We start from the raw sequence: 72,089 nt of genomic DNA, 5'->3' as shown, positions 1-72,089 counted from the left end.
ATATCTTCTGATACATACTATAGAGAAGCTTTCTGAGAGACTGCTTTGCAATGTGTGCATTCATCTCAAAGAGTTAAAAGTTTCTTTTCATTGAGCAGTTTGGAAACTCTGTTCTTCTAGAACCTATAAAGGGATATTTGGGGGAGCATTGAGGCCTATGGTGAAAAAGAAAATATTTTCTGATACACACTAGAAAGACAGTTTCTGAGAAACTGCTTTGAGATGTGTGCATTCATCTCACAGAGTTGAATGATAATTTTGATAGAACAGTTTGGAAACACAGTGTTTGTAGAATCTGTGAAAGGGTATTTGGATTCGCTTTGAGGGCTATGGGGAAAAAGGAAATATCTTCTGATACAAACTATAGAGAAGATTTCTGACAGACTGCTTTGTGATGTGTGCATTCATTTAACAGAGTTAAACATTTCTTTTCTTTGAGCAGTTTAGAAACTCTTTTCTTCTAGAATCTGCAAAGGGATATTTGGGAATGCATTGGGGCCTATGGTGGAAAAAGAAATATCTTCCAATATAAACTAGAAAGAGAGTTTCTGAGAAACTGCTTTGTAATCTGTGTGCTTTCATCTCACAGAAATGAACCATTATTTTGATTGAGTAATTTGGAAACACAGTATTTGTAGAATCTGCAAAGGGATATTTGGATTCGCATAGAGGCCTGCAGTTGAAAAGGAAATACCTTCCAACACAAACTAGACAGAAACTTTCTGAGAGAGTACTTTGTGATGTGTGCATTCATCTCACAGATTTGAACCATTCTTTTGAGGGAGCAGTTTTGAACCACTACTTTTGTAGAATCTGCAAAGGGATATTTGGGAGCCCTTTGAGTCTTAGGTTGAAAAAGGAAATATCCTCACATAAAAACAAGCAAGGATCTTTCTGAAAAACTTCTTCATGATATGTGCATTCATCTCACAGAGTTGAAACTTTCCTTTCATGTAGCATTTTGTAAACACCGTTTTTGTAGAATCTGCAAAGCAATATTTTGGAAAGTTTCAGGCCTATGGTCAAAAAGGAAATGTCTTCACCTAAAAACTCGAAGGATGCTTTTTGAGAAACTGCTTCATCATGTGTGCATTCCTCTCACGGAGTTGAACCTTTCCTTTAATTGAGCAGTTTAGAACCACTGTTTTTCTAGAATCTGCAAATGGATATTTGTGAGCGCTTTGAGGTCTATGGTGAAAAAGGAAATATCCTCACATAAAAAGTAGAAAGGAGCTTTCTTAGAAACTGCTTTGTGATCTGTGCATTCATCTCAGAGTTAAACCATTCTTTTGATAGAGCAGTTTGGAAAAGAGTGTTTGAAGTATCTGCGAGGGGATATTTCAGTTTGCCTTGAGGCCTGTGGGGCAAAAGGAAATATCTTCTGCTACAAACTGGACAGAAGCTTTCTGAGAAATGGCTGTGCAATATGTGCATTCACCTCACAGATTTAAACGTTTCTTTTCATTGAGCAGTTCAGAAACTCTCTTCTTCTGGAAACTGCAGAGGGATATTTGGAAGTGCATTGAGGCTTACGTTGAAAAAGGAAATATCTTCTGATGCATACTGGAAAGAGAGTTTCTGAGAAACTGCTTTGGGATGTATGCATTCATCTCACAGAGTTGTACTATTTTTTTTATTGAGCAGTTTGGAGCCACTGTTTTCCTTTTTTTTTTTTTTTTTTTTTTGCTTTGCCCTGATTATATTTATTATTATTATTATTATTATTATTATTATTATTATTATTATACTTTAAATTTTAGGGTACATGTGCACAATGTACAGGTTAGTTACATATGTATACACGTGCCATGCTGGTGCATTGCACCCACTAACTCATCCTCTAGTATTAGGTATATCTCCCAATGCTATCCCTCCCCCCTCCCCCTAACCCACAACAGTCCCCAGAATGTGATGTTCCCTTTCTTCTGTCCATGTGTTCTCATTGTTCAATTCCCACCTATGAGTGAGAATATGCGGTGTTTGGTTTTTTGTTCTTGCGATAGTTTACTGAAAATGATGATTTCCAATTTCATCCATGTCCCTACAAAGGACATGAACTCACCATTTTTTATGGCTGCATAGTATTCCATGGTGTATATGTGCCACATTTTCTTAATCCAGTCTATCATTGTTGGACATTTGGATTGGTTCCAAGTCTTTGCTATTCTGAATAATGCCACAATAAACATACGTGTGCATGTGTCTTTATAGCAGCATGATTTATAGTCTTTTGGGTATATACCCAGTAATGGGATGGCTGGGTCAAATGGTATTTCTAGTTCTAGATCCCTGAGGAATCCCCACACTGACTTCCACAATGGTTGAACTAGTTTACAGTCCCACCAACAGTGTAAAAGTGTTCCTATTTCTCCACATCCTCTCCAGCACCTGTTGTTTCCTGACATTTTAGTGATTACCATTCTAACTGGTGTGAGATGGTATCTCATTGTGGTTTTGATTTGCATTTCTCTGATGGCCAGTGATGATGAGCATTTTTTCATGTGTTTTTTGGCTGCATAAATGTCTTATTTTGAGAAGTGTCTGTTCATGTCTTTTGCCCACTTTTTGATGGGGTTGTTTGTTTTTTTCTTGTAAATTTGTTTGAGTTCATTGTAGATTCTGGATATTAGCCCTTTGACAGATGAGTAGGTTGTGAAAATTTTCTCCCATTTTGTAGGTTGCCTGTTCACTCTGATGGTAGTTTCTGTTGCTGTGCAGAAGCTCTTTAGTTTAATTAGATCCATTTGTCAATTTTGTCTTTTGTTGCCATTGCTTTTGGTGTTTTAGACAAGAAGTCCTTGTCCATGTCTATGTCCTGAATGGTAATGCCTAGGTTTTCTTCTAGGGTTTTTATGGTTTTAGGTTGAAGGTTTAAGTCTTTAATCCATCTTGAATTGATTTTTGTATAAGGTGTAAGGAAGGGATCCAGTTTCAGCTTTCTACATATGGCTAGCCAGTTTTCCCAGCATCATTTATTAAATAGGGAATTCTTTCTCCATTGCTTGTTTTTCTCAAGTTTGTCAAAGATCAGAGAGTTGTAGATATTTGGTGTTATTTCTGAGGGTTCTTCTCTGTTCCATTGGTCTATATCTCTGTTTTGGTACCAGTACCATGCTGTTTTGGTTACTGTAGCCTTGTAGTGTAGTTGGAAGTCAGGTAGTGTGATGCCTCCAGCTTTGTTCTTTTGGCTTAGGATTGACTTGGTGATGCATGCTCTATCATGCTGAATGGGCAAAAACTGGAAGCATTCCCTTTGAAAACTGGCACAAGACAGGGATGCCCTCTCTCACCACTCCTTTTCAACATAGTTTTGGAAGTTCTGGCCAGGGCAATTAGACAGGAGAAGGAAATAAAGTTTATTCATTTAGGAAAAGAGGAAGTCAAATTGTTCCTGTTTGTAGACGACATGATTGTATATCTAGAAAACCCCATTGTCTCAGCCCAAAATCTCCTTAAGCTGATAAGCAACTTCAGCAAATTCTCAGGATACAAAATCAATGTACAAAAATCATAAGCATTCTTATACACCAACAACAGAGAAACAGAGAGCCAAATCGTGACTGAACTCCCATTCACAATTGCTTCAAAGAGAATAAAATACTTAGGAATCCAACTTACAAGGGATGTGAAGGACCTCTTCAAGGAGAACTAGAAACCACTGCTCAAGGAAATAAAAGAGGATACAAACAAATGGAAAAACATTCCATGCTCATGGGTAGGAAGAATCAGTATCATGAAAATGGCCATACTGCCCAAGGTAACTTACAGATTCAATGTCATCCCCATGAAGCTACCAGTGACTTTCTTCACAGAATTGGAAAAAACTACTTTAAAGTTCATATGGAGCCACTGTTTTTCTAGAATCTGCAAAGGGATATTTGGGAGTGCTTTGAGTCCAGTGGTGAAAAAGGAAATGTCTTCCAATACAAACTAGAAAGGGAGTTTCTGAGAAACTGATTTGTGATGTGTGCATTCATCTCACAGAGTTGAACCATTCTTTTGATGGAGCAGTTTGGAAACACAGTGTTTGTAGAATCTGTGAAAGGATATTTGGATTTGCATGTAGGCCAGTGGTGAAAAAGGAAATATCTTCCAATACAAACTAGACAGAAGCTTTCTGAGAGAATGCTTTGTAATGTGTGCATTCATCCTACAGGTTAAACGTTTCTTTTCATTGACCAGTTTGGAATCTCTGTTCTTCTAGAATCTGCAAAGGGATATTTGGGAGCACATTGAGGTCTATGGTGAGAAAGGAAATATCTTCTGATACAAACAAGAAAGAGAGATTCTGAGAAACTGCTTTGAGATGTGTGCATTCATCTCACATAGTTGAACCACACTTTTGATGGAGCAGTTTGGAGCCACTCTTTTTGTAGAATCTGAAAATGGATATTTGGGAGCCCTTTGAGTCTTATGGTGAAAAGGAAATATCCTTACATAAAAACTAGAAAGGAGATCTCTGATAAACTGCTTTGTGATATTTGCATTTATCTCACAGAGTTGAAACCTTCTTTTGATGGAGCATTTTGGAAACACCATTTTTGTAGAATCTGCAAAGGGATATTTTGGAGAACTTTCATGCCTATAGTGATAAAGGAAATATCTTCACCTAAAAACTCGAAGGAAGCTTTCTGAGAAACTGCTTTGTGGTATGGGCATTCCTCTCACAGTGTTGAACCATTCTTTTGATTGAGTAGTTTGGATCCACTGTTTTTCTAGAATCTGCCAAGGGATATGTATGAGTGCTTTGAGGTCTGCAGTAAAAAAGTCCATATCCTCATATAAAAACTAGAAAGGAGTTTTCTTAGAAACAGCTTTGTGACCTTTGCATTCATCTCGCTGAGTTAAACCATTCTTTTGTTTGAATAGTTTGGAAACACAGTGTTTGAAGAATCTGCTAAGGGATATTTGGATTCGCCTTGAGGCCCATGGAGAAAAAGGAAATATCTTCTGATACAAACTAGACAGAAGCTTTCTGAGAGACTGTTTTGAGATGAGTACATTCACCTCACAGAGTTTAACATTTCTTTTCACTTGAGCAGTTTGGAAACTCTGTTCTTCTAGAATCTGCAAAGGGATATTTGGGAGCATGTTGAGGCCTACGGTGAAAAAGGGAAATATCCTCTGATACAAACTAGAAACAGAGTTTCTGAGAAACTGCTTTGTGACGTGTGCATTCACCTCACAGGGTTGAAACATTTCTTTATTGAGCAGTTTGGAAATAAGAGTGTTTGTGGAATCTCTCAAGAGATATTCGGATTTGCATGGAGGCCAGTAGTGTAAAAGGAATTATCTTCCAATAAAAACTAGACAGAAGCTTTCTGAGAGAATGCTTTGTGATGTGTGCATTCATCTCACAGAGTTGAACCATTCTTTTGATGGAGTCGTTTGGAACCACTGTTTTTGTACAATCTGCAAAGGGATATTTGGGAGCAGTTTGAGTCTTTTGGTGAAAAATAAAATATCTCCACATAAAAACTAGAAAGGACATTTATGAGAAACTGCTTTGTGATATGTACATTCATCTCACAGAGTTAAAAGTTTCTTTTAATGGGGCATTTTGGAAACACTGTTTTAGTAGAATCTGCAAAGGGATATTTTGGAGCCCTTTCCTGGCTATGGTGAAAAAGGAAATATCGTCACCTAAAAACTCGAAGGAAGCTTTCTGAGAAACTGCTTTGTGACGTGTGCATTCCCCTCACACAGTCAAACCATTCTTTTGATTGAGCAGTTTGGAACCACTGTTTTTCTAGAGTATGCAAAGGGATATTTGTGAGTGCTTTGAAATCTATGGTGAAAACACAAATATCTTGTGATACAAACTAGAAAGAGAGTTTCTGAGAAACTGCTCTCTGATGTGTACATTCATCTCACAGAGTTGGACCGTTTTTTTGATTGAACAGTTTGAAACCACTGTTTTTCGAGAATCTGCAAAGGGATACTTGTGAGAACTTTGAGGTCCATGGTGAAAAAGGAAATATCCTCACATAAAAACTAGAAAGTTGCTTTCTTAGAAACTGCTTTGGATCTGTGTGTTCATCTCACAGAGTTAAACAATTCTTTTGATTGAACATTTTGGAAAACACAATGTTTGAAGAATCTGTGAAGGGATATTTGGATTTGCCCTGTGGCCTATGGGCAAAAAGGAAGTATCTTGTGATACAAACTAGACAGAAGCTTTCTGAGAGACTACTTTGTGATGTGTGCATTCATCTCACAGAGTTAAACGTCTCTTTCATTGAGCAGTTTGGAAACTCTTTTCTTCTAGAATCTGCAAAGGGGTATTTGGGAGTGCATTGAGGCCTCTGGTGAAAAAGGAAATATCTTCTGATACAAACTAGAAAGAGAGTTTGTGAGAAACTGCTATGAGATGTGTGCATTCATCTCTCAGTGTTGAACCATTCTTTTGATTGAGCAGTTTGGAAACACAGTATTTGTAGAATCTGCAAAGGGATATTTGGATTCACATGGATGCCTGTCATGAAAAAGAAATATTTTCCTATACAAACTAGACAGAAGCTTTCTGAGAGACTGCTTTGAGATGTGGGCATTCATCTCACAGAGTTGAATCATTCTTTTGATGGAGCAGTTTGGAACCACTATTTTTGTGGAGTCTACAAAGTGATATTTGGGAACCCTTTGAGACGTATGGTGAAAAAGAATATATCCTCACAAAAAAACTAGAAAGAAACTTTCTGAGAAACTGCTTTGTGATGTGTGCATTCCTCTCACTAATTTGAACCATTCTTTTGATTGAGCAGTTTGGAACCACTGTTTTTCTACCTTCTGCAAAGGGATATTTGTGAGCGATTTGAGGCCTATGGTGAAAAAGTAATTATCTTCTGATATAAACTGGAAAGGAGCTTTCTTAGAAACAGTTATATGATCTGTGCATTCATCTCACAGAGTTAAACCATTCTTTTCATTGAACTGTTTGGAAACAGAGCGTTTGAAGAATCTGTGAAGGGATATTTGGATTCGCTTTGAAGCCTGTGCTGATAAAGGAAATATCTTCTGATAGAAACTGGACAGAAGCTCTCTGAGAGACTGCTCTGTGATATATGCATTCATGTCACAGAGTTAAACGTTTTTTTTTCATTGAGCAGTTTGGAAACTCTCATCTCATAGAATCTGCAATGGGATATTTGGGAGCGCATTGAGGCCTATGGTGAAAATGGAAATATCTCCCAATACAAACTAGAAAGAGAGTTTCTGAGAAACGGTTTTGTGATGTGTGCATATATCTCTCAGAGTTGAACCATCCTTTTGATTGAGGAGTTTGGAAACACAGTGTTTGTACAATCTGTGAAGGGATATATGGATTCTCATGGAGGCCTCTGGTGAAAAAGGAAATACCTTCTGACACAAACTAGACAAATACTTTCTGAGAAAATGCTTTGTAATGTGTGCATTCCTCCCACAGAGTTAAACTTTTTTTTACATTGAGCAGTATGGAAACTCTGTTCTTCTAGAATCTGCAAAGGGATATTTGGGAGCACATTGAGGCCTATGGTGAAAAAGCAAATATCTTCCAATACCAACTAGAAAGAGAGTTTCTTAGAAACTGCTTTGTAATGTGTGCATTCATCTCACAGAGTTGAACCATTCTTTTGATTGAGCAGTTTGGAAACACAGTGTTTGTAGGATCTGCAAAGGAATATTTGGGAGCCCTTTGAGTCTTTTGGTGAAAAAGAAAATATCCTCACATAAACCTAGAAAGGGGCTTTATGAGAAACTCTTTGTGATCTGTGTATTCATCTCACAGAGTTGAACTATACTTTTGATTGAGCAGTTTGGAAACACATAGTTTGAAAGATCTGTGAAGGGATATTTGGATTCGCCTTGAGGCCTATGTTGACAAAGGAAATATCTTCTGATACAAACCAGACAGAAACTTTCTGAGAGACTGCCCTGTGATGTCTGCATTCATCTCAGAGTTGAACCATTCTTTTGATTAAGCAGTTTGGAAACACAGTTATTTGGAATCCCTGAAGGAAAATTTTGATTTGCATGGAGGCCTGTGGTGAAAAAGGAAATATCTTCTGATACAAACTAGACAGAAGCTTTCTGAGAGACTGCTCTGTGATGTGTGTATTCATCTCACTGAGTTGAACCATTCTTTTGATGGAGCAGTTTGGAACCACTGTTTTTCTTGAATATTCAAAGGGATATTTGGGAGCCCTTTGAGTCTTACGGTGAAAAAGGAAATATCCTCACATAAAAAGAAGAAAGGAGCTTTCTGAGAAAGTGTTTTGTGGTATATGCATTCATCTCACAGAGTTAAAACTTTGTTTTGATGGAGCATTTTGGAAGCACCATTTTTGTAGAATCTGCAAAGGGATATTTCAGAGCAATTTCAGGCCTATGGTGAAAACAGAAATATCTTCACCTAAAAACTTGAAGGAATCCTTCTGAGAAACAGCTTTGTGATGTGTGTATTCCTCTCACAGAGTTTAAACATTCTTTTGATAGAGCTGTTTGGAACCAGTGTTTTTCTGGTGTCTGCAAAGGGATATTTGTGAGTGCTTTGAGGTCTATGGTGAGAAAGGAAATATCCTCACATAAAAACTAGAAAGGACCTTTCTTAGAAACCGCTTTGTGATTTGTGCATTCATCTCACAGAGTTAAACCATTCTTTTGATTGAGCAGTTTGGAAACAGTGTTTGAAGAATCTGCGAAGGAATATTTGGATTTGCTTTGAGGCCTATGAGGAAAAAGGAAATAACTTCTGATACAAACTAGACAGAAACTTTCTGAGAGACTGCTTTGCAGTGTAAGCATTCATCTCACAGTGTTAAACATTTCTTTTCATTAGCAGTTTGGAAACTCTGTTCTTCAAGAATCTGCAAAGGGATATTTTGGAGTGCATTAAGGCATATGGTGAAAAAGGAAATATCTTCTGATACAAACTAGAAAAAGAATTTCTGAGAAACTGCTTTGTAATGTGTGCATTCATGTCACAGAGTTGAACAATTCTTTTGATTGAGCAGTTTGGAAACACAGTGTTTGCAGAATCTGTGAAGGGATATTTGGATCCACATGGATGCCTGTGATGAAAAAGGAAATATCTTCTGATACAAACTAGACAGAAGCTTTCTGAGAAAATGTTTTGTAATGTGTGCATTAATCCCACAGAGTTAAAGTTTTCTTTTCATTGAGCAGTTTGGAAACTCTGTTCTTCTAGAATCTGTAAAGGAATATTTGGGAGCACATTTAGGCCTATGGTGAAAAAGGAAATATCTACCAATACCAACTAAAAAGAGAGTTTCTGAGAAACTGCTTTGTGATGTGTACATTCATCCCACAGAGCTTAACCATAATTTTGATTGAGCAGTTTGGAAACACAGTGTTTGTAGAATCTGCGAAGGGATATTTGAATTCACATGGAGGCCTGTGGTGGAAAAGGAAATATCTCCCAAAAGAAACTACACAGAAACTTTCTGAGAGAGTGCTTTCTGATGTGTGCATTCATCCCACAGATCTGAAAAATTCTTTTGATGGAGCAATTTGGGACCGCTGTTTTTGTAGAGTTGACAAAGGGGTATTTGGGAGACCTTTGAGTCTTATGGTGAAAAAGGAAATATCCTCACATAAAAACTAGAAAGGAGCTTTTGGAGAAACTGCTTTGTGGTATGTGCATTCAACTCACAGTCTTAAAACTTCCTTTTGATGGGGTATTTTGGAAACACTGTTTTTGTAGAATATTCAAAGTCATATTTCACACCTATGGTGAAAAAGGAAATATGTTCAGATACAAATTAGACAGAAGCTTTCTGAGAGACTGCTTTGTGATGTGTGCATTAATCTCACAGAGTTGAACCTTTCCTTTGATGAAGCAGTTTGGAAACACCATTTTTGTAGAATCTGCAAAGGGATATTTCTGAGCACTTTCAGGCCTATGCTGAAAACGGATATATCTTCAACTAAAAACTCAAAGGAAGTTTTCTGAGAAACTGCTTTTTGATGTGTGCATTCCCCTCACAGGGTTGAACCATTCTTTTGATTGAGCAGTTTGGAACCACTGTTTTTCTAGAAGCTGCAAAGTGATATTTGTGAGTACTTTGAGGTCTATGGTGAAAAAGGAAATATCGTCACATAAAAACTAGAAAGGAGCTTTCTTAGAACTGCTTTGTCATCTGTGCATTCATCTCACAGAGTTAAACCATTCTTTTGATTGAGCAGCTTTGAAACACAGTGTTTGAAGATCTGTGAAGGGATATTTGGATTCACCTTGAGTCCTATGGTGGCAAAGGACATATCTTCTGATACAAACTAGACAGAAACTTTCTGAGAGACTCCTCTGCAATGTGTGAATTTATCTCACAGAGTTAAAAGTTTCACTGAATTGAGCAGTTTTGAAACTGTTCTTCTCGAATCTGCAAAGGGATATTTGGGAGTACATTGTGGCCTATGGTGAAAAAGGAAATATCTTCTGATACAAATTAGAAAGAGAGTTTCTGAGAAACTGCTTTGTGATGTGTGCATTTATCTCACACAGTCGAATTACTCTTTTGATTGAGCAGTTTGGAAACACAGTGTTTGTAGGATCTTCGAAGGGATAATTGCATTCCCTTGGAGGCCTGTGGGGGAAAAGGAAATATCTTCCTATACAAACTAGACAGAAGCTTTCTGAGAGAATGCCTTGTGAAGTGTGCATTCATCTCACAGAGTTGAACCATAGCTTTAATGGAGCAGTTTGTTACCACTGTGTTTGAAGAATCTGCAAAGGGATATTTGGGAGACTTTTGAGTCTTATGGTGAAAAAGGAAATATCCTCACATTAAAACTAGAAAGGAGCTTTTGGAGAAACTGCTTTGTGATGTGTGCATTCATCTCCCAGATGTAAAACTTTCTTTTGATTGAGCAGTTTGGAAACACGGTGTTTGAGGAATCTGTGAAGGGATATTTCATAGTGCTTGCAGGCCTACTGTGAAAAAGGAAATATGTTCACCTAAAAACTCGAAGGAAGCTTTCAGACAAGCTGCTTTGTGATGTATGCATTCCTCTCACAGACTTAAAAAATTCTTTTGATTGAGCAGTTTAGAACCACTGTTTTTCTAGAATCTGCAAAGGGATATTTGTGAGTGCTTTTAGGTCAATGGTGAAAAAGGAAATATCCTCAGATAAAAAGTAGAAAGGAGCTTTCTTAAAAACTTCTTTGTCATCTGTGCATTCATCTCACTGAGTTAAAGCATTCTTTTGATTGAGCAATTTGGAAAGACAGTGTTTGAAGAATCTGTGAAGGGATATTTGGATTCTCATGGAGGCACGTGTGGAAAAAGAAAAAATCTTCAGATACAAACTAGACAGAAGTTTTCTGAGAGAAGGCTTTGTCATGTGTGCATTCATCCCACAGAGGTAAACGTTTCTTTTCATTGAGCAGTTTGGAAACTCTGTTCTTCTAGAATCTGTGAAGGGATATTTGGGAGCACATTGAGGTCTATGGTGAAAAGAGAAATATCTTCCAATACAAACTAGAAAGAGTTTCTGAGAAACTGCTTTGTGATATGTTCATTCATCTCAAGGAGTTGAACCATTCTTTTGACTGAGCAGTTTGGAAACATTGTATTTGTAGAATCTGTGAAGGGATATTTGAATTGGCATGGAGACCTGCAGTGAAAAAGGAAATATCTTCTGATACAAAGTAGACAGAAGCTTTCTGAGAGACTGCTTTGTGATGTGTGCATTAAACTCACAGAGTTGAACCATTCTTTTGATGGAGCAGTTTGGAGCCACTGCTTTTGTAGAATCTGCAAAGGGATATTTGAAGCTCTTTGAGTCTTATGGTGAAAAAGGAAATATCCTCACATAAAAACTAGAAAGGAGCTTTTTGAGAAACTGCTTTGTGATATGTGCATTCATCTCTCAGAGTTAAAACTGTCTTTCAATGGAACATTTTGGAAACACCGTTTTTGTAGAATCTGCAATGAGATATTTCAGAACACTTTCAGGCCTATGGTGAAAAAGGAAATATCTTCACCTAAAAACTTGAAGGAAGCTTTCTGAGAAATTCCTTTGTGATGTGTGCATTCCTCTCACAGAGTTGAACCTTTCTTTTGATTGAGCAGTTTTTAACTACTGTTTTTATAGAATCTGAAAAGGGATATTTTTGAGTGCTTTGAGGTCTATGGTGAAAAAGGAAATATCCTCACATAAAAACTAGAAAGGACCTTTCTTAGAAACTGCATTGTGATCTATGGGTTCATCTCACACAGTTAAACAATTATTTGATTTTGCAGTTTGGAAACACAGTGTTTGAAGAATCTGTGAAGGGATATTGGATTTACCTTGAGGCCTATGGGGAAAAATGAAATATCTTCTGATACAAACTACAAAGAGAGTTTCTGAAAAACTACATTGTGATGTGTGCTTTCATCTCACAGAGTTGAACCATTCTTTTGATTGAGCAGTTTGGAAGCACAGTGTTTGTAGAATCTGTGAAGAGATATTAGATTTGCATAGAGGCCTGTGGTGAAAAGGAAATATCTTCTTATACAAACTAAGCAGAAGCTTTCTGAGAGAGTGCTTTGGGATGTGTGCATTCATCTCACAGATTTGTATGATCCTTTCCATGGAGCAGTTTTGAATCACATATTTTGTAGAATCTGCAATGGAATATTTGGGAGCCCTTTGAGTCTTATGGTGAAAAAGGAAATATCCTCACATAAAAACTAGAAAGGAGCTTTGTAATATGTGCATTCATCTCACAGAGTTAAAACTTGATTTTGAGGGTGCATTTTAGAAACATTGTTTTTGGTGAATCTGCAAAGGGATATTTTGTAGCACTTTCAGACCTACAGTGAAAAAGGAAATACCTTCACCTAAAAACTCGAAGGAAGTTTTCTGAGAAATTGCTTTGTGATGAGTGCATTCCTCTCACAGAGTTGGACCATTCTTTTGTTTGGGCGGTTTGGAACCACCGTTTTTCTAGAATCTGCAAAGGGAAATTTGTGAGCGCTTTGAGGTCTATGATGAAAAAGGAAATATCCTCACATAAAAACTAGAACGCAGCTTTCTTAGCAACAGCTTTGAGATCTGTGTGTTCATCTCAAAGAGTTAAACCATTATTTGAATGAGCAGTTTGGAAACACAGTGTTTGAAGAATCTGCAAAGGGATATTTTGATTCGCCATTAGGCCTATTGTGACAATGGAAATATCTTCTGATACTAACTAGACAGAAGCTTTCTGAGAGACTGCTTTGTGATGTATGCATTTACCTCACAGAGATAAACATTTCTTTTCATTGAGCAGTTTGGAAACTCTTTTCTTCTAGAATCTGCAAAGGGATATTTGGGAGCACATTGAGGCCTATGGTGAAAAAGGAAATATCTTCCGATACAAACTATAAAGAGATTTTCTGAGAAACTGTTTTGTGATGTGTGCATTAATCTTACAGAGTTGAACCTTTCTTTTGATTGAGCAGTTTGGAAACAGTCTTTTTCTAGAATCTGCAAAGGGATATTTGGGAGCGCATTGAGGCCCATGGTGAAAAAGTTAATATCTTCCGATACAAACTCGAAACAAAGATTCTGAGAAATTGCTTTGTGATGTGTGCATTCATCTCACAGAGTTTAACCATTTTTTGATTGAGCATTTAGGAAACACAGTATCTGTAAAATCTGTGAAGATATATTTAGATTCCCCTTAAGGCCTATGGTGACAAAGGAAATATCTTCTGATTCAAACTAGATAGAAGCTTTCTGAGGATCCACTTTGTGATGTGGGCATTCCTCTAACAGAGTTGAACCATTATTTTGATTAAGCAGTTTGGAACTACTGTTTTCCTAGAATATTCAAAGGGATATTTTTGAGTTCTTTGAGGCCTATGGTGAAAAAGGAAATATTCTCACATAAAAACTAGAAACAAGCTTTCTTGGGAACTGCTTTGTTTAGTGTGTATTCATCTCACAAAATTAAACCTTTCTTTTCATTGAGCAGCTTGGAAACTGTTCTTCTAGAATCTGCAAAGGGATATTTGGGAGCTCATTGAGGCCTATGATGAAAAAGGAAATACATTCTGATACAAAGTAGAAAGAAAGTTTCTGAGAAATTGCTTTGTGATGTGTGCATTGGTCTCACAGAGTTTAACAAATCTTTTGATTTAGCAGTTTGGAAACACAGTGTTTGTAGACTGCAATGGGATATTTGGATTTGCATGAAGCCTTTTTTAACAAAGGAAACATCTTCTGATACAAACTAGAAAGAAGCTTTCTGGGGAACTGCTTTGTGATGTGTGCATTCCTCTCACAGAGATGAAGCTTGCTTTTTATTGAGCAATTTGGAATCACTGTTCTTGTAGAATCTGCAAAGTGATATTTGGGAGCATTTTGAGGCCTATGTTGAAAAAGGAAATATCTTCACATACAAACTAGAAAGAACCTTTCTGAGAAAATACTTTGCGATGTGTGCATTCCTGTAACAGACTTGAACTGTTCTTTGGAGTGAATAGTTTGGAACCACTGGTTTTCTACAGTCTGAAAAGGAATATTTGTGAGCATTTTGAAGCCTATGCTGAAAAAGGAAATATCCTCACATAAACACTAGAAAGGAGCTTTCTTAGAAACTGCTTTGTGGTGTGTGCATTCATTTCACAGAGTTCAACATTTCTCTTCACTGAGCAACTTGGAAACTCTGTTCTTCTTGAATCTGCAAAGGGATATTTGCAGTGCCTTGAGGACTATGGCAAAAAAGGAAATACCTTCTGATACAAACTAGAAAGAAAGTTTCTGAGAAATTGCTTTCTGATACGTGCATTCTTATCACAGAGTTTAACCCCCTTTTTGATTGAGCAGTTTGGAAACACAGTGCTTGTAGAAACGGTGAACAGGTGTTTAGATTCGCCTTGAGGCCTATGGTGACAAAGGAAATATCTTCTGACACAAACTAGACAGAGGCTTTCTGAGGAACTGCTTTGTGATGTGTGCAATCCTTTCACAGAGTTGAACTGTTTTTTTGATTGAGCAGTTTGGAAACACTGTTGTTCTAGAATCTGCAAAGGGATATTTGTGAGCACTTTGAGGCCTATGCTAAAAAAGGATATGTCCTCACATGAAAACCAAAAAGGAGCTTTCTTAGAAACTGCTTTGTGATGTATGCATTCATTTCACAGAGTTAAACGTTTCTTTTCATTGAGAAGTTTGGAATCTCTGTTCTTGTAGAATTTTCAAAGGGATATTTTTGAGGGCTTTGAGGTCGATGGTCATAAAGGAAATATACTCACATAAAAACTAGAAAGGAGCTTTCTTAAAAACTGCTTTGTGATGTGTGCATTCATCTCACAGAGTTAAATTTTTCTTTATGTTGAGCAGTTTGGAAACTTTGTTCTTCTAGAATCTGCAAAGGGATATTTGGAGTGCATTGAGGCCTATGGTGAAAAAGGAAATATCTTCTGATACAAATTAGAAAGAAAGTTACTGAGAAATTGTTTTGTGATGTGGGCATTCATCTCACAGAATTTAGCCTTTCTTTTGATTGAGCTCCTTGGAAACACATTGTTTGTAGAATCTGTGAAGGGATATTTGGATTCCCCTTGAGGCCAATAGTGACAAAGGAAATATCTTCTGATACAAACTAGACAGAAGCTTTCTGAGGAACTGCTTTGTGATATGTGCATTCCAGTAACAGAGTTGAACCATTCTTTTTGTTGAGCAGTTTGGAACCACTGTTTTTCTAGAATCTGCAAACGGATATTTTTGAGCATTTGAGGCCTATGGTGAAAAAGGAAATATCCTCACATAAAAACTAAAAAGAAGCTTTCTTGGAAACTGCTTTGTTATGTGTGCATTCATCTCACAGCGTTAAACCTTTTTTTTCATTGAGCAGTTTGGAAACTCTGTTCTTCTAGAATCTGCAAATGGATATTTGGGATTGCATTGAGGCCTATGGTGAAAAAGAAATACATTCTGATAGAAATTAGAAAGAAAGTTTCTGAGAAATTGCTTTGTGATGTGTGCATTCATCTCAGAGAGTTTAACCATTCTTTTCATTCAGCAGTTTGGAAACAGTGTTTGTAGAATCTGCGAAGGGATATTTGGATTCACCTTGAGGCCTTTTTGACAAAAGAAATATCTTCTGATACAAACTAGACAGAAGCTTTCTGAGGAACTGCTTTGTGACGTGTGCCTTCCTCTCACAGAGGTGAACATTTATTTTGACAGAGCATTTTAAAATCACTCTTCTTGTAGAATCTGCAAAAGGATATTTGGGGGCGTTTTGAGGCCTATGTTGAAAATAGAAATATCTTCACATAAAAACTAGAAAGAACTTTTCTGAGAAAATGCTGTGTGATGTGTGCATTCCTGTAACAGGGTTGAACCATTCTTTTGATTAAACCGTTTGGAACCACTCTTTTTCTAGAATCCACAAGGGGATATTTGTGAGAGCTTTGAGGCTTATGCTGAAAAAGGAAATATCCTCACATAAAAACTAGAAAGGAAGTTTCTTAGAAACTGCTTTGTGATGTGTGCCTTCATCTCACAGAGGTAAACGTTTCTTTTCATTGAGCAGTTTGGAAACTCTGTTCTTCTAGATTCTACAAAAGGGTATTTGGAGCACCTTGAGGCCTATGGCGAAAAAGGAAATATCTTCCAATATAAACTAGAAAGAAAGTTTCTGAGAAATTGCTTTCTGATGTGTGCACTCATCTCACAGAGTTCAACCACCCTTTTGACTGAGCAGTTTGGAAACACAGTGTTTGTACAACCTGCAAAGGGATATTTCGATTCCCCTTGAGGCCTATGGTGACAAAAGAAATATTTTCTGTTACAAACTAGACAGAAGGTTTCTGAGGATCCTCTTTTTGATGGGTACATTCCTCTCACAGAGTTGAACCATTCTATTGTATGAGCAGTTTGGAACCATTGTTTTTCTAGAATTTTCTGAGGGATATTTGTGAGCGCTTTGAGGCCTATGGGGAAAAGGAAATATTCTCACATAAAAACTAGGAAGAAGCTTTCTTGGAAACTGCTTTGTGATGTGTGCATTCATCTCAAAGCATTAAACCTTTCTTTTCATTGAGCAGTTTATAACCTCTGTTCTTATAGAATCAGCAAAGCGATATTTGGGAGCACATTGAGGCCTATGCTGAAAAAGGAAATACATTCCAATACAAACAACAAAGAAGTTTCTGAGAAATTTCTTTGTGATGTGTGCATTCATCTCACAGAGTTTAACCATTCTTTTGATTTAGCAGTTTGGACATAGTGGTTGTGGAATCAGCAAAGGTATATTTGGATTCTCCTTGAGGTCTTTTTTGACGAAGGAAATATCTTCTGATATAAACTAGACAGAAGCTTTCTGAGGAACTGCTTTGTGATGTGTGCTTTCCTCTCCCAGCGGTGAACCTTTATTTTGATTGAGCAGTTTGGAATCACTGTCTGCAAAGGTATATTTGGGAGTGTTTTGAGGCCTATGTTGAAAAAGGAAATATCTTCACATAAAAACTAGAAAGAACTTTTCTGAGAAATTGCTTTCTGATGTGTACATTCTTCTAACAGAGTTGAAACGTTATTTTGATTGAGCAGTTTTGAACTACTGTTTTTCTAGAATCTGCCAAGGGATATTTGTGAGTGCTTTGAGGCATATGGTGAAAAAGGAAATATCCTCACATAAATACTGAAAAGAGCTTTCTTAGAAACTGCTTTGTGATGTTTCAATTCAACTCACAGAGTTAAACGTTTCTTTTCGTTGAGCAGTTTGGAAACTCTGTTCTACTAGAATCTGCAATGGGATATTTGGGAGCCCATTGAGGTCTGTGGTGAAAAAGGAAATATCTTCCAATACAAACTAGAGAGAAGTTTTCTGAGAAATTGCTTTGCTTTGTGTGCATTCATCTCACAGAATTTAACCATTCTTTTGATTGAGCAGTTTGGAAACACTGTGTTTTTTTGAATATGAGAAGGGATATTTGGATTCACCTCGAGGTCTGTTTTCAAAAAGGAAATATCTTCTGATACAAACTAGACAGAAGCATTGTGAGGAACTGTTTTGTTATGTGTGAATTCTTCTCAAGGAGTTGAAACTTTCTCTTGATTGAGCAGTTTGGAACCACTGTTTTTGTGGAATCTTCAAAGGCATATTTTGGAAAACTTAGAGGCCTATGGTGAAAAACTAAATATCTTCACATAAAAACTAGAAAGAACCTTTCTGAGAAATTGCTTGGGGATCTGTGCATTCCTCTAACAGACTCGAACCATTCTGTTGACTGAGCAGCTTGGAACCACTGTTTTTCTAGAATCTGAAAGGGATATTTGTGAGCACTTTGAGGCCTATGGTGAAAAAGGAAATATCCTCCCATATAAATTAGAAAGGAGCTCTCTTAGAAACTGCTTTGTGATGTGTGCATTCGTCTCACAGAATTAAACGTTTCTTTTTCATTGAGCAATTTGGAAACTCTCTTCTTCTAGAATCTACAATGGGATATTTGTGAGCACATTGAAGCCAATGGTGAAAAAGGAAATGTTTTTCATCACAAACTAGAAAGAAAGTTTCTGAGAAATTGCTTTGTGATGTGTGCATTCATCTCACAGAATTTAACCATTTTTTTGATTGAGAAGTTTGGAAAAACAGTGTTTGTAGAATCTGTGAAGGGATATTTGGATTCACCTTGAGGCCCATAGTGAAAAACGAAATATCTTCTGATACAAATTAGACAGAAGTTTTCTGAGGAACCACTCTTTTTGTAGAATCTGCAAAGGGATATTTGGGAGTGATTTGAGGTCTGTGGTGAAAAAGGAAATAACCTCACATAAAAACTGAAAGGGGCTTCCTTTGAAACTGCTTTGAGATGTGTCCATTCATCTCACAGAGACAAACATTTCTTTTCATTGTGCAGTTTGGAAACTCTGTCCTTCTGGAATTTGCAAAGGGATATTTGGAATGCTTTGAGGCCTATGGTGAAAAAGGAAATATCTTCCTATACCAACTAGAAAGAAAGTATTTCAGAAATTGTTTTGTGGTGTGTGCATTCATCTGAGAGTTGGACCATTCTTTTCATTAAGGAGTTTGGAAACACAGTGTTTGTAGAATCTGTGAAGGGATATTTGGATTCACCTTGATGCCTATGGTGACAAAGTAAATATCTTCTGATACAAACTAGACAGAAGCTTTCTGAGGAACTGCTTTGTGATGTGTGCATTCCTCTCACAGAGTTGAACTGTTATTTCGATTGAGCAGTTTAGAACCACTGTTTTTGTAGAATCTGCAATGGGATATTTGGGAGCACTTTGAGGCCTATGTTGAAAAAGGAAATAATTTCACATAAAAACTAGAAAGAAACTTTCTGAGAAATTGCTTTCTGATGTGTGCATTCCTCCAACAGAGTTGAACATATGTTGAATGGGCAGTTTGGAAGCACTGTTTTTCTAGAATCTGCAGAGCGATATCTGTGAGGGCTTTGAGGCCTATGCTGAAAAAGCAAATATATACACATAAAAACCAGAAAGGAGCTTTCTTAGAAACTGCTTTGCGATGTGGGCATTCGTCTCACAGAGATAAATATTCCTTTTCATTGAGCAGTTTGGAAACTGTGTTTTCCTTGAATCTGCAAAGGGATATTTGAGAGTGGATTGAGGCCTACAGTGAAAAACGAAATATCTCCTGATACAAACTGGAAAGAAAGTTTTTGAGAAATTGCTTTGTGATGTGTGCATCCATCTCACAGAGTTGAACATTTCATTGAGCAGTTTGGGCACACTGTTTTTCTAGAATCTATAAGGGGACTTTGTGAGTGCTCTGAGTCCTATGGTGAAAGTTTCTTTTGATTGAGCAGTTTAGAAAGAGTCTTTTTGTAGAATCTGCAAATGGATATTTGGAACACTTTGAGGACTATGGTGAAAAATGAAATATCTTCACAGAAAAACTAGAATGAACCTTTCATAGAAATTGCTTTTTGATGTGTGCATTCCTGTAACAGAAATGAACCATTCTTTTGATTGAACATTTTGGAACCACTGTTTTTCCAGAGTCTGCTAAGGATATTTGGGAGCACTTTGAGGCCTATGGGGAAAAATGAAATATCCTCACATAAAAACTAGAAAGGGGCTTTCTTAGAAACTGCATTGTGATGTGTGCCTTCATCTCACAGATCTAAACGTTTCTTTTCATTGAGCAGTTGGGAACTCTGTTGTTCTAAAATCTGTAAATGGATATTTGGGAACACATTGAGGCCTATGCTGAAAAAGACAATATCTTCCAACGCAAACTAGAAAGACAGTTTCTGAGGAATTTCTTTGTGATGTGCACATTCATCTCCCAGAGTTTAACCATTCTTCTGATTGAGCAATTTAGAAATGCAGTGTTTGTAGGATCTGCCAAGGGGTATTTTCATTCACCTGGAGGACTATGATGACAAAGGAAATATCTATCTTCTGAAACGAAGTAGACAAAAGCTTTATGAGGAACTGCTTTGTGATGTGTGCTTTCCTCTCACAGAGTTGGACTGTTCTGTTGATTAAGCAGTTTGGAGCCACTGTTTTTGTAGAATCTGCGAAGGAATATTTGGGAGCACTTTGAGGCCTATGGTGAAAAAGGAACTATCCTCACATAAAAACTAGAAAGGAGCTTTCTTAGAAACTGCTCTGTGATGTGTGCATTCATCTCACAGAGTTAAACGTTTCTTTTCATTGAGCAATTTGGAAACTCTCTTCTTCTAGAATCTACAATGGGATATTTGTGAGCACATTGAAGCCAATGGTGAAAAAGGAAATGTTTTTCATCACAAACTAGAAAGAAAGTTTCTGAGAAATTGCTTTGTGATGTGTGCATTCATCTCACAGAATTTAACCATTTTTTTGATTGAGAAGTTTGGAAAAACAGTGTTTGTAGAATCTGTGAAGGGATATTTGGATTCACCTTGAGGCCCATAGTGAAAAACGAAATATCTTCTGATACAAATTAGACAGAAGTTTTCTGAGGAACCACTCTTTTTGTAGAATCTGCAAAGGGATATTTGGGAGTGATTTGAGGTCTGTGGTGAAAAAGGAAATAACCTCACATAAAAACTGAAAGGGGCTTCCTTTGAAACTGCTTTGAGATGTGTCCATTCATCTCACAGAGACAAACATTTCTTTTCATTGTGCAGTTTGGAAACTCTGTCCTTCTGGAATTTGCAAAGGGATATTTGGAATGCTTTGAGGCCTATGGTGAAAAAGGAAATATCTTCCTATACCAACTAGAAAGAAAGTATTTCAGAAATTGTTTTGTGGTGTGTGCATTCATCTGAGAGTTGGACCATTCTTTTCATTAAGGAGTTTGGAAACACAGTGTTTGTAGAATCTGTGAAGGGATATTTGGATTCACCTTGATGCCTATGGTGACAAAGTAAATATCTTCTGATACAAACTAGACAGAAGCTTTCTGAGGAACTGCTTTGTGATGTGTGCATTCCTCTCACAGAGTTGAACTGTTATTTCGATTGAGCAGTTTAGAACCACTGTTTTTGTAGAATCTGCAATGGGATATTTGGGAGCACTTTGAGGCCTATGTTGAAAAAGGAAATAATTTCACATAAAAACTAGAAAGAAACTTTCTGAGAAATTGCTTTCTGATGTGTGCATTCCTCCAACAGAGTTGAACATATGTTGAATGGGCAGTTTGGAAGCACTGTTTTTCTAGAATCTGCAGAGCGATATCTGTGAGGGCTTTGAGGCCTATGCTGAAAAAGCAAATATATACACATAAAAACCAGAAAGGAGCTTTCTTAGAAACTGCTTTGCGATGTGGGCATTCGTCTCACAGAGATAAATATTCCTTTTCATTGAGCAGTTTGGAAACTGTGTTTTCCTTGAATCTGCAAAGGGATATTTGAGAGTGGATTGAGGCCTACAGTGAAAAACGAAATATCTCCTGATACAAACTGGAAAGAAAGTTTTTGAGAAATTGCTTTGTGATGTGTGCATCCATCTCACAGAGTTGAACATTTCATTGAGCAGTTTGGGCACACTGTTTTTCTAGAATCTATAAGGGGACTTTGTGAGTGCTCTGAGTCCTATGGTGAAAGTTTCTTTTGATTGAGCAGTTTAGAAAGAGTCTTTTTGTAGAATCTGCAAATGGATATTTGGAACACTTTGAGGACTATGGTGAAAAATGAAATATCTTCACAGAAAAACTAGAATGAACCTTTCATAGAAATTGCTTTTTGATGTGTGCATTCCTGTAACAGAAATGAACCATTCTTTTGATTGAACATTTTGGAACCACTGTTTTTCCAGAGTCTGCTAAGGATATTTGGGAGCACTTTGAGGCCTATGGGGAAAAATGAAATATCCTCACATAAAAACTAGAAAGGGGCTTTCTTAGAAACTGCATTGTGATGTGTGCCTTCATCTCACAGATCTAAACGTTTCTTTTCATTGAGCAGTTGGGAACTCTGTTGTTCTAAAATCTGTAAATGGATATTTGGGAACACATTGAGGCCTATGCTGAAAAAGACAATATCTTCCAACGCAAACTAGAAAGACAGTTTCTGAGGAATTTCTTTGTGATGTGCACATTCATCTCCCAGAGTTTAACCATTCTTCTGATTGAGCAATTTAGAAATGCAGTGTTTGTAGGATCTGCCAAGGGGTATTTTCATTCACCTGGAGGACTATGATGACAAAGGAAATATCTATCTTCTGAAACGAAGTAGACAAAAGCTTTATGAGGAACTGCTTTGTGATGTGTGCTTTCCTCTCACAGAGTTGGACTGTTCTGTTGATTAAGCAGTTTGGAGCCACTGTTTTTGTAGAATCTGCGAAGGAATATTTGGGAGCACTTTGAGGCCTATGGTGAAAAAGGAACTATCCTCACATAAAAACTAGAAAGGAGCTTTCTTAGAAACTGCTCTGTGATGTGTGCATTCATCTCACAGAGTTAAACGTTTCTTTTCATTGAGCAATTTGGAAACTTTCTTCTAGAATCTACAATGGGATATTTGTAAGCACACTGAAGCCTATGGTGAAAAAGGAAATATTTTTCATCACAAACTAGAAAGAAAGTTTCTGAGAAATTGCTTTGTGATGTGTGCATTTATCTCACAGAGTTTAACCATTCTTTTGATTGAGAAGTTTGGAAAAACAGTGTTTGTAGAATCTGCGAAGGGATATTTGGATTCACCTTGAGGCCTATAGTGAAAAATGAAACATCTTCTGATGATACAAACTAGACAGAAGTTTTCTGAGGAGCTGCTTTGTGATGTTTGCTTTACTCTCACAGAGCTGAACTATTCTTTTGATTGAGCAGTTTGGAAACACTGTTTTCCTAGAATCTACAGAGGGATATGTGGGAGCGCTTCAAGACCTTTGGTGAAAAAGAAAATATCTTCACATAAAAACTAGAAAGGAGCTTTTTTAGAAACGGCTTTGTGATGTGTCCATTCATCTCACAGAGTTAAACATTTCTTTTCATTGAACAGTTTGGAAACTCTGTTCTTCTACAATCTGCAAAGGGATATTTGGGAGCACTTTGAGGCCAATGCTGAAAAAGGCAATATCTTCCAGTACAAACTGGAAAGAAAGATTCTGAGAAATTTCTTTGTGACGTCTACATTCATCCCACAGAGTTTAACTATTCTTTTGATTCAGCAGTGTGGAAACACAGTGTTTGTTGAATCTGAGAAGGGATATATTCATTTGCCTTGAGGCCTATGGTGACAAAGTAAATAACTTCTGATACAAACTAGACAGAAGCTTTCTCAGTAACTGCTTTGTGATGTGTGCATTCCTCTCACAGAGATGAACCATTCTTTTGAGAGAGCAGTTTGGAACCACTGTTTTTGTAGAATCTGCAACGGGATATTTGGGAGCGCTTTGAGGCCTATGATGAAAAAGTGATATCTTTTAATAAAAACTAGAAAGAACCTTTCTGAGAAATTGCTTTGTGCCATGTGCATTCCTCTAACAGAGTTGAACCATTCTGCTTAGCAGTTTGGAACCACTGTTTTTCTAGAATCTGCAAAGGGATATTTTTGAGTGCTTTGAGGTCTACGGTGAAAAACGAAATATCCTCACATAAAAATTAGAAAGCAGCTTTCTTAGAAACTGCTTTATTATGTGTGCATTCATTTCACAGAGTTAAAGGATGCTTTTCGTTGAAGAGTTTGGAAACTCTGTTCTCCTGGAATCTGATAAGGGATATAAGGGAGGGCATTGAGGCCTACGGTGAATAGGCAATAGCTTCCAATACAAACTAGAAAGAAATTTTCTGAGAAATTGCTTTGTGATGTGTGCATTCATCTCACAGAGTTTAAGCATTCTTTTGAATGAGCAGTTTGGAACCACAGTGTTTTTAGAATATTCAAAGGGATATTTGGATTGGCCTTGAGGCCTATCTTGACAAAGGAGATATCTTCTGATACAAACTAGGCAGAAGATTTCTGAGGAGTTCCTTTGAGATGTGTGCATTCCTCTTACAGAGTTGAACTGTTCTTTTGATTGAGCAGTTTGGAAACACTGTTTTTGTAGAATCTGCAATGGGATATTTCGGAGCGCTTTGAGGCCTATGTTGAAAAAGGAAATATCTTCACATAAAAACTAGAAAGAACCTTTCTGAGAAATTGCTTGGTGTTGTGTGCATTTCTCAAACAGACTTCAACCATTCTGTTTACTGAGCATTTTGGAAGCACTGTTTTTCTAGAATCTGAAAATGGATATTTGTAAGCACTTTGAGGCCTATGGTGAAAAAGGAAATATCCTCACATAAAAATTAGAAAGAGCTTTCTTAGAAACTGCTTCATGATGTGTGCATTCATCTCACAGAGTTCAACGTTTCTTTTCATTGAACAGTTTGGAAGCACTGTTCTCCTAGAATCTGCAAAGGGATATTTGGGAGTGCTTTGAGGCCAATGGTGAAAAAGGCAGTATCTTCTGATGCAAACAAGAAAGAAAGTTTCTGAGAAGTTGCTTCATGATGTGTGCATTCATCTCACAGAGTTTAACCATTCTATTGATTGAGCAGTTTGGAAACACAGTGTTTTTCGAATCTGTGAAGGGATGTTTGGATTCACTTGGAGACTTATTATGACAAAGTACATATCTTCTGATACAAACCAGACAGAAGCATTCTGAGGAACTGCTTTGAGACGTATGCATTCTTCACACAGTGTTGAACCTTTCTTTTGATTGAGCAGTTTAGAGCCACCATTTTTTTTAGAATCTGCAAAGTTGAACCATTATTTTGATTGAGCAATTTGGAACCACTCTTCTTTTTCTAGAATCTGCAAAAGGATATTTGGGGGTGCTTTGAGGCCTAAGGTGAAAAAGGAGACATCTTCACATAAAAATTAGAAAGGATCTTTCTTAGAAACTGCTTTGTGATGTCTGCATTCATCTCACAGAGTTAAACGTTTCTTTTCATTGAGCACTTTGAAAAATCTGTTCTCCTAGAATCTGCAAAGGGATATTTGGGGGCACTTTGAGGCCTATGGTGAAAAAGGCAATATCAACAAGATAGAAAGTTTCTGAGAAATTGCTTTGTGAAGTGTGTATTCATCTCACAGTGTTTAAACTTTCTTTTGTTTGAGCAGGTTGGAAACACAGTGTTTGTAGAATCTGTGAGGGGATATTTGGGCTCACCTTGAGGCCTTTTGTGACAAAGGATGCATCTTCTGATACAAACTAGACAGAAGCTTTCTTTGGATGCATTCATTCCTCTCACAGAATTGAACCTTTCGTTTGATTGAGCTGTTTGGAGACACTGTTTTTGTAGAATCTGCAAAGGGCTATTTGGGAGTGCTTTGAGGTGTATGGTGAAAAAGGAAATTTCCCCACATTAAAACTTAAAGGAGCTTTCTTAGAAACTGGTTTGTGATGTGTCCATTCATCTCAAAGAGTTAAACCTTTCTTTTTACTTAACTGTTTGGAAACTCTGTTCTTCTAGAATCTGTAAAGGGATATTTGGGAGCACATTGACGTCTACGGTGAAGAAGGAAATATTTTCACATAAAAACTAGAAAGAACCTTTCTGATAAATTGCTTTGTGATGGGTGCATTCCCCTAACAGAGTTGAACCATTCTGTTGATTGAGAAATTTGGAACCACTGTTTTTCTAGAATCTGAAAAGGGATATTTCTGAGAGCTTTGAGGCCTATGGTGAGAAAGGAAATATACTCACATAAAAACCAGAGAGGAGCTTTCTTAGAAACTGCTTTGTGATTTGTCCATTCATCTTACAGAGTTAAATATTTCTTTTCATTTAGAAGTTTGGAAAATCTGTTCTTCTAGAATCTGTGAAGGGATATTTGGGAGGTCATTGAGGATCATGGTGAAAAAAGAAATATCTTCGGATACAAACTGGAAAGAAAGTTTCTGAGAAATTGCTTTGGGATGTGTGCATTCATCTCTCAGAGTTTAACCTTTCTTTTGATTGAGTAGTTTGGAAACACAATGTTTGTAGAATCTACGAAGGGATATTTGGATACCCTTAGAGGCCTATGGTGACAAAGGAAATATCTTGTGATACACACTGTACAGAAGCTTTTGGGGAAACTGCTTTGAGATGTGTGCATTACTCTCACAGAGTTGAATCATTCTTTTGATTGAGCAGTTTGGAAACATTTGGGAGCGTTTTGAGGCCTACGGTGAAAAACGAAGTATTTTCAGATAAAAACTGGAAAGAACCTCTCTGAGAAATTGCTTTGTGATGTGTGCATTCTTGCAACAGAGTTGAACCATTCTTTTGATTGAGCAGTTTGGAACAACTGTTTTTCTACAATGTGCAGATGGATATTTGTGAGTGCTTTGAAGCCTACAGTGAAAAACAAAATATCCCCACACAAAAACCAGAAAGGAGATTTCTTAGAAACTACTTTCTGATGTGTGCATTCATCTCACAGAGTTAAACATTTCTTTTCATTGAGCAGTTTGGAAACTCTGTTCTCCTAGAATCTGCAAAGGGATATTTAGGAGCGCTTTGAGGCCTATGTTGAAAAAGGAAATATCTTCCGATACAAACTAGAAAAAAAGTTTCTGAAAAAATTTCTTTGTGATGTCTGCATTGATCTCACAGAGTTCAACAATTCTTTTGATGGAGCAGTTTGGAAACACAATGTTTGTAGAATCTGCAAAGTGATATTTGGATTCCCCTTGAGGCCTACAGTGACAAAGGAAATATCTTCACATAAAAACTAGAGAGAACCTTTCTGAGAAATTGCTTGGTGATGTTTGCATTCCTCTAACAGACTTCAACCACCGTGTTGATTGAAAATTTTGAAACCACTGTTTTTCTGGAATCTGCAAAGGGATATTTGTGAGTGCTTTGAGACCTATGGTGAAAAAGGAAATATCCTCACATTAAAATTAGAAACGAGCTTTCTTAGAAACTGCTTTGTGATGTGTGCATTCATCTCACAGAGTTAAATGTTTCTTTTCATTGAGCAGTTTGGAAACTCTTCTCCTAGAATCTGCAAAGGGGTACGTGGGAGTGCATTGAGGCCTATGGCAAAAAAGGCAATATCTTCCAATACAAACTGGAAAGAAAGTATCTGAGAAATTACATTGTGATATGTGCATTTATCTCAGCAAGTTTAACCATTCTTTTCATTGAGCAGTTTGGAAACACTGTCTTTTTAGAACCTGCGATGGGATATTTTGATTTGCCTTGAGGCCTATGGTGACAAAAGGCATATCTTCTGATACAAACTAGACAGAAGCTTTCTGAGGAACTACTTTGAGATGTGTGCATTCCTCTCACAGAGTTGTACCGTTATTTTGGTTGAGCAGTTTGGAGCCACTGTTTTTGTGGAATCTGCAAAGAGATATTTGGGAGCACTTTGAGGTCTATGGTGAAAAAGGAAATATTCTCACATAAAAACTGAAAGGAGCTTTCTTAGAAACTGCTTTGTGATGTGTCCATTCATCTCACAGAGTTAAACGTTTCTTTTCATTCAGGAGTTTGGAAACTCTCTTCTTCTAGGATCTGCAAAGGGATATTTGGGAGCACATTGACGATTATGGTGAAAAAGGAAATATCTTCTAATAAAAACTACAAAGAACCTTTGTGAGAAATTGCCTTGTGATGTGTGCATGCCCCTAACAGTGGTGAACCTTTCTGTTGATTGAGCATTTTGGAACCACTGTTTTTCTCCAATCTGCAAGGGGATATTTGTGAGTGCTTTGAGGCCTATGGTGAAAAATCAAATATCATCACACAAAAATTAGAAAGGAGCTTTCTTAGAAACTGCTTTTTGATGTGTACTTTCATCTCACTGAGTTAAACCTTTCTTTTCATTGAGCAGTTTGGAAACTGTGATTTCCTAGAATATGCAAAGTGATATTTGGGAGCACTTTGATGATTATGGTGAAAAAGGAAATATCTTCTAATAAAAACTAGAAAGAATCTTTGTGAGAAATTGCTTTGTGATGTGTGCATTAGTCTAACAGAGTTGAACCATTATGTTGATTGAGCAGTTTGGAAACACTGTTTTTCTAGAACCTGCAAAGGGATATTTGTGAGCGCTTTGAGGCCTATGGTGAAAAGGGAAATATCCTCACATAAAAACTAGAAAGCTTTCTTAGAAACTGCTTTGTGGTGTATGCATTTATCTCACAGAGTTAAACGTTTCCTTTCATTGAACAGTTTGGAAACTCTGTTTTCCTAGCATCTGCAAAGGGATATTTGGGAGGGCGTTGAGGACTATGGTGAAAAAAGCAATATCTTCCAAAACAAACAATAAAAAAATTCTGAGAAATTGCTTTGTGATGAGTGCATTTACCTCACAGAGTTTAACTTTCTTTTGATTGAGCAGTTTGGAAACAAAGTTGTTTTAGAATATGTGAAGGGATATTTGGAATCACTTTGAGGCCTATGGTGACAAAGGAAAGATCTTCTATACAAACTAGGCAGAAGTTTTCTAAGGAACTGCTTTGAGATGTGTGCATTCCTCTCACAGAGTTGAACCTTTCTCTTGATTGAGCATTTTTTAGCCACTGTTTTTGTAGAATCTGAAAAATGATATTTGGTAGTGCTTTCAGGCCTATGGTGAAAAAGGAAATATCTTCAAATAAAAACTAGAAAGGAGCTTTATAAGAAACTGATTTGTGATGCATGGATTGATCTCACATAGGTAAACATTCCTTTTCATTGAGCAATTTGGAAACTCTGTTCTCCTAGAATCTACAAAGGGATATTTTGGGGTGCCTGAGGCCTATGGTGAAAACGGTACACTCTTCCAATGCAAACTAGAAAGATTCTGAGAAATTGCTTTGTGATGTGTGCATTCATCTCACAGAGTTTAACCATTCTTTTTATTAAGCAGTTTGGAAATACAGTGTTTGTAGAATCTGTGAAGGGATATTTGAATTAACCTTGAGGCCCATGTTGACAAAGGACACAAATGTCCCTTTGCAGTTTCTACAAAAACAGTGTTTCCAAACTGCTGAATCAAAATAAAGGTGTAACTCTGTTAGATGAATGCACACATCACAAAGCAGTTTCTCAGAAAGCCTCTGTCTAGTTCTTCTCTGAAGATATTTCCTATTCCACCATAGGCCTCAATGTGCTCCCAAATATACCTTCACAGATTATACAAAAACAGTGTTCCCAAACAGTTCCATCAAAAGAAGGACTTAACTCTGTGAGATGAATGCACACATCAGAAAGCAGTTTCTCATAAAGCTTCTTTCCAGTTTTTATCTGAAGATATTTCTTTGTTCACCATAGGCCTTTTCTCACTGCTTAGTATCACTTCACATATTTTGAGAAAACAGTGTTTCCAAACTGCCCAGTCAAAAACCAGTTTTAACTCTCTGAGTTGAACGCACACATCACAAAGCAGTTTTTCAAAATCTTCTTTCTAGCTTTTATCTGAAATTACTTTTTCTTTCACCACAGACACTCCCAAATATACCTTTGCAGATTCTTCAAAAGCAGTGTTTTCAAACTGATCAATCAAAAGAAAGTTTTAACTCTGTTAGATGAATGCACACATCTCAAAGCAGTTTATCAAAAAGTTTTTTTCTAGTCTTTATTGGAAGATATTTCCTTTTTCACCGTAGGCTTCAATCATTCCCAAATATTCCTTCTCAGATACTACAAAGCCAGTGTTTCCAAACTGCTCAAAGGAAAGGTTTATCCCTGTGAGATGAATGCACATGGCACAAAGCAGTTTCTCAAAAAGCTTCTTTCTAGTTTTTATCCATAGATATTTCTTTGTTCAACATAGGCTTCAATGAGCTCCCAAATATCCCATCACAGATTCAAACAGCGTTTCCAAACTGCTCCATCAAAAGAAAGGTTGAACTCTGTGAGATGAATGCACACATGCTAAAGTAGTTCTTCAGAAAGCTTCTGTCTAGTACTTCAACGAAGGTATTTCCTCTTCCACCTTAGGCCTTAATGCATTCCCAAATATCCCTTTGAAGATTCTACAAAAAGAGTGTTTCCAAAATGTTCCATCAAAAGAAGGTCTTAACTCGTGAAATGAATGCACATCAGAAATCAGTTTCTCATAAAGCTTCTTTCCAGTTTTTATCTGAAGATATTTTCTTTTTTACCATAGGATTTATTTGCACTAGCTAATATCCCTTTGCAGGTTACACGAAAACAGTGTTCCCAAACAGCTCAGTCAAAAGAATGTTTTATCACTTTAAGATGAATGTACGTATCACAAAGCAGTTTCTCAGAAAGCTTCTTTCTAGTTTTTGTCCAAATATATTTCCTTTTTCCACAATGGGCATAACTGTGCTTTCAAATATCCCATTGCCGATTCTACAAAAACAGTTTTTTGTAACTTCTCAATCAAAAGAAATGTTTCCATCTGTGAGAAGAATGCACACTTGGAATAGCAGTTTCTCACAAACCTTCTTTGTATTTTTTATCCAAAGCTATTTCCTTTTTCACCGTTGCATAAGTGCCATCCCAAATATTCCTGGCAGATTCTAACAAAACAGTGTTTCCAAACAGCTCAATCAAAAGAAAGGTTTAACTCTGTGACATGAATGCACACACCACAAAGCAGCTTCTCAAAAAGCTTATTTCTAGTTTTTTTCTGAAGATATTTCGTTTTACACCATAGGCTTCAATGTGCTCCCAAATATATCTTCGCAGATTCTACAAAAACAATTTTTCCAAAGTGCTCAATCAAAAGAAAGGTTTAACTCTGTGAGGTGTATGCTGACAACACAGAGCAGTTTCTCAGATAGCTTCTGTCTAATTCTTCTCTGAAGATATTTCCTTTTCAACCATAGGCCTCAATATGCTCAAAATATCCCTTCGCAGATTCTATAAAAACAGTGTTTCAGAACAGTTCCATTAAAAGAAGGAATTAGCACTGTGATATGAATGCACACATCAGATATCAGTTTCTCATAACGATACTTTCCAGTTTTTATCTGAAGATATTTCCTTGTACACCATAGGCCTTTTTGTGCTATATAACATCACTTCACAGATTATCCAAAAACAGTGTTTCCAAAATGCTGTCCAAAGAAAAGTTTATTTCTGTGAGGTGAATCCATCCATCAGAAAGCAGTTTCTTGAAGAGCTTCTTTGTAGTTTTTATCCAAAGACATTTCCATTTTCACCCTAGGCATCAGTGGGCTCCTGAATATCCCTTTGCAGATTGTATGAGAACAGTGTTACCCAACTCCCAAATTGAAAGAAACGTTTAACTCTGTGAGAAAAATGCACACATCACAAAGCAGGTTTTCAAATAGTTTCCATTTAATTTTTACCTGAAGTTATTTCCTTTTTCACCACATGCCTCATGTATTCGAAATATTCTTTCTCCGATTCTACAAAAATAGTGTTTCCAATCTGATTAATCTAAAGAAAGGTTTACCTCTGTGAGATGAATGCACACATAACCAAGAAGTTTCTCAGAATGCTTCTGTCTGGTTCTTCTCCGTAGAGGTTTGCTTTTCCAACATACACATCAATGCACCCCCTAATATCCCTTTGTAGATCCTACAAAAACAGTGTATACAAACTGCTCAATCAAAAGAAAGTTCTAACTCTGTAAGATGAATGCACACATCAAAAAGCAGTTTCTCAGAAAGCTTTTATCTAGTTCTTCTCTGAAGACATTTACTTTTCCACCTTAGGCCTCCATGTACTACCAAATATCCCTTCTCAGATTCTACAAAAACAGTGTTTCCAAACTGTTCTTTCAAAAGATGGACTTAACTATGTGAGATGAATGCACATATCAGAAAGTAGTGTATCATAACGCTTTTTTCCAGTTTTTATATCTGAAGATATTTCCTTGTTCACCATAAGCTTTTTTGCACTGCCTAATAACGCTTTGCAGATTTTGCAAAAAGAGTGTTTCAAACTGCTCAGTAAAAAGAAAGGTTGAACTCTGTGAGATGAATATGGACATCACAAAGTAGTTTCTCAAAAAGTTTTTATCCAAAGATATTTCCTTTATCACCACAGGCTTCAATGCAATCCCAAATTTCCCATCGCAGATTCTGCAATAACTGTGGTTCCATACTGCTCAATCACAAAACAGGTCTAACTCTGTGAATTGAATGCATACATCACAAAGAAGTTTCTAAAAAGCTTCTTTCTTTTTTTATCTGAAGATATTTCCATTTTCACCACAGGCATAAGTGTGCTCCCAAATATCCCTTTGCAGATTCTAAAAAAAGTTTCCAAACTTCTCAATCAATATAAACGTTTAACTCTGTGAGAAGAATGCACACATCACAAAGCTGTTTATCAGAAATCTTCATTCTAGTTTTTATCTGAAGTTATTTCCTTTTTCACCATATGCCTTATGTGCTCCCAAATATCCCATCGCAGAAGCTACAAAAAGTGTTTCCAAACTGATCAATCAAAGGAAATATTTAACTCTGTGAGATGAATGCACACATCACAAAGCAGTTTTTCAAAAGTTTCTTTCTAGTTTCTATGTGAGGATATTTCTTTTTTCACCATAGGCTTCAATGAGCTCCCAAATATCCCTTTGCAGATTGTACAAAAACAGTGTTTCTAAATGTTCAATCAAAAAACAGGTTTAATTCTGTGAGTTGAATGCACACATCACAAAGCAGTCTCTCAAAAATTTTCTTTCTACTTTTTATCCAAAGATATTTCTTTTATCACCATAGGCTTCAATGCACTCCCAAATATCTGTTTGCAGATTCTACAAAAACAGTGTTTCCAAACTGATCAATCAAAAGAAAGGTTTAACTCTGTTAGATGAATACAGCAATCACAAAGCAGTTTCTCAGAAAGCTTCTGTCTATTTCTTCTCTGAAGATATTTCCTTTTCCATCATAGGTGTCAATGCACTCCCAAAAATGCATTTTCAGATTCAAGAAAAAACCGTGCTTCCAAACTGTTCAATCCTAAGAAAGGTTTAACTCTGTGAGATGAATGCAAACATCACCAAGTAGTTTCTCATAAGGCTTCTTTCCAGTTTTTAGCTGAAGATATTTCCTTGTTCACCATAGGCCTTTTTGTGCTACCTAACATCACTTTGCAAATTATACATAAACAGTATTTCCAAACTGTTCAGTTAAAATAAAAGTTTAACTCTCTGTGATGAATGCATGCATCACAATACAGTTCAACTCTGTGAGATAAAAGCACACATTGCAAAGCAGTTTCTGAAAAAGCTTCTCTCTAGTTTTCATCCTAAGGTATTTCCTTTATCACCATAAGCTTCAAAGTGCTCCCGAATATCCCTTCACAAATTCTACAAAAACAGTGTTTCCAAACTTCTAAATGAAATGAAAGGTTTAACTCTGTGAGATGATGGTAAACATCACAAAGCACTTTCTCAAAAATCTTCTTTCCTGTTTTTATCTGAAGATATTTCCTTCTTCACCATTGACTTCAATGCACCCCCAAATATCCTTCCACATATTCTGCATTAACAGTGTTTCCAAACTGCTTAAACAAAACACAGGTTTAACTCTGTGAATTGAAGGCAACATCACAAAGCAGTTTCTCAAAAAGCTTCTTTCTAGTTTTTATCTGAAGATACTTCCTTTTTCACCATAGGCTTCAATGCCCACCCAAATATCACTTCACAGATTCTAGAAAAACAGTGTTTCCAAATTGCTCAGTCAAAAGAAAGTTTTAAGTATGTGAGATAAATGCACAAATCACAAATCAGTTTCTCAGAAAGCTTCTGTTTAGTTCTTCTCTGAAGATATTTCCTTTTCCACCATAGGCCTCAATGCACTGCGAAATATCCCTTCACAGATTCTACAAAAACAGTGTTCCAAACTTTTCCATCAAAAGAAGGAATTACCTCTGTGAGATGAATGCACACATAAGAAAGCAGTTTCTCATAACCCTTGTTTCCAGTTTTCATCTGAAGATGTTTCCTTTTTTATCACAGGCTTTTTTGTGCTACCTAATATAGCTTCACAGATTATACCAAAAGACGTTTTCCAAACTGCTCAATCAAACGAAAAGTTTAACTGTGTGAGAAGAATGCACACATCATAGAGCAGTTTCTCAGAAAGCTTCTCTCTAGTTTTCATCTGAAGATATTTCCCATTTCAACATAGGCCTCAATGCTCTCAAAATATTCCTGCACCCAGAAATATCTTTTTGGCGATTCCCCAAACAAAGTGTTTCCAAATTTCTCAATCAAAAGAAAGATTTAACTATGTGAGGTGACTGAACATATCACAAGGCAGTTTCTCTGAAAGCTTCTATCTAGTTTTTACAAAAGATATTTCCTCTTCCACCATAGGTCTCAATCCAATCCCAATTATCCCTATGCAGATTATACAACAACAGTGTTTCCAAACTGCTCAATTAAAAAAATCTTTACCTCTCTGAGATGAATGCACACATCATAAAGCTGTTTCAAAGAACACTTCTTTTTTTATCTGAAGATATTTCCTTTTTCACCTTTGACTTCAATACGCTGCCAAATATTCCTTTGCAAATTCTACAAAAACAGTGTTTCTAAACTGCATAAAAAAGAAACCTTTAACTCTGTGAAATGAATGCAAACATCACAAAAAAGTTTCTCAGAAAGTGTCTTTCTAGTGCTTCTCTGATGACATTTCCTTTTTCAAAATTGGCCTCAATAAGATCAAAAAAATCCCTTCACAGATTCTACAAAAGCAGTGTTCCCAAACTGCTCAATGAAAAGAAATGTTTAACTTTGTGACATGAACGCACACATCACAAAGCAGTTTCTCAAAAACTTCTTTGTACTTTTTATCTGAAGATGTTTCCTTTCTCACCATAGGTCTCAATGCATTCCCAAATATACTTTTGCAGATTCTACAAAAACAGTGTGTCTAAACTGCTAAATCAAAGGCAACGTTTAACTCTGTGAGATGAATGCACACATCACAAATCAGTTTCTTAAATAGCTTCTGTCTAGTTCTTCTCTGAAGATAATTCCTTTTCCAATATAGGCTTCAATTTGCTCCAAAATATCCCTTTGCATATTCTACAAAAACAGTGTTTCCAAACTCTTCCATCAAAAGAAGGATTTACCTCTGTGAGATGAATGCCGTCATCAGAAAACAGTTTCTCATAATGCTTCTTTCCAGTTTTTATCTTAATATATATCCTTCTTCACCATAGGTCTTTTTGTGCTACCAAAATGGTTTTGCAGATTATATGAAAACAGTGTTTCCAAACTGCTCAGTTAAATGAAAAGTTTACCTCTGTGAGATGAATGACTACATCACAAAGAAGTTTCTCAAACAGCTTCTTTCTAGATTTTATCTAAAGATATTTCATTTTTTAACATAGACATCAGTGTGCTCCAAAATATCCCTTTGCAGATTCTACAAAAACATTTTTTCCAAACTGCTCAATCAAAAGAAATGTTTAACTCTGTGAGAAGAATGCACACATCAAGAAGTGGTTTCCAGAAAGCTTCTTTCTAGTCTTGATCTGAAGTTATTTCGTTTTTCATCACAGACCCAGTGAATGCCCAAATATCCCTTTGCAGATTCTACAAAAACAGTGTTTCCAATCTGATCAATCAAAAGAAAGTTTTAACTCTGTGAGATGAATGCACACATCACAAAGCAGTTTCTCAAAATGCTTCTTCTTAGCTTTTATCTGAAGATATTTCCTTTTTCAACATAGACTTCAATGTGTTCTGAAATATTCCTCTGCAGATTCTACAATAACTGTGATTCTGAACTGCTCACTCTAAAGAAACTTTTAACTCCGTGAGAGGGATGCATATATCAAAAAACAGTTTCTCAGAAAGTTTCTGTATGGTTATTCTCAGAAGATATCTCCATTTCCATGCATGGGCCTCAATGTGCTCCCAAATATCCCTTCGTAGATTCTACAGAAACAGTCTTTCCAAACTGTTCCATCAAAAGGACGACTTAAGTCTGTGAAATGAATGCACACATCAGAAAGCAGTTTTCCATAACGCTTCTTTCCTGTTTTTATCTAAAAGATATTTCCTTTTTCACTTTAGGCCTCTTTGCACTACTTAATATCACTTCACACATTATACAAAAAGAGTTTTTCCAAAATGCTCTATGAAAAGGAAGTTTTAACTCTGTGAGGTGAATGCACACATCCCAAAGCAGTGTCACAAAAGCTTATTTCTAATTTTTATCCAAAGGTATTTCCTTCATCACAGTAGGCTTCAATGAGCTCCCAAATATCCCATCACAGATTCTACAAAAACAGTGTTTCCAAACTGCTCACTCAAAAAAACAGGTTTAACTCTGTGAGTTGGAAGCATACATCACAAAGCAGTTTCTCAAAAAGCTTCTTTCTAGTTTTCATCTGAAGATATTTCCTTTTTCACTATAGGCCTCAGTGCACTCCCAAATATACCTTTGCAAATTTTACAAAAACAGTCTTTCCAAACTGCTCAATGAACAGAAACGTTTAACTCTGTGAGATGAATGCACACATCACAAAGCAATTTCTCAGATAACTTCTGTCTAGTTCTTTGCTGAAACTATTTCCTTTTCCACCATAGGCCTCAGTGCACTCTGAAATATACCTTTGCATATTCTACAAAAGCAGTGTTTCCAAACTGCTTAATCAAAAGGAAGTGTTAACTCTGTGAGATGAATACACACATGAAAAAGGAGTTTCTCATAATGCTTATTTCCACTTTTTATCTGACGATATTTCCTGGTTTACCATAGGCTTTTTGGCAGTACCTAATTTCACTTAACAGCTTTTGCAAAAATAGTGTTTCCAAACTGCTCAGTCAAAAGAAATGTTTAACTCTTTGAGATGAATGCACACATCACCAAGCTGTTTTGTAAAAAGCTTCTCTCTAGTTTTATCCAAAGATATTTCCTTTTTCACCATAGGCCTTGTGCACACCGAAATATCCCATTGCAGATTCTACAACAACAGTGTTTCCAAAACGTTCAATGAAAAGAAAGTTTGAACTCCTTGAGATGAATGCACACTTCACGTGGCAGTTTCTCAAAAGGCTTCTGTCTGTTTTTATCCAAAGATATGTCCTTTTTCACCATAGGAATCAATGCGCTCCCAAATATGCCTTCCTATATTATACAAAAAGAGTGATTCCAAACTGCTCAATCAAAAGAAGAGTTTAGCTTTGTGAGATGAATGCACACATCACAAAGCAGGTTCTCAGAAAACTTCTGTCTACTTCTTCTCTGAAGATATTTCCTTTTCCAATACAGGCTTAATACTCTCCCAAATATCCCTTCACAGATTCTACCAAAACAGTGTTTCCAAACAGTTGCAAGAAAACAAGGACTTAACTGTGAGATGAACACACACATAACAAAGCAGCTTCTCAGAAAGCTTCTTTCTAGTTTTTGTCTGAAGTTATTTCCTTTTTCACCATTGTCTTCATGAGCTTGCAAACATTACTTCGCATACTATACAAAAACAGTGTTTCCAAATTGCTCCATCAAAAGAAAAGTTTAACTCTGTGAGATGAATGCATACATCTCAAAGCAGTTTCTCAAAAAGGCTATTTCTGCTTTTCATCTGAAGATATTTCCTTTTTCACCATAGGCATCAATGCGCTCCCACATATCCCTTTGCAGATTCTACAAAACCAATGTTTCCAAACTGTTCAATCAAAAGAAACGTTTAACTCTGTGAGAAGAATGCACACATCACAAAGCAGTTTCTCAGAGAGCTGCTTTCTAGTTTTAATCTGAGGTTATTTCATTTTACATCTTAGGCCTGGTATACTCCCAAATATTTTTTGCAGAATCTACAAAAATAGTGTTTCCAAACAGATCAATCAAAAGAAAGGTTTAATTATGAGAGATGAATGCATGCATCAGAAAGCAGTTTCTCAAAAAACATCTTTCTAGTTTTTATCCGAAGGTATTTACTTTTTCAACATAGGTTTCAATGCTTTCCCAAATATCCCTTTGCAGATTCATCAAAAACAGTGTTTCCTAACTGCTCAATCAAAAGGAAGGTTTAACTTAGTGAGATGAATGCACACATCACATAGCAGTTTCTCAGAAAGCTTCTGCCTACTTCTCTGAAGATATTTCCTTTTCCACCATAGGCCTCAGTGTGCTCCCAAATATCCATTTGCAGATTCTACAAAAACAGTGTTTCCAAACTGTTCCATTGAAGAAGGACTTACCTCTGTGAGATGAATGCAAACATCAGAAATCAGTTTCTCTTAATGCTTCTTTCAAATTTCTATCAGCAGATATTTCCTTTATAAACATATACATTTTTCTTGTGCATAATATGGCTTCACAAATTATACAGAAAGAGTGTTTCCAAAATGCTCAGTCAAAACAGGTTTAACTCTGTCAGATGAATGTGCACAGGACAAAGCTGTTGCTCAAAAAACTACTTTCTAGTTTATAACCAAAGATAATTCCTTTTTCACCAACTTCCTAACTGCACTTTAAATTATCCCATTACAGAGTCTACAAAAAGGGTGTTTCCAAACTGCTCAATCAAAAAACAGGTTTAACTCTGTGAGTTGAATAGAGACATTACAAAGCAGTTTCTCTAAAAGCTTTTTTCTAGTTTTTATCTGAAGACATTTCCTTTTTCACCATAAACGTAGTGGACTCCCAAATATCCTTTCACTGATTCTACAAAAACAGCATTTGAAAACTGCTCAATAAAAAACAAGTTAACGTCTGTGAGATGAAAGCACACATATCAACCAGTTTCTTAAAAAGCTTCTGTCTTATTTTTATCCGAAGATATTTCCTTTTTCACCCTAGGCCTCAATGTGCTCCCAAATATACCTTTGCAGATTCTACAAAAACAGTGTTTCTAAAGTGCTCTATTGAAAGAAAGGTTTAACTATCTGAGATGAATGCAAACATAACAAAGCAGTTTCTCAAAAAGGTTCTTTCAAGTTTCTATCCAATGATATTTCCTTTTTCATCATAGGCTTCAATGCACTCCCAAATATCACTTCACAGATTCTACAAAAGCAGTGTTTCCAAAAGGCTCTTTCAAGGAAAGTGAACTCTTTGAGATGAATGCATACATCACAAAGCAGTTTCTCAGAGTGCTTCTGTCTAGTTCTAGTCTGACGATAATTTGTTTTCCACCATAGACCTCAATGCACTGCCAAATATCCCTTTGCAGATTCTACAAAAACAGTGTTTCCAAAGTGTTCCATGAAAAGAAGGACTTAATTCTCTGAGATGAATGCACACCTCATGAAGCAGTTTGGCAGATAGCTTCTGACTAGTTCTTCTTTGAAGATATTTCCTTTTTGACCATAGGCCTCAATGTGCTCCCAAATATCCCTTCACAGGTTCTACAAAGACAGTGTTTCCAAATGGTTCCAATAAAAGAAGGACTTAACTCTGTGAGATGAACTCACATATCTTAGAACAGTTTCTCATAACGCTTCTTTCCAGGTTTTATCTGAAGATATCTTCTTTTTCACCATAGGGTTTTTTGCGCTACTTAATACTGCCTCATGGATTTTGCAAAAACAGGTTTTCCAAACTGCTCTATCAAAAGAAAGGTTTAACTCTGTGAGATGAATGTACACATCGAAAAGAAGTTTCTCAAAAACCTTCTTTCTAGTTTTTATCCAATGGTATTCCCTTTTTCATCATAGGCATCCTGCAATCCCAAATTTCCCTTAGCAGATTCTACAAAAAAAAGTTTCCAAATGGTTCCATCAAAAGAAGGACTTTGTGAGATGCACCCACACATTAGAAAGCAGTTTCTCATAATGCTTCTTTCCAGTTTTTGTCTGAATATATTTCCATTTTCAGCATAGGATTTTTGTGCTACCATATATTAGTTCATAGATTTTGCAAAAAACAGTGTTTCCAATCTACTCAGTCAAAAGCAAGGTTTGACACCATGAGATGAATGCAATTATCACAAAGCAGTGTCTCCATAAGATTCTTTCAGGTTTTTACCTGAAGATATTTCCTGTATCATCATAGGCTTCAATATGCTATGAAATATAATATCACAGATTCTACAAAAACAGTTTCCAAACTGCTCAATCAAATAACAGGTTTATCTAGAAAGACTGTTTCCAAAGAGTAGAACTTTGAAGAATCTGCAAAGGGAAATTTCTTGCAGATTCTGAGTGGTTAGATGCCTATGGTGGAAAAGGAAATATCTTCACATAAAAACTAGACAAAAGTTTCTCAAAAAATTCTTTGTAAAGTGAGCATTCATCTCACATAGTTGAACCTTTCTATTGATTGAACAGTTTGGAGGCAGACTTTTTGTAGAATCTGCAAAGGGATATTTCTGAGGGGTTTGAGGCCTATGGAAAGAAAGGAAATATCTTCACATATAAACTAGACAGAAGGTTTCTGAGCTATTTCCTTTTTCAACTTAGGCCTCTAACCGCTCAGAAATATCACTTTGCAGATTCTGGAAAAAGACTGTTTCCAAACTGCTCAATGAAAAGAAAGGTTCAACTCTGTGAGATGAATGCACACATCACAAAGAAGATTCTCAGAAAGCTTCTGTCTAGATTTTATGTGAAGATATTTCCTTTTTCTCCATAGGCCTCATACATTCCAAACATCCCTTTTCAGATTCTACAAAAAGACTGTTTCCAAACTGCTTAATCAAAAGAAAGGTTCAACTCTGAGAGACGAATGCACACATCACAAAGAAGTTTCTCAGAAAGATTCTTTCTAGCTTTTCTGTGAAGATATTTCCTTTTTCACCATAGGCCTCAAAGCACCCTCAAATGTCCCCATGCAGATTCTACAAAAAGACTGTTTCCAAACTGCTCAATCAAAAGAAAGGTACAACTCTGTGAGTTCAATGCACACATCACAAAGACGTTTCTCAGAAAGCTTCTGTCTAGTTTTTATGTGAAGATATTTCCTTTTCCACCATAGACGTCAAAGCGCTGTCAAGTATCCCTTGCAGATTCTACAAAAAGATTGTTTCCAAACTGCTCAATAAAAAAAAAAATATTTAACTCTGTGAGTTGAATGCACGTGTCACAAGGAAGTTTTTCAGAAAGCTTCTGACTAGTCTCTATGTGAAGATATTTCCTTTTTCACCATAGGCGTCAAACCACTCGGAAATATCCCTTTGCAGATTCTAGAAAAAGTCTTTTTACAAACTGCTCAATCAAAAGAAAGGTTCAACTCTGTGAGATGAATGCACAATTCACAAAGAAGTTTCTCAGAAATTTTTTGTCTAGTTTTATGTGACGATATTTCCTTTTTCACTTTAGACCTCAAACCACTGAGAAATATAACTTTGCAGATTCTGGAAAAAGACTGTTTCCAAACTACTCAATGAAAAGAAAGGTTTAACCTTGTGTGATGAATGCATACATCATGAAGAAGTTTCTCAGAAAGCTTCTGTCCAGATTTTAAGTGAAGATATTTCCTTTTTCACCATAGGCCTCAAACGGATCAGAAGTATCCCTTTGCAGATTCTACAAAAATACTTTCTCCAAACGGCTCAATCTAAAGAAAGGTTCAACTCCAAGAGACGAATGCATACATCACAAAGAAGTTTCTCAAAAGCTTCTGGCTAGATTTTATTTGAAGATATTTCCTTTTCCACCATAGGCCTGAAAGCACCCTCACATGACCCTGTGCAAATTCTACAAAAAGATTGTTTCCAAAGTGCTGAATCAAAAGAAAAGTTCAACTCTGTGAGTTGAATGCACACATCACAAATAGTTTCTCAGAAAGCTTCCATCTAGTTTTTAAGTGAAGATATTTCTTTTTTCACCCTAGGCCTGAAACCACTCAGAAATATCCCATTACAGATTCTACAAAATACTGTTTCAAAACTGCTCACTCAAAAGAAAAGTTCAAGTCTGTAAGATGAATGCACACATCACAAGGAAGTTTCTCAGAAAGCTTCAGTCTGGTTTTTATGTGAGGATATTTCCTTTATCACCATAGGCTTCAAAGGGATCCCAAATATCCCTTTGCAGATTCTACAAAAAGACTGTTTCCAAACTGCTCAATCAAAAGAAAGATTCAAATCTGCGAGATGAATGTACACATTACTAAGAATTTTGTGAGAAAGCATCTGTCTAGTATTTATGTGAAGATATTTCCTTTTTCACCATAGGCCTCAAAGGGCTGCAAATATCCCTTTGCAGATTCTAGAAAAGACTGCTTCCAAACTGCTCAATCAAAAGAAAGGTTCAACTCTCAGAGATGAGTGCACACATCACAAAGAAGTTTCTCAGAAAGCTTCTGTCTAGATATTATGTGAAGATATTTCCTTTTTCACCATAGGCCTCAAACCGCTTGGATATATCCCTTTGCAGATTCTAGAAAAAGACTGTTTCCAAACTCCTCGAAATCAAAAAAATGGTTCAACTCTGTGAGATGAATGCACTCATCATAAAGAAGTTTCTCAGAAACTTCTCTCTAGATTTTATGTGAAGATATTTCCTTTTTCACCATAGGCCACAAAGGACTCCAAAATGTCTCTTTCACATTCTGCAAAAAGACTGATTCCTAACTGCTCAAACAAAAGAAAGGTTCAACTCTGTGAGATGAATGCACACATCACAAATAATTTTCTCAGAAAGCTTCAGTATAGGTTTTATGTGAAGATATTTCCTTTTTTTCCATAGGCCTAAAACCACTCAGATATACTCCTTTACAGATTCTAGAAAAAGACTGTTTCCAAACTGCTCAATCAAAAGAAAGTTTCAATTCTGTGAGCTGAATGCACACATCACAAAGAAGTTTCTCAGAAAGCTTCTGTCTAGATTTTATGTGAAGATATTTCCTTTTTCAAAATAGGCCTCAAAGGGATCCCAAATATCCCCTTGCAGATTCTACAAAGAGACAGTTTCAAAACTGCTCAATCAAAAGAAGGCTTCAACTCTGTGAGATGAATGCAAGCATCACAATGAAGTTTCTCAGAAATCTTCTGTCTAATTTTTATGTGAGGATATTTCCTTTTTTAAAATAGGAATAAAATTGCTCTCAAATATCACTCTGCAGATTCCAGAAAAAGATGGTTTCCAAACTGCTCAATCAAAAGAAGGCTTCAACTCTGTGAGATGAATGCACTCATCACAAAGAACTTTCTCAGAAAGATTCAGTCTAAATATTACGTGAAGATATTTCCTTTTTCTACACAGGCCTCAAAGGGCTCCCAAGCATCCCTTTGCAGATTCTACAAAAAGAGTGTTTCCAAACTGCTCAATCAAAAGAAACGTTCAACTCTGAGAGACAAATGCACACATGGCAAAGAAGTTCCTCAGAAAGCTTCTGTCTTGTTTTTCTGTGAAGATATTTCCTTTTTCACCATAGACCTCAAAGCGACCTCAAATGTCCCTGTGTAGATCCTAGAAAAAGACAGTTTCCAAACTGCTAAATCCAAAGAAAGTTTCAACTATGGAGGTCAATGCACACATGGCAAAGAAGTTTCTCAGAAAACTTCTGTCTGGTTTTTATGAGAAGATATTTCCTTTTTCACCATAGGCCTGAAACTTCTCAGAAATATCCCTTTGCAGATTCTAGAAAAAGAAGGTTTCCAAACTGCTCAATCAAAAGAAATATTCAACACTGTGAGATGAATGCACACGTCACAACAAATTTTCTCAGAAAATTTCCAACTAGTTTTTATGTGAAGATATTTCCTTTTTCACCTTAAAACTTGAACTGGACACAGATATCTCTCTACAGATAGTACAAAAAGAATGTTTCTAAACTGGTCAATCAAAAGTAAAACACAAGTCTCTGAGTTGAATCCACACATCACAAAGAAGTTTCTCAGAAAGCTTCTGTCTAGGTTTTATGTGAAGATATTCCCTTTTTCACCATAGGCCTCAAAGGGATCCCAAATATCCCTTTGCAGATTCTGTAAAAAGAGAGCTCCTCTTTCCAAACAGTTCAATCAAAAGAAAGGTTCAAATTTTTGAGTTGAGTGCAAACATCACAAGGATGTTTCTCAGAAAGATTCTGTCTAGTTTTTATGTGAAGTTATTTCCTTTTTCACCATGGGCCTCAAAGTGCTCAGAAATGTTCCTTTGAAGATTCTAGAAAAGGACTGTTTCCAAACTGCTCAATCAAAAGAAAGATTCAACTCTGTGAGATGAATGCACTCATCACAAATAAATTTCTCAGAAAGCTTCTGTCTAGTTTTTATGTGAAGACATTTCCTTTTTCACCATGGGCCTCAAAGGGCTCCGAAATACCCCTTTACAGATTCTACAAAAAGGCTGTTTCCTAACAGCTCAATCAAAAGAAAGGTTCATCCTTGTGAGGTGAATGCACACATCACAGAGAATTTTCTGAGAAAGCTTCTGTCTAGTTTTAATGTGAAGATATTTCCTTTTTCTCCATAGGCCTGAAACTGCTCAGAAATATCCCTTTGCAGATTCTATAAAAAGACGATTTCCAAACTACTCATTCAAAAGAAACGTTCAAATCTGTGAGATGAAAGCACATCATTCCAAAGAATTTTCTGAGAATGCCTCTGTCTAGTTTTTATGTGAAGATATTTCCTTTTCTACTGTAGGCACCAAACCACTCAGAAATATCCCTTTGCAGATTATACAAAAAGACTGTATCCAAACTGCTGAATCAATAGAAAGATTCTACTCTGTGAGATGAATGCACACATCACAAAGAATTTTCTGAGAAATCTTCTATTTTTTATATGATGATATTCCCTTTTTCTCCTTATGCCTCGAACCACTTGGAAATATCACTTTGCAGATTTTGGAAGAAGACTGTTCAACTCAGTGAGATGAATGCACATACCAAAAAGAACTTTCTCAGAAAGCTTCTGTCTGGATTTAACGTGAAGATATTTCTTTTTTCACCACAGACCATAAAGGACTCCCAAACATCCCTTTTCAGATTCTACAAAAATACTGTTTAAAAACTCCTCTATCAAATGAAAGGTTCAACTCTGAGGGATGAATGCACACATCTCAAAGAAGTTAGTCAGAAAGTTTCTTTCTATTTTTTATGTGAACATATATCCTTCTTCACCATAGGTCTCAAAGCGCCCTCAAATGTCCTGATGCACATTCTACAAAGATGTTTCCAAGCTGCTGAAACAAAAGAAAGGTTCAATTCTGTGAGATGAATGCACACATCACAAAGAAGTTTCTCAGAAAGCTTCTATCTAATTTTTATGTGAAGATATTTCCTTTCTCACCATAGGCATCAAACCACTCAGAAATATCCCTTTGCAGATTCTAGAAAAAGACTGTTTTCAAATGGCTCAATCAACAGAACAGTTCAACTCTGTGAGATGAGTGCACACAACACAAAGAATTTTCTGAGAAATCTTCTGTCTAGTTTTTATATGAAGATATTCCTTTCTTCACCATAAGTATCAAAATACTCAGAAATACCCCTTTGCAGATTCTAGAAAAAGACAGTTTGCCATCTGCTCAATCAAAAGAAAGATTCAACATGATGATTTGAATACACACTTCACAAAGAAGTTTCTCAGAAACCTTCTGTCTAGTTTTTATGTGAACATATTTCCTTTTTCACCATAGGCCTCAAACGGCTCAAAAATATCACTTTGCAGATTGTAGAAAAACAGTGTTTCCAAACTGCTCAATCAAAAGAAAGTTTCAACTCTGTGAGATGTATGCACACTTCACAGAAATGTTTTTCAGAAAGCTTCTGTCTAGGTTTTATGTGAAGATAATCCCTTTTTCACCATAGGTCTCAAACAGCTCAGAAGTATTCCTTTGCAGATACCAGAAAAGCACTGTTTCCAAACTGCTTAATCAAAGGAAAGTTTCAACACTATGAGATGCTTGCACACATCATGAAGACTTTTCTCATAATGCTTCTGTCTAGTTTTTATGTGAAGATATTTCCTTTTTCACTGTAGTCCTCAAACTGCTGAAAATTATTCCTTTGCCAATTCCAGAAAAAGACTCTTTCCAAACTGCTCCATCAAAAGAAAATTTGAACTCTGTGAGATGAATGCACGCTTCAGAAAGAAGTTTCTCAGAAAGCTTCTCTCTAGTTTTTATGTTAATATGTTCCCTTTTTCACCATAGGCGTTAAAGGGCTCCAAAATATCCCACTGCAGATTCTACAAAAAGAGTCTTTACAAACTGCTCAATCAAAGAAAAGGTTCAAATCTCTGAGACGAATGCAAGCATCATTATGACATATCTCAGAAAGCTTCTGTCTAGTTTTTATGTGAAGATATTTCCTTTCTCAAAATAGGAATCAAAGTGCCCTCAAATATCCCTTTGAAGACTCTATAAAAAGACTGTTTCCAAACTGCTCAATCAAAAGAAAGGTTCAGTTTTGTGAGATGAATTCACACACCACAATGAAGTTTGTCAGAATGCTTCTGTACAGTTTTTATGTGAAGATATTTACTTTTTCACCATAGGCCTCAAACCCCTCAGAAATATCCCTTTGCAGATTCTACGAAAAGACTGTTTCTGTTTCAAAACTGCTTAATCAGAAGAAAGTTTCAAATCTGTGAGATGAATGCACACATCACAAAGAGGTTTCTTAGAAAGTTTCTGTCTGGTTTTTTTTGTGAAGATATTTCCATTTTCACCTTAGGCCTCAAATCGCTCAGCCTCATCACTTTGCGGACTCTGGAAAAAGACTGTTTCCAAACTGCTCAATCAAAAGATAGGTTCAACTCTATGAAACGAATACACACATCACAAAGAAGTTTCTCAGAAAGCTTCTGTCTAGATATTATATGAAGATATTTCCTTTTTCACTACAGGCCTCAAAGGGCTCCCAAACATGCCTTTGCAAATTCTACAAAAAGACTGTTTCCAAACTGCTCAATCAAAAGAAAGTTTCAACTCTGAGAGAACAATGGACACTCCACAAAGAAGTTTCTCAAAAAGCTTCTGTCTAGTTTTTATGTGAAGATATTTCCTTTTCCACCATAGGACTTAAAGCACCCTCAAATGTCCCATGCAGATTCTACAAAAAGATTGTTTCCAAACTGCTCAATCAAAGGAAGTTTCAACTCTGTGAGTTCAATGCACACATCACAAAGAATTTCTCAGAAAGCCTCAGTTTTATGTGTAGATGTTTCCCTTTTCACCACCATCCTCAAGCCCCTCAGAAATATCCCTTTGCAGATTGTAGAAAAAGACAGTTTCCAAACTGCTCAATCAAAGGAAAGATTCAACACTGTGAGATGAATGCATACATCACAAAGAATTTTCTCAGAAAGCTTCCATCTAGTTTTTATGGGAAGATATTTTCTTTTTCACCATAGGCCTCAAAACACTTGGATATATCCCTTTGAAAATTCTAGAAAAAGAATGTTTCCAAACTGCTCAATCAAAAGAAAGTTTCAATTCTGTGTGATGAATGCACACATCACAAAGAAGTTTCTCAGAAAGATTCTGTATAGGTTTTATGTGAAGATAATCCCTTTTTCACCACAGGCCTCAAAGGGATCCCAAATATCCTTTTGCAGATTATATATAAACATTGTTTCCAACCTGCTGAATCAATAGAAAGATTCTACGCTGTGAGATGAATGCACACATCTCAAGGAATTTTCTGAGAAATCTTCTGTCTAATTTTTATGTGAAGATATTCCCTTTTTCACCTTATGCCTCAAGCCACTAGGAAATATCACTTTGCAGATTGTGGAAAAAGACAGTTTCCAAACTGATCAAGGAAAAGAAAGGTTCAACTCTGTGAGATGAATGCTCACATAACAAAGAAGTTTCTCACTAAGCTTCTGTCTGGATTTAGCCTGAAGATATTTCCTTTCTCACCACAGGTCTCAAAGGGCTCCAAAACATCCCTTTTCAGATTCTACAAAACGACTTTTTAAAAACTGCTCAATCAAAAGAAATGTTCAACTCTGAGAGATGAATGCACACATCACAAAGGAGTTTCTCAGAAAGTTTCTTCCTAGTTTTTATGTGAAGATATATCCTTTTTCACCATAGGCCTCAAAGCACCCTCAAATGTCCCTGTGCAGATTCTACAAAAAGACTGTTTCCAAACTGCTCAATCAAAAGAAATTTTCAGCTCCGTGAATGGAATGCACACATGTCAAAGAAGTTTCTCACAAAGTTTCTGTCTAGTTATTATGTGAAGATATTTCCTTTTTCACAATAGGCATCAAACTGCTCAGAAATATCCCTTTGCAGATTCTAGAAAAAGACTGTTTCCAAACTGCACAATCAAAATAAAGATTCAACTCTGTGAGATGAATGAAAGCATCACAATGAAGTTTCTCAGAAAGCTTCTGTCTAATTTTTATGTGAAGATATTTCCTTTTTCAAAATAGGAATCAAATCACCCTCAAATATCCCTCTGCAAATTCTACAAAAAGTCTATTTCCAAACTGCTCAATCAAGATAAAGTTTCAACTCTGTGAGATGAGTGCACACATCACAATGAATTTTCTCAGAAAACTTCTGTTTAGTTTTTAAATGAAGATATTCCCTTTTTCAAAATAGGTATCAAAGCAACCTCTAATATCTCTTTGAAGATTCTAGAAAAAGACTGTTTCCAAGCTGCTTAATCAAAAGAAATTGTGAACTCTGTGAGATGAATGCACACATCACAAAGAGGGTTCTCAGAAAGGTTCTGTCTAGTTTTTCTGTGAAGATATTTCCTTGTTCACCATAGGCCTCAAACCACTCAAAAATATCCCTTTGCAGACCCCTCAAAAAGACTGTTTCCAAACTGCTCAATCAAAAGAAAGGTTCAAATATGCAAGATGAATGCACACATCACAAGGAATTTTCTGAGAAAACTTCTGTCTAGTTTTTATGTGAAGATATTTTGTTTTTCACCATAGGCCTCAAAGGGATCCCAGATATCCATTTGCAGATTCTACTAAAAGACTCTTTCCAAACTGCTCAATCAAAAGAAAGTTTCACCTCCATGAAATGAATTCACACATCATAAAGAAGTTTCTCAGAAAGTTTCTGTCAAGTTTTCATATGAAGATATTTCCTTTTTCACCATAGGCATCAAACAGCTATCAAACATCCATTTGCAGATTCTACAAAAAAACTGTTTCCAAACTGCACAATCAAAAGAATGGCATAATTCTGTGAGATGAATGCACACATCACAAGGAAGTTTATTTTCTTTTTTTTTTTGGAAGGGGATGCACAATTTATTAATTTATGCTTAATTTTTAATTTAATTTTATTTTTTCATAAGTTATTGGGGTATAGGTGGTATTTGGTTACATGAGTAAATTCTTTAGTGGTGATTATGAGATTTGGTGCACCCATCACCCAAGCAGTATACACTGCACCATATTTGTAGTCTTTTATCACTCACCCCCTCTCACTCTTCCCCTCAAGCCCTCAAAGTCCATTGTATCGTTCTTATGCCTTTGCATCCTCATAGCTTAGCTCTCACATATCAATGAGAACATATGATGGTTTGTTTTCCATTCCTGAGTTACTTCATTAGAATAATAGTCTCTAATCTCATCCAGGTCACTACAAATGCTGTTAATTCATTCCTTTTCATAGACGAGTAGTAGTCCATTGTGTATTCATATATATCACAGTTTCTTTTTTTCTTTTTGAGGTAATGGTATGTTTTTTTTTATTATACTTCAAGTTTTAGGGTACATGTGCACATTGTGCAGGTTAGTTACATATGTATACATGTGCCATGCTGGTGCACTGCTCCCACTAACTCATCATCTAGCATTAGGTATATCTCCCAATGCTATCCCTCCCCCCTCCCCCCACCCCACAACAGTCCCCAGAGTGTGATATTCCCCTTCCTGTGTCCTTGTGATCTCATTGTTCAATCCCCACCTATGAGTGAGAATATGCAGTATTTGGTTTTTTGTTCTTGTGATAGTTTACTGAGAACGATGTTTTCCAATTTCATCCATGTCCCTACAAAGGACATGAACTCATCATTTTTTCTAAGAAAGCTTCTGTATAGTTTTTATGTTAAGATATTCCCTTTCTCAAAATAGGCCTCAAATGGATCCCAAGTATCCTTTTGCAGAATCTATAAAAAGACTGTTTCCGAACTGCTCCAACAAAAGAAAGATTCAAGTCTGTGAGTTGAATGCACACATCACCAAGAAGTTTCTCTGAGAGTTTGTGTCTAGGTTTTAGATGAAGAGATTTCTTTTTTCACCATATGCCTCAAACAGCTCCCAAATATCCCTTTGCAGATTTTACAAAAAGACTCTTTCCAAACTGCTCAAAAGAAAGTTCCAACTCTGTGAGGTGAACGCAAGCATAACAATGAAGTTTCTCAGAAAGCTTCTGTCTAGTTTTTATGTGAAGATATTTCCTTTTTCACCATAGGCCTCAAACCACTCAGAAATATCCTTTTGCAGATTCTAGAAAAAAACTGTTTCCAAACTGATTAATCAATAGAGAAGTTCAACTCTGTGAGAGAAATACACACACCACAAAGAATTTTCTGAGAAACTTCTGTCTAGTCTTTATGTGAAGATATTTCCTTTTTCACCATTGACATCAAACTGCTCAGAAATATCCTTTTGCAGATTCTGGAAAAAGACTGTTTCCAAACTTCTCAATCAAAAGAAAGGTTCAACTCTGTGAGATGAATGCACACATGAGAAAGAAGTTTCTCAGAGAGCTTCTGTCTAAATTTTAGGTGAAGATATTTCCTTTTTGACCATAGGCCTCAAACCACTCAGAAATATTCCTTTGCAAATTCTAGAAGAAGACTATTTCCAAGCTGCTCAATCAAAAGAAAGGTTCAACTCTGTGAGATGAATGCACACATCACAAAGAAGTTTCTCAGAAAGCTCTGTCCAGTTTTTATAAGAATATATTTGCTGTTTCACCATTGGCCTCAAAGCGATCCAAAGTTTCCCTTTGCAGATTTTACAAAAAGACTGTTTCCAAACTGCTCAATCAGAAGAAAGATTCAACTCTGAGAGATGAATGCCCACATCACAGAGAAGTTTCTCAGAAATCTTCTGTCTAGTTTTTATGTGAAGATATTTCCTTTTTCACTATTGGCCTCAAACCACTGAGAAATATCCCTTTGCAGATTCTAGAAAAAGACTGTTTCCAAACTGCTCAATCAAAAGAAAGATTCAAATCTGTGAGATTAATGCACTCATCACAAATAAGTTTCTCGGAAAGATTAGGTCTAGTTTTTATGTGAAGACATTTCCTTTTTCACCAGAGGCCTCAAAGGGCCTTCAAATATCCCTTTGCACATTCTACAAAAAGACTGTTTCCAAACTGCTCAATAAAAAGTAAGGTTCAACTTTGTGTGATCAATGCAAGCATCACAGTGAAGTTTCTCAGAAGGTTCTGTCAATTTTTTATGTGAAGAAATTTCCACTTTAACCATAGGGCAAAAAGTGCTCCCAAATATCCCTTTGCAGGTACTACAAAAGACGGATTCCAAAGTGCTCAATCAAAAGAAAGGTTCAACTGTGAGATAAATGCACCCATCACAAAGAAGTTTCTCAGAAAGCTTCTGTCTAGTTTTCATGTGAAGATATTTCCTTTTTCACCATAGGCCTCAAACCGCTCAGAAATATCCCTTTGCAGATTCTACAAAAGGATGGGTTCCAGATTGCTCAATGAAAGAAAGGTTCAACTCAGTGTGTTCAATGAACGCATCACAAAGAATTTTCTGAGAAAGCTTCTGTCTAGTTTTTATATGAAAATATTTCCTTTTTCATCATAGGCCTCAAATCTCTCAGAAATATCCCTTTGCAGATTCTACAAAAGGACTGTTTCCAAACTGCTCAATCAAAAGAAAGGTTGAACTCTGTGAGTTGAATGCACACATCACAAAGAAGTTTCTCAGAAAGCTTCTGTCTAATTTTTATGTGAAGATATTTTCTTTTTCACCATACGCATCATACCATTAATAAATATACCTTTACAGATTCTAGAAAAAGACTGTTTCCAAACTGCACAACCAAAAGAAAGGTTCATCTCTGTGAGATGAGTGCATACATCACAAAGAAGTTTCTCAGAAAGCTTCCATCTAGATTTATGTGAAGATATTTCTTTCTACATCATAGGCCTCAAACCACTGAGAAATATCCCTTTGCAGATTCTAGAAGAAGACTGTTATGAAACTGCTCAATCAGAAGAGAGATTCAAGTCTGTGAGATTAATGCACTCATCACAATGGAATTTTTTAGAAATCTTCTGTCTAGTTTTTATTTGTAGATGTTTCCTTTTTCACCATAGGCCTCAATGTGCTCGCAAATATCCCCTTGCAGATTCTACAAAGGGGCTGTTTCCAAACTGCTCAATCAAAAGAAATATTGCATTCTGGGAGATGAATGTCTGCATCATAGTGAAGTTTCTCAGAACTCTTCTGTCCCGTTTTTAAGTGAACATGTTTCCTTTTTCATCATAGGCATCCAAGGGCTACAAATTATCCCTTCACAGATTCCACAAAAAGACGGTTTCCAAACTGCTCAATCAAAAGTAAAGTTCATGTCTGTGAGTTGAATGCACACATAACAAAGATGTCTCTCAGAAAGCTTCTGTCTAGTTTTTATATGAAGATATTATATTTTTCACCATAGGCATCAAACCACTGAGAAATATCCCTTTGCAGATTCTTTAAAAAGACTGCTTCCAAACTGCTCAATCAAAAGAAAGATTCTAAACTGTGAGATGAATGCAAACATCACAAAGATGTTTCTGAGAGAGCTTCTGTCTACTTTTTATGTGAAGATATTCCCTTTTTCAAAATAGGCACCAAAAGTATCCCAAATATCCATTTGGAGATTCTACAAGAAGACTGTTTCCAAACCGCTCAATCAAAAGAAAGGTTCAAGTCTGTGAGTTGAATGCACACATTGCAAAGCAGTTTCTCAGAAGTCTTCTGTCTAGTTTTTATATGAAGATATTTCCTTTTAAGCTATAGGCTTCAAAATGCTCAGAAATATCCCTTTGCAGATTCTAGAAAAAGACTGTTAACAAACTGCTCAATCAAAAGAAAGGTTCAACTCTGTGAGATGAATTCACACATCACAAAGAAGTTTCTCAGAAAGCTTCTGTTTAGTTTTTATGTGAAGATATTTCCTTTTTCACCATAGGCCTCAAAGGGATCCCAAATATCCTTTTGTGTATACCATGAAAAGACTGTTTCTAATCTGCTCAATCAAAAGAAAGGTTCATGTAGTTTTTATGCGAAGATATCTCCTTTCTCACCTTAGGCCTCAAAGGGCTCCCAAATATTCCTTTGCAGTTTGTACAAAAAGACAGTTTCCAAACTGGTCAATCAAACTTAAAGTACAAGTCTGTGAGTTGAATGCACACATCACAAAGAAGTTTCTCAGAAAACTTCTGTCCAGTTTTTATGTGAAGATATTTCCTTTTTCACCACTGGCCTCAAAACACTCTGGAATATCCCTTTGCAGATTCTAGAAAAAGACTGTTTCCTTTTTTTATTTAGTCTATTTGATGCTTCTCTCTTTTCTTCTTTATTAGTCTTGCTAGGGGTCTATCAATTCTGTTGATCCTTTCAAAAAGCCAGCTCTTTCATTCATTAAGTTTTTGAAGGGTTTCTTGTGTCTCTATTTCCTTCAGTTCAGCTCTGATTTTAGTTATTTCTTACTTTCTGCTAGATTTTGAATGTGTTTGCTCTTGCTTTTCTAGTTCTTTTAATTGTGATGTTAGGGTATCAATTTTGGATCCTTCCTGCTTTCTCTTGTGGGCATTTAGTGCTATAAATTTCCCTCTACACACTGCTTTGAATGTGTCCCAGAGATTCTGGTATTTTGTGTCTTTGTTCTCGTTGGTTTCAAAGAGCCTGTTTATTTCTTCCCTCATTTCGTTATGTACCCAGTAGTCACTCAGGAGCAGGTTTTTCAGTTTCCACATAGTTAAGCGGTTTTGAGTGAGTTTCTTAATCCTGAGTTCTAGTTTGATTGCACTGTGGTCTGAGAGACAGTTTGTTATAATTTCTGGTCTTTTAAATTTGCTGAGGAGAGCTTTACTTCCAAGTATGTGGTCAATTTTGGAATAGCTGTGGTGTGGTGCTGAAAAAAATGTGTATTCTGTTGATTTGGGGTGGAGAGTTCTGTAGATGTCTATTAGGTCCACTTGGTGCAGAGCTGAGTTCAATTCCTGGGTATCTTTATTTACTTTCTGTCTCACTGATCTGTCTAATATTGACAGTGGGGTGTTAAATTCTCCCATTATTATTGTGTGGGAGTCTAAGTCTCTTTGTAGGTCACTCAGGACTTGCTTCACCACTGATCCTACAGAAATACAAGCTACCATCAGCAAATACTACAAACACCTCCATGCAAATAAACTAGAAAATCTAGAAGAAATGGATAAATTTCTCGACACATACACCCTCCCAAGACTAAACCAGAAAGAAGTTGAGTCTCTGAATAAACCAATAACAGGCTATGAAATTGTGGCAATAATCAATAGCTTACCAAACAAAAAGAGTCCTGGACCACATGGATTCACAGCCAAATTCTACCAGAGGTACAAGGAGGAACTGGTACCATTCTTTCTGAAACTATTCCAATCAATGGAAAAAGAGGGAATTCTCCCTAACTCATTTTATGAGGCCAGAATCATCCTGATACCAAAGCTGGGCACAAACACACCAAAAAAGAGAATTTTAGAACAATACCCTTGATGAACATTAATGCAAAAATCCTCAATAAAATACTGGCAAACCGAATCCAGCAGCACATCAAAAAGCTTATCCACCATGATCAAGCGGGCTTGACAAAATTCAACAACCTTCATGCTAAAAACTCTCAATAAAATAGGTATTGATGGGACGTATCTCAAAATCATAAGAGCTATCTATGACAAACCCACAGCCAATATCATACTGAATGGGCAAAAACTGGAAGCATTCCCTATGAAAACTGGCACAAGACAGGGATGCCCTCTCTCACCACTCCTATTCAACATAGTGTTGGAAGCTCTGGCCAGGGCAATCAGGCAGGAGAAGGAAATAAAGGATATTCAATTAGGAAAAGAGGAAGTCAAATTGTCCCTGTTTGCAGATGACATGATTGTATATCTAGAAAACCCCATTATGTCAGCCCAAAATCTCCTTAAGCTGATAAGCAACTTCAGCAAAGTCTCAGGATACAAAATCAATGTACAAAAATCACAGGCATTCTTATACACCAATAGCAGACAAACAGAGAGCCAAATCATGAGTGAACTCCCATTCACAATTGCTTCAAAGAGAATAAAATACCTAGGACTCCAACTTGCAAGGGACATGAAGGAACTACAAACCACTGCTCAATGAAATAAATGAGGATACAAAGAAATGGAAGAACATTCCATGCTCATGGGTAGGAAGAATCAATATCATGAAAATGGCCATACTGCCCAAGGTAATTTATAGATTCAATGCCATCCCCATCAAGCTACCAATGGCTTTCTTCACAGAATTGGAAAAAACTACTTTAAACTTCATGTGGAACCAAAAAATAGTCCACATCACCAATTCAATCCTAAGACAAAAGAACAAAGCTGGAGGCATCACGCTACCTTACTTCAAACTATACTACAAGGCTACAGTCACCAAAACAGCATGGTACTAGTACCAAAACAGAGATATAGACCAATGGAACAGAACACAGCCCTCAGAAATAAGGCTGCATATCTACAACTATCTGATCTTTGACAAACCTGAGAAAAACAAGCAATGGGGAAAGGATTCCCTATTTAATATATGGTGCTGGGAAAACTGGTTAGCCATATGTAGAAAGCTGAAACTGGATGCCTTTCTTACACTTTATACAAAAATTAATTCAAGATGGATTAAAGACTTACATGTTAGACCTAAAACCATCAAAACCCTAGAACAAAACCTAGGCATTACCATTCAGGACACGGTATGGGCAAGGACTTCATTTCTAAAACAGCAAAAGTATTGGCAACAAAAGCCAAAACTGGCAAACAGGAACTAATTCAACTAAAGAGCTTCTGCACAGCAAAAGAAACTACCATCAGAGTGAACAGGCAACCTACAAAATGGGAGAAAATTTTCGCAACCTATCATCTGACAAAGAGCTCATATCCAGAATCTACAATGAACTCCAACAAATTTACAAGAAAAAAACAAACAACCCCATCAAAAAGTGGGTGAAGGACATGAACAGACACTTCTCAAAAGACGACATTTATGCAGCCAAAAAACACATGAAAAAATGCTCACCATCACTGGCCATCAGTGAAATGCAAATCAAAACCATAATGAGATACCATCTCACACCAGTTAGAATGGCAATCACTAAAAAGTCAGGAAACAACGGGTGCTGGAGAGGATGTGGAGAAATAGGAACACTTTTACACTGTTGGTGGGACTGTAAACTAGTTCAACCATTGTGGAAGTCAGTGTGACGATTCCTCAGGGATCTAAAACTAGAAATACCATTAGACCCAGCCATCCCATGAGTGGGTATATATGCAAAGGATTACAAGTCATGCTTCTATAAAGACATATGCACACGTATGTTTATTGCAGCACCATTCACAATAGCAAAGACTTGGAACCAATCCAAATGTCCAACAATGATAGACTGGATTAAGAAAATGTTGCACATATACACCATGGAATACTATGCAGCCATAAAAAATGATGAGTTCATGTCCTTTGTAGGGACATGGATGAAATTGGAAATCATCATGCTCAGTAAACTATCACAAAGACGAAAAACCAAACACCGCATGTTGACACTCATAGATAGGAATTGAACGATGAAAACACATGGACACAGGAAGGGGAACATCACACTCTGGGGACTTTTGTGGGGTGGGGTTAGCGGGGAGGGGTAGCATTAGGAGATATAGCTAATGCTTAATGATGAGTTAATGGGTGCAGCACACCAGCATGGCACATGTATACTTATGTAACTAACCTGCACATTGTGCACATGTACCATAAAACTTAAAGTATAATAATAATAAAAAATAAACAATAAAAAAATTGTTTCCAAACTGTTACATCAAAAGTAGGACTTATCTCTGTGAGATGAACACACACATCTGAAATCCATTTCTCATAATGTTTCCTTCCAGTTTTTATCTGAAGATATTACATTTATCACTATAGGCTTTTTTGCTGTAGCTGATATTGCTTCTCAGATTTTGCAAAAATGTGTTTCTGAACTTCTCAGTGTAAAGAAAATTTTAACTCCATGGGGTGAATGCACACATCACAAACGAGTTTCTCAAGAAGCTTCTTTCTAGTTTTTATCCTAAGATAATTCCCTTTTCAATATAGGCCTCAGTGTGCTCCCAAATATACCTTTGCTTATTCTACTAAAATAGTGTTTTCAAATTGCTCAATCACAAGAAAGGTTTAAATCTGTGAGAAGAATGAGAGCATCTTAAAGCAGTTTCTCAGATAGTTTCTATCTACTTCTTTTCTGAAGATATTTCCCTTTTCACCATAGGCCTCAGTTCACTCCAAATGTACCTTTTCATATTCTACAAAAATAGTGTTTTCAAACTGCTCTATCAAAAGGAAGGTTTAAATCTGTGAGATGAATTCACGCATCACAAAGCTGTTTCTCAGATAACTTCTGTCTAATTCTCTAATGATATTTCCTTTTCCAATATAGGCCTCCCAAATATCCCTTCACAGATTCTATAAAACAGTGTTTCCAAACAGCTCAATCAAAAGAAAGTTTTAAGTCTGTGAGATAAACACACACATTACAAAGCAGTTTCTCTGAAATCTTCCATGTAGTTCTTCTCTGAAGATATTTCCTTTTTAACCATAGGCCTCAATATGCTCCAAAATATCCCTTCACAGATTCTGAAAAAAACAGTGTTTCCAAACTGTTCCATCAAAAGAATGACATAACTCTGTAAGATAAATGTACACATAAGAAAGCAGTGTCTCATAACGCTTCTTTCCAGTTTTATCTGAAGATATTTCCTTGTTCACTGTAGTCTTTTTTGGGCTACTTTACATCGCTTCACAAATTTTGCAAAAACAGTGTTTCCAAAATGCTCAGTTAAATGAAAGGTTTATCTCTGTGAGGTGAATGCACACATCACAAAACAGTTTCTCAAAAGCTTTTTTCTATATTTTATCTGAAGATATTTCCTTTATCACCACAGGCTTCAATGCCATCCCAAATATCCCATCAGAGATTCTGCAAAAACTGGGTTTCCGAACGGCTCAATCAAAACACTGGTTTAACTCTGTGTGTTGAATGCACATATCAGAAAGCAATTTCTCAAAGCTTCTTTCTGGTTTTTATCTGAAAATATTTCCTTTTTCACTATAGGCCTCAGTGTGCTCGCAAATATCTCTTCGCAGCTTCTACAAAAACAGTGTTTCCAAACCGCTAAATGAAAAGAAAGGTTTAAATCTGTAAGGTAAATGCAAACATCACAAAGGAGTTTCTCAGATAGCCTCTCTCTAGTACTCTTCTGAAGATATTTAATTTTCCACCATAGGCCTCAAAGTGCTCCCAAATATCCCTTTGCAGATTCTATAAAAACATTGTTTCTGCACTGTTCCATCAAAAGAAATGTTGTACTCTATGAGATGAATGCACACATGAGAAAGAAGTTTCTCACAACAATTCTTTCCAGTTTTTATCTTAAAATATTTCCTTGTTCACCGTAGAACTTTTTGCACCAGAAAGCGTCACTTCAAAGATTACACAAAAAAAGTGTTTCAAAACTGCTCAGTCAAAAGAAAAGTTTATTTCTGTGAGATGAATGCATCCATCAGAAAGCATTTTCTAAAAGATCTTCCCTCTAGTTTTTATCCAAAGATATTTCCTTTTTCACCATAAGCATCAGTGTGCTCCCAGATATCCCATTTTAGATTCTATGATAACACTGTTTCCAAACTGCTCAATGGAAAGAAAATTTTTTCTCTGTGAGAAAAATGCACACATAGTAATGCGGTTTATCAGAAAAACCCTATTTAGTTTTTATCTGAAGTTATTTCCTTTGCAGATTTTATAAAACTGCTCAATCAAAAGAAAGATATAACTATGTGGGATGAATGCACACATCATAAAGCAGTTTCTCAGGAAGATTCTGTCTAGTTCTTGGCCGAAGATATTTTCTTTTGTCCTGAATGCAATCCAAAATATTCCTTTGAAGATTCCACAAAAACAGTGTTTCCAAAGTGATCAATCAATAGAAAATTTTAACTCTGTGAGATGAATGCAGACATCACAATGCAGTTTCTCAAAAATCTTCTTTCTAGTTTTTGTTCTAAGATATTTCCTTTTTCACTATAGGCTTCAATGCACTCTCAACTTTCATTCACAGATACTACAAAAACAGTGTTTCCAAACTGCTCCGTCAAAAAGCAGGTTAAACTCTGTCACTAGAATGCACCCATCTCAAAAGCAGTTTCTCAAAAAATTTTTTTCCAGTTTTTATCCAAAAATATTTCATTTTTCAACATAGGCCTCAGGGCACTCTGAAATATACCTTTGTATATTCTACAGAAACAGTGTTGCCAAACACATCAATCAAAGAAAGTTATAACTCTATGTAATGAAAGCACACATCACAAAGCAGTTTGTTAGATAGCTTCCTTCTACTTTTTATCTGAAGATATTCCCTTTTTCACCATATGCTTCTGTGTGCTCCCAAATATGCCATCACAGAGTCTACAAAAACAGTGTTTCCAAACTGCTCAATCCAAAAACAGGTTTACTTTGTGAGATGAATGCACACATCACAAAATTTCTCTAAAAGCTTCCTTCTAGTTTTTATCCGAAGATATTTCCTTTTTCACCATAGACCTCAGTGCATTTCCAAATTTACCTTTGCAGATTGTACAAAAACAGTGTTTCCAAACTGCTCAATCAAAAGAAAAGTTTAACTCTGTGAGAAGAATGCATACATCACAAAGAAGTTTGTCAGATAATTTCTGCTTAGCTCTTCTCTGAAGATATTTCCATTTCCACCATAGGCCTCAATGCGCTCCCAAATGACCCTTCACAGATTCTATAAAAAAAGTGTTTCTGAACTGTTCCTTCAAAAGAAGGATTTAACTCTGTGAGGTGAACACACACTTCACAAAGCAATTTCTCATAATGCATCTATCCAGTTTTTATCTGAAGAAATTTCCTTGTTCACCATAGGCATCTTTGTGGTACTTAACATCGCATCAGAGGTTCTACAAAAACTTTGTTTCCAGACTACTCAGTCAAAAGAAAGATTTAACTCTGTGGTATGAATGCATACATCACATAGCAGTTTCTCAAAAACCTGACTTCCACTTTTTATCACAAGATATTCTTTTTCCACAATAGGCATCTGTGCACTCCCATATATCCCTTTGCAGATTCTACAAAAACATTGTTTCCAAACTGCTCAAACAAATGAAACATTTAAGTATTTGAGAAGAATGCACACACCAAAAATCGTTTTCTCAGAAAGCTTCTTTCTAGTTTTTATCTGAAGTTATTTCCTTTTTGAACATTGGCCTCGTGTGCTCCCAAATATCCCTTCACAGATTCTACAAGCACAGTGTCTCCACACTACTCAGTCAAAAGAAAGGTTTAACTCTCTGAGATGAAGGCACACATCACAAAGCAGTTTCTCAAAAACTCCTTCCTAGTTTTTATCCAAAGATATTTCCTTCATCACCATAGGCTTCAAAGTGCTCCCAAATATCCTGCCACAGATTCTGCCAAGACAGTGTTTCCAAACTGCTCAATTAACAAAGAGGTTTAACTCTGTGAGTTGAAGGCACACACCACAAAACAGATTCTCAAGAAGCTTCTTTATAGTTTTTATCCAGAAATATTTCCTTTTTCACCTTAGGCCTCATGCACTCCCAAATATCCATTCACAGTTTCTACAAAAACAGTGTTTCCAAACTGCTCAATCAAAAGAAAGGTTTACCTCTGTGAGATGAATGCACACATCACAAAGCAGTTTCTCAAAAAGCATTTTTCTCATTTCCATCCGAAGATATTTCCTTTTTCACCATAGTCCTCAATGCGCTCCCAACTATGCCTTTGCAGATCATACAAAAACAGTGTTTCCTAAATGCTCAATCAAAAGAAAGGTTTAACTCTGTGAGATGAATGCACACATCACAAAGCATTTCTTAGAAAGCTTTTGTCTAGTTCTCTGAAGATTTTTTCCTTTTCCACTGTAAGACTAAATGTAATCCCAAATATCCCTTCACAGATTCTACAAAAACAGTGTTTCCAATCTGTTCCATCAAAAGAAGGACTGAACTCTGAGATGAATGCACACATTGAGATGCAGTCTATCATAATGCTTCTTTCCAGTTTTCATGTGAAGATGTTTCCTTTTTCACCATAGCTTTCTTGCACTGCATAATATCGCTTTGCAGATTTTGCAAAAAGCGTGTTTCCGAACTGCTCAGTCAAAAGAAATTTTTAACTCTGTGAGATGAGTGCACTCATCACAAAGCCGTTTCTCAAAAAGCTTCTTTCTAGTTTTTATCTGAAGGTATTTCCTTTTTCACCATAGGACTTGTGCACTCCCAAATATCCCTTCACAGATTCTACAAAACTGTGTTTCTAAACTGCTCAATAAAATTTTGAAGTCTCTGAGAAGAATGCATCTCTGAGAAGAATGCACACCTCACTAAGCAGTTTTACAGTTTCTTTCCAGTTTTTGTCTCAAAATGTTTGCTTCTTCACCATAGGCTTTTTTACACTACCTAATATCACTTTGCAGATTTTGCAATAACAGTGTTCCCAAACTGCTCAGTCATAGGAAACGTTTAACTCTGTGGGATGAATGCACACATCACAAGCCACTTTCTCAAAAAGCTTCTTTCTTGTTATTATCTGAAGATATTTCCTTTATCACTATAGGCTTCAATGCACTCCCAAATTTCCTCTTGCAGATTCTACAAAAACACTATTTCCAAATTGCTTGATCAAAAGAAATATTTAACTCTGTGAGAAGATGGCACACATTAGAAAGCAGTAACTCGTAACACTTTTTCCAGTATTTATCTCAAAATATTTGCTTGTTCACCATAGGCTTTTATACGTTATGTAATATCGCTTTGCAGATTTTGCAAAAACAGTGTTCCCAAACTGCTCAGTCATAGGAAAGGTTTAATTCCGTGAGATGAATGCACACATGACAAACCACTTTCTTAAAAAGCTTCTTTCTGGTGATTCTCTGAAGATATTTCTTTTATCACTGTAGGCTTCAATGTGCTCCCAAATTTCCCATCTCAGATTCTACAAAAACACTGTTTCCAAATTGCTCAAGGAAAAAACAGGTTTAACTCTGTGACTTGAACACACATATCACAAAACAGTTTCTCAAAAAGCTTCCTTCTAGTTTTCATTTGAAGATAATTCTTTTTTCACCTTAGATGTCAATGTGCTCCAAAATATCCCTTTGTGGATACTACAAAAACAGTGTTTCAAAACTGTTTGATTAAAAGAAGAACAAAACTCTGTGAGATGAACACACACAAAAGAAAGAAGGTTCTCATAATCCTTCTTTCCAGTTTTAATCTGAAGACATTTCCTTTTTCACCATAGGCTTTTTATGCACTACCTAATATCAGTTCACAGATTTTGCAAAAACAGTGTTTCCAAACTGCTCAGTCGTAATAAAGGTTTCACTCTGTGAGATAAATGCACTCATCACAAAGAAGCTTCTCAAAAAGCTACTCTCTTGTTTTTATCCGAAGATATTTCCTTTATCACCCTAGGGTTCAATGCATGCCCAAATATCCCATCACAGATTCTACAAAAAAAGAGTGTCCAAAATGCTCAAACAAAAAACAGGTTTAAATTTGTGAGTTGAATGCACAGTTCACAAAGCAGTTTCTCAAAAAGCTCCTTTCCACTTTTTATCAGAAGGTATTTCCTTTTTCACCATAGTCATCGTGTGCTCCCAAATATCCCTTTGCAGATTCTACAAAAACAGTGTTTCCAAACTGATCATTCCAAGGAAAGTTTTAACTCTGTGAGTTGAAAGCACACATTGTGTAGCATTTTCTCAAAAGGCTTCTTTCTAGTTTTTATCTGAAGATATTTCCTTTTTCACTGTAGGCATAAATATGCCCCCAAATATGCCTTCATATATTCTACAAAAACAGTGTTTCCAAACTTCTCAATCAAAAGAAAGGTTTAACTTCGTGAGATGCACACTTCACAAAACAGGTTCTCAGAAAACTTCTGTCTACTTCTTCTCTGAAGATATTTCCTTTTCCACCATGGTCTTGATACGCTCCCAAATATTCCTACACAGATTCTACAAAAACAGTGTTCCAAACTGTTCCATGAAAAGAAACACTTAACTCTGTAAGATGAAAGCACACAAAACAAAGCTTTCTCAGAAAGCTTCTTTCTAATTTTTATCTAAAGTTATTTCCTTTTTCACCATAGTCCTCATGCGGTCCCAAATATCTTTTCAAATATTCTACAAAAACTGTTTCCAAGCTACTCAATCAAAAACTCATTTAACTCTGTGAGGTGAATGCACACATCACAAAGCAGTTTCTCAATAACTGTCTTTCTAATTTTTATCCAAAGATGTTTCCTTTTTCACTGTAGGCTTCATTATGCTCCAAAATATACCTTTGCAGATTCTACAAAAACCGTGTTTCTGAACTGCTCAATCAAAAAACAGGTTTAGTTCGGTGAGAAGAATATACACATCACAAAGTGGTATCTCAGAAAGCTTCTTTCAAGTTTTCATCTGAAGTTATTTCATTTTTCACCTTAGGCCTCAGTGTGCTGAAAAATAACTCTTAGCAGATTTTACCAAAACAGTGTTTCCAAACTGCAGAATCAAAAGAAATTTTAACTCTGTGAGATGAATGCACACATCACGAAGCAGTTTCTCTGAAAGCTTCCTTCCCGTTTTTTACTAGAGATATTTCCTTTTTCACCACAGGCTTCAATGCGCTCCCCAGTATCCCTTCACAGATTCTGTAAAAACAATGTTTCCAAACTGTTCCATCAAAAGAAGGATTTACCTCTGTGAGATGAATGCACACATCAGAAAGCAGTTTCTCATAATGCTTCTTTCCATTTTTTATCTGCAACTGTTTCCTTGTTTGCCACAGGACATTTTATGCTACTAAACACAGCTTTGTAGATTATTAAAAAAAGAGTGTTTCCAAACTGTTCACTCAAAAGAACAGTTTAAGTCTGTAAGATGAATGCATACAACTAAAAGCAGTTTCTCAAAAAGCTTTTTTCTACTTTTTATCTACAGATATTTCCTTTTTCACCATAGGCTTCAGTGCACTCCCAAATATCCCTTTGCAGATTCTACAAAGCCAGCATTTCCAAACTTTTCAATCAAAAGAAACGTTTAACTCTGTGAGAAGAATGCACACAACACAAAGCAGTTTTTTAGAAAGGTGCCTTCTAGTTTTAATCTGAGGTTATTTCCTTTTTCATCTTAGGCCTGGTACACTCCCATATATTGCTTTGCAGATTCTACAAAAGCAGTGTTTCCAAACTGCTGAATCAAAACAAGAATTTAACTCTGTGAGATGAATGCACACATCACAAAGCAGTTTCTCAGATAGCTTCTGTCTAGTTCTTTTCTGGAGATATTTCCTTTTTCAACAAAGACTTCAATGTGCTCCTAAATATCCCTTGGAAGATTCAAACAAACAGTGTTTCCAAACTGCTCATTCAAAAGAAAGTTTTAACTCTGTGACATGATTGCACACATCACAAAGCAGTTCCTCAGAAAGATTCTATCTACTTCTCTGAAGATATTTCCTTTTCCAACATAGGCCTCAATGCACTCCCAAATATCACTTTGCAGTTCCTACAAAAGCTGTGTTTCCAAACAGTTCCCTTAAAAGAAGCATTTGTCTCTATGACAAGAATGCACACATCAAAAAGCAGTTTCTCATAATGCTTCTTTCCGGTTTTTATGTGAAAATATTTCCTTGTTCACCATCGGACTTTTTTGCTACCTAAAATCGATTTGCAGATTACACAAGCACAGGACTTTCAAACTGCTCAGTCAAAAGAGAAGTTTATCTCTCTGAGAAGAATGCATCCATGATAGAGCAGTTTCTCAAAGAGCTTCTTTCTAGTTGTTGTCCAAAGATATTTCCTTTTTCACCAAAGGCATCAGTGCACTCCCAAATATCACTTTGCAGATTCTACAAAAACAGTGTTTCCAAACTCCTCGATCAAAAGACAAGTTTACCTCTGTGAGAAGAATGCAGACTTTACTAACTAGTTTCTCAGAAAACTTCTTTCTAGTTTTTATCTCGTCATTTCTTTTTTCACTATAGGCCTCTTGTGCTCCCAAACATCCTTTTGCAGATTCTACCAAGACAGTGTTTCCAAACAGCTCAATCAAAAGTAACCTTTAAATCTGAGAGAAGAGTGCTCACTTCATAAATCAGTTTCTCAGAAATATTCTTCTTGTTTTTATCTGAAGTTATTTCTATTTAAACCATTGGCCTCGTGTGTTCCAAATATCCATTCACAGATTCTACAAAAACAGTGTTTCCAAGCTGATCAATCAAAAGGAAGTTTTAACTCTTTGAGATGAAAGCACACGTCACAAAGCAGTTTCTCTAATGCTTCTTTCCAGTGTCTTCTGAAGACATTTCTTTTTTCACCAAAGGCTTCAGTGCATTCCCAAATATCCCTTCATAGATTCTACAAAAACAGTGTTTCCAAACTCCTCAGTGAAACGAATGGTATAGCTCTTCCAGATGAACACACACATCACAAAGAATTTTCTCAGAAAGTTTCTGTCTAGTACTTATCTGAAGACATTTCCTTTTCCACCGTAGACCTCAATGTGCTCTCAAATATCATTTTGCAGATTGTACGAAAACAGTGTTTCCAAACTCTTCCATCAAAAGAATGACAACTCTGTGAGATGAATGCATACATCAGAAAGCAGATTCTCATAATGCTTCTTTCTAATTTTTATCTGAAGTTATTTCCTTGTTTACCATAGGATTTTTTGCACTACCTAATATCATTTCATAGGTTTTACAAAAACGGTGTTTCCAAACTGCTCAGTCGAAAGAAAGATTTAACTCTACGAGATAAAGGCACAGACCCCAAAGCAGTTTCTCAAAAAGGTTTCAAGTTTTTATCCAAAGATATATTCTTTATCACAAAAGGCTTCAATGTGCTCCAAAATATATGGTTGCAGCTTCTACAAAAACAGTGTTTCCAAACTGCTCAATCAAAAACAAGTTTAACTCTGTAAGTTAAATGCACACATCACAAAATAGTTTCTCAAAAAGCTTTTTGTAGATTTTATCTGAAAATATTTCCTTTTTCACAACAGGCCTCAGTGTGCTCCCAAATATCCCTTTGCATATTCCACAAAAACAGTGTTTCCAAACAGTTCAATTGAAAGAAACATTTAACTCTGTGTGACAGCACACATCACAAGTCAGTTTCATGGAAAGATTCATTCAAGATTTTTTATGAAGTTATTTCCTTTTCCACCATAGTTGTGGGCTCTGAAATATCCCTTCACAGATTGTACAACAACAGTGTTTTCAAACTGTTCCTTTAAAAGAAGTACTGAACTGGGACATGGAAACACACATCAGAAATCAGTTTCTCATAACGCTTCTTCCCAGTTTTTATCTGAAGATATTTTCTTTTTCACCATAGGCTTTTATGCATAACCTAATATTACTTGGCAGGTTTTGCAAAAACAGTGTTTCCAAACTGCTCAATCAAAAGAAAGTTTTAATTCTGTGAGATGAATGTACACATCAGAAAGCAGTTTCTCAAAAAGCTTCTTTCTAGTTTTTATCCAAAGATGTTTCCTTTTTCAACATAGGCTTCAATATCCTCCCAAATATACCTTTGCAGATTCTACAAAAACAGTGTTTCCAAACTGCTGAATCAAAAGAAAGATTTGACTCTGTGAGAAGAATGCACACATCACAAAGCAGTTTCTCAGAAAGCTTCTGTCTAGTTTTTTTCTGAAGACATGTATTTTTCCACCTTAGGCCTCACTGCACTCCTAAATATCCCTTCGCAGATTCTACAAAAACAGAGTTTCCAAACAGCTCCATCAAAAAACAGGTTTAACTCTGTGAGTTGAATGCACACACCACATAGCAGTTTTTCAAAAGTGTTTTTTTCTATTTTTTATCTGAAGATATTTCCTTTTTGTACCATAGGCCACAGTGCAATCCCAAATATACCTTGCAGATTCTACAAAAACAGTGTTTCCAAGCTGCTCAATCAATAGAGTGTTTTACCTCTGTGAGGTGAATGCACACATCACAAAGCAGCTTCTCAGATAAATGTTGTCTAGTTCTTCTCTGAAGATATTTCCTTTTCCACCATAGGTTTCAAAGCACTCCCAAATATCCCTTTGCAGATTTTATGAAGACAGTGTTTCTGAACTGTTCCATCAAAAGAAGGATTTAAATCTTTGAGGTGAAGGCACACATCACAAAGCAGTTTCTCAGAATGCCTCTTTCCAGTTTTTATCTGAAGAAATTTCCTCATTCACCATAGGCCTTTTTGTACTACCTAATCTCACTTCGCAGATCATACAAAAACAGTGTTTCCAAACTGCTCAGTCAAAAGAAAAGCTTAACTCTGTTAGATGAATGCACACACCCAATGCAGTTTCTCAGAAAGCTTTGTGTATTTCTTCTCTGAAGATATTTCTTTTTCCACCATAGGTCTCAATGCTCTCCCAAATATCCCTTCACAGATTCCACAAAAACAGTGTTTCCAAACTGTTCCTTCAACAGAAGGACTTAACTCTGTGTGAAGAACACACACATCAGAGAGCAGTTTCTCATAACTCTTCTTTCCAGTATTTATTCGAAGATATTTCCTCATTCGCCATAGGCTTTTTTGTGCTACCAAATATTGCTTTGCAAATTATGCAAAAACGGTGTTTCCAAACTGTTCAATCAAAAGAAAGGTTTAACTCTGTAACATGAATACACACATCACAAAGCAGTTTCTCAAAAAGCTTCTTTCTAGTTTTTATCTGAAGATATTTCCTTTTTGACTATAGGCTTCAATGCACTCCCAAATATCCCTTCACATATTCTAAAAAAAAGAGTGTTTCCAAAAGGCTCATGAAAAGAAATTTGAACTCTGAGAGATGAATGCAGACATGAAAAGGTGGTTTCTCAGAAAGCTTCTGTCTATTTCTTCTCTGAAAATATTTCTTTTTCCACCATAGGCCTCAATTTGCTACCAAACATCACCTCACAGATTCTACAAAAACAGTGTTTCCAAAGTGTTCCATCCAAAGAAGGACTTAACCCTGTGATATGAATGCACACAGCAGACACCAGTTTCTAATAATGCTTTTTTCCAGTTTTTAACTGAAGATATTTCTTTTTTCATCCGAGATTTTTGATCTACCAAAAATCACTTCACAGTTTACCCAGAAAGACTGTTCCCAAACTGCTCACTCAAATGAATGGTTTAAATCTGTGAGGTGAATGCACACGTCAAAAAACAGTTTCTCAAAAAGCTTCTTTCTTGTTTTTATCCAAAGATATTTCCTTTTTCACCATAGGCCTAACTGCGTTTTCAAATATCCCATTGCAGATTCCACAAAAACAGTGTTTCCAAAGTGCTCAATCAAAAGCAAGGTTTAACACTGTGAGATGAATGCACACATCACTGAGCAGTTTCTCAAAAAGCTTCTATCTAGTTTTTATCCAAAGATATTTCCTTTGTTACCATAGGCTTCAATATGCTCCCAAATATCCAGTCACAGAGTTACAAAAAGAGTATTGCCATACTGCTCTATCAAAATACAGGTTTATCACTGTGAGTTCAACCCAATATCACAAAGAATTTTCTCACAAAGCTTGTTTCTAATTTTTATCCGAATATATTTCTTTTTTCATCACTGTCCTTAATGTGCTCCCAAACATCCCTTCACAGATTCTACAAAAAAAGTGTTTCCAAACTGTTCCTTCAAAAGAAGGACTTAACTCTGTGAGATGAACGCAGACATCAGAAAGCAGTTTCCTTCTCCTAACGCTTCTTTCCAGTTTTTATCTGAAGATATTTCCTTGTTCACCACAAGACTTTTTGCACTCCATAACATTGCTTCACAGACTATAGAAAAATGGTGTTACCAAACGGTTCAGTCAATACAAAAGTTTAACACTGTGAGATGAATGCATACATCTCAAAGCAGTTTCTCAGAAGGCTTCTTCCTAGTTTTTATCTGAAGTTATTTCCTTTTTCACCATAGGCCTCATGTACTCCCAAATATCCCTTCGCAGTTTCTACAAAAGCAGTGTTTCCAAACTGAACAATTAAAAGAAAGATTTAACTCTGTGAGATGAATGCACACATCACAAACCAGTTTCTCAGAAAGTTTCTTTCCAGTTTTTATCTGGACATACTTCCTTTTTCACTGTAGGCTTGAATGCGCTATAAAATAACATGTTGCAGATTCTGCCAAAAGGGTGTTTCCAAATGGCTCCACGAAAGGAAAGATTATCACTGTGAAATGAAAGCACACATCACAAATCAGTGTCCCAGTAAGCTTCCTTCCACTTTTTATCCAATGATATTTTCTTTTTCACCGTAGGCTTCTTTGTGCTACCTAATATCACATCACAGTTTATACAAAAACAGTGATTCCAAATTGCTCTATCAAAAGAAAAGTTTAACTCTGTGAGATGAATGCACACATCACCAGGCAGTTTCTCAAAAAGCTTATTTCTAGTTTTTATCTGAAGATATTCCTTTTTCACCATTGGCCTCAGTGGACTCCAAAATATCCCTTTGCAGATTCTACAAAAACTGTGTTTCCAAACTGCTCAATCAAAAGAAAGTTTTAACTCTGTGAGATGAATGCACATATCACAAAGCATTTTCTCACAAAGTTTCAGTCTTGTTCTTATCAGAAAATATTTTATTTTCCACCAAAGGCCTTGAGCGCTCTTAAATATCCCTTCGCAGGTTCTACAAAAATATTTTTTCCACACTGTTCCATGAAAAGAAGGACTTAACTCTGTTAGATGAATTCGTGCATCAGAAAGCAGATTCTCATAAAGCTTCTTACCAGTTTATCTCTGAAGAGAATTCATTTTTCACGATAAGGTTCTTTGCACCACCTAATGTTGTTTCACAGATTTTGCAAAAACAGTGTTTCCAAAGTGCTCCATCAAAGGAAATGTTTAACACTGTGAGACAAATACACACATCACAAAGCAGTTTCTCAGAAAGCTTCCTTCCATTTTTTATCTGAAGATATTTCCTTTTCCACAAACGGCACAAGTGCACTCCCAAATATATCTTCACAGATTCTATGAAAAAAGTGTTTTCAAACTGCTCAATCAAAAGAAACTTTTATCTCTGTGAGAAGGATGCACACATCACAAAGTGGTTTCTCAGTAAGTTTCTTCCTCGTTTTTATCTGAAGTTATTTCCTTTTTCACCATAGGTTTTGTGTGGTCCCAAATATCCCTTCACAGATTCTACAAAAACAGTTTCCAAACTGATCAATCAAAAGTAAGGTGGAACTCTGTGAGATGAATGCACACATGACAAAGCAGTTTCTCAAAAAATTTCCTTCTTGTTTTTATCCAAAGATATTTCCCTTTTCACCATAGGCTTCAATGCGCTCCCAGATATCCCTTTGCAGATTCTACAAAAACAGTGTCCCAAACTGATCAATCATAAGAAAGGTTTAACTCTTACCTGAATGCACACATCACAATGCAGTTTCAAAGAAAGCTTCTTTCTAGCTCTTCACTGAAGATATTTCCTTTTCTACCATAGACCTCAATTCACCCCCAAATATCCCTTCACAGATTCTACAGAACAGTGTTTCCAAACTGTTCCATCAAAGAAGGACTTAACTCTGTGAGATGAATGCACACATCAGAAAACAGTTTCTGATAACACTTCTTTCCAGTTTTTAGGTGAAGATATTTCCTTGTTCACCTTAGGCCTTTTTGAGCTACCTATAATCACTTCACTGATTATACAAAAACAGTGTTTCCAAAATGCTCAGTCAAAAAAAATTTAACTCTGTGAAATGAATTCATACATCATGAAGAAGTTGCTCAAAGGCTTTCTTTCTACTTTTTATCTGAAGATATGTCCTTTTTCACCATATTTATCAATGTACTCCAAAATATCCCTTTGCAGATTCTACAAAAACAGTGTTTTTGAACTGCTCAATCAAAACAAACTTTTAATTCTGTGAGAAGAATGTACACATCAAAAAGCAATTTGTCATAATGCTGCTTTCTAGTTTTCATCTGAAGATATTTCCTTTTTCACCATTGGCCTAACTGTGCTTTCAAGTATCCCATTGCAGATTCTATAAAAACAGTGTTTCCAAACACCTCAATCTATATAAAGGTTTAAATCTATGAAAAGAATGCACACATCACAAAGTGGTTACTCAGAAAGATTCTTTGTAGTTTCTGTCTGAAATTTTTTTCCTTTATCACCATAGGCCCCGGTGCACTCCTAAATATCCACTTGCAGATCTACCAAAGAGTTTTTCCAAACTGCTCAGTCAAAAGAATGGTTCAACTCTGTGAGATGAATGCACACATCACAAAGTAGTTTCTCAGAAAGCTTCTTTCTAGTATTTATCTGGAGATATTACCTTTTCATGGTAGGCCTCACTCAGCTCCAAAGTACCCATTCACAGATTCTGCCAAAGAGGTGTTTCCTAATGGCTCCAGCAAATGAAATATCTAACACTGTTAAATGTATGCAAACCTCACAAATCAGTGTCTCAGAAAGATTCTTTCCAGTTTTTATCTGAACGTATTTCCTTTTCCACTATAGGCCTCTTTGTGGTATCTAATATCACTTTGCAGATTATACAAAAACAGTGTTTCCAAACTGCTCTATCAAAAGGAAAGGTTTATCTCTCTGAGATGAATGCACACATCAGAAAGCAGTTTCTCTAAAAGCTTCTTTCTAA

The sequence above is a fragment of the Gorilla gorilla genome, chromosome 10 (genome assembly GCF_029281585.2).
Source record: "Gorilla gorilla gorilla isolate KB3781 chromosome 10, NHGRI_mGorGor1-v2.1_pri, whole genome shotgun sequence".
NCBI classification, from domain to species: domain Eukaryota; kingdom Metazoa; phylum Chordata; class Mammalia; order Primates; family Hominidae; genus Gorilla; species Gorilla gorilla.
Note: the sequence above shows the minus strand (reverse complement) of the source record.